We start from the raw sequence: 72,089 nt of genomic DNA, 5'->3' as shown, positions 1-72,089 counted from the left end.
GCTGAGCCAAACTGTAAAAACAGTAGTACATAAAACAAAGCGGGGCTCGCAACTCACTTTTGATGCTCCAAGGTGTTTTAATTGTGACAAATAATAGCAGCAGATACAACATTTCGACCCTTCCGGTCTTTTTCAAGTCTCGTCATAAATCGATCAATACAGACCGTATTAATTAATGTTGTGTTTCTTTTTCAAATGTATAGCCAAGAGTAAAGACCATAACCCTATCAAAACAGCAGTCAAAGTGTATATTTTCAGCACTACGTTTGTTTACATTTTCCGAAAATAAGAGTGATGTGAATTATCTGTGCATTGCATCGGGGGGGAAAAACGCGAGGAAATTACTAAATCCATTTAACACTGCCATTGGAAAGAGTAGATTTGGCCCTATCCATAGATGTATGACTTGGCCAAAATAAGGTAATTTATAGGCCTGCTATTCTATATTCTATATTATAATTCAAATAGCATGTGTCCGGATGGCAGAATTCAGTACTGTATCTACAAATCCTTCTGTTTAATCATCTTCCCTTTATTCATTTGCTTAGATTTGCTTAGAACATGCAAATTGACCTTGTAGAAGTGGAGCAATCTTCCATTTACTTGGGCATGTACTTTCAGGCGGATTTTCAGAAAATATGGCTAGAGCTTAACAGGTTAGAGGACTAATCAGTCTGTAGAGCTTGTAGAATCTGTAGAATTCAAATACATCTACTCATTGGATGAGCTAGATTGCAACTGATCTAACCTCAACCCTGTCTCAGAAGAACATTTTCCCACAAACGACATGTACATACAGCATAAAGGTTAATCAATTCCCCATTTTGCCACTCCCAAATATGTTACCCCTCCACACACACACACACATGTGCGCACACACACACACATGTGCGCACACACACACACACACACACACACACACACACACACACACACACACACACACACACACACACACACACACACACACACACACACACACACACACACACACACACACACACACACACACACACACACACACACACACACACACACACACACACACACACACACACACACACACACACACACCAGATACTTCATTATACACAGGCCTGAAGCAGAAACCAAGGGGGTTATTAAATTATTCTTGTATTTGCCAATATATTCTGTTTTTTTTTTTTTTACAGAGGACTCCAGTAGAACCTGAATTGCCCTTTTTCAGTATTCTGTTACTATCTGTCAAGTCAAGTTAAGTCACGTCAAGTCAGGTGTTCCTTTACTAATCCCTCTGGGGAAAAGCAGGTGTCATAGCAGCATGGGGGAGGGGGAGGGGGGCTACAGGCAGGAAAAAACTTGAGTAATACAGTAATAATAATAGAGTAGAACGACTGCCACAGGCTATAACACACATGTTATAAGACCCAGGTCTCCTCAAGAAGAACGTCTAGCTTTGTCCCTTCCTGTAGAGGGCCTCAATGTTGTCTGATCAGTCCAGCTTACTGTATACCCTCCAGAAGAACCAGCACATACGACTGACTGCACTGCAGTGTGACATACTGCGGTCTGTGGTAGTCGGTGATCCATGGCACCAGGCCGTGGTCCAGTCGCATCGCTGTGAGCTTATCCACTAGTCACATGGGCTGGATTGTGTTAAAGCCGGCGCTGGAGAGGTTCAAGGGCATGATTCTCACCGAGCCGCGCAGCCTCTCCTTGTGCGTGTAGACTCTGTGGAGGTGGAGCATGTCGATAATGGAGTCCTCCACCCCGATGTTTGCCTGGTATGCAAAATGTAGGGGATCTAGGGCTTGAGGTGTTACAGGACTAGCCTATTATTAAAGGTCTTCATGACATGTGACGTCAGAGTGACTGGCCTGTAGTCATTCAGGGTGCTTGGGCGTCCCTTTTTTTTTGTCACTGGGACAATGAAGGAGGTCTTCCAGAGCTGGGGCACCCTCTCCAGTCTCCAGGTTGAAGAGAGGCTGAAACGGTGGTGCCAGCTGATTGGCACATGCCTTGAGCACTCCGGGTTGGTTTTGTCTGGTCCTCTGGCCTTGTTCACGCTGATCCTAGCTGTTAGTGATGCTGCCACCTCCTGGGGTAGTAGGCTGGGGTGGGGTTGGTGCTGGTGGGTAGAGGGGGACACGCTGCGGCTGTCTGGGGTGGGGTGCTTGTAGGGTCGGAGAGAGGACACCGGTGGTGGGGAGCGGAGCTCACCTGGTTAAACCTGTTGAAAAAAAGAGTTCATCATTTTTTTGCACGCTCCCTCCACTCCATGCCCTGCTGCTTGAAGCCTGTTATTTGTACCCTCCCTCTGCTGTCAGTCTCCTGACTTTTTCTAGGAGCCATTTCCTAACATTCACCTTGAAACTATACAGGTTCAAGCCCGGTTTTATGGTCAAAGGCAACTCATTCCACTCCTGTGTTCCTGTATGAGCCAATGAGCACTGTGTTCTACACCTTGGAGGATGCAGGTTTACTAAGCTAGATCGGAAACCTGCCCAATTTTCCACCATCGACTGAAAACATCTTCAGTCATTATCTGAAAAAAAAAAAAATTATGAAAAAACGACTAACCTTTTACTATCATGCACTTTGCTACTAAGTAATCTACCTTTCCTATATTACTACATACTATGCAAATCTGTCTATACTACTATGCACTCAAGACCGTAGCACCCAAGTTCAACACTTTTGGTGTTTTTGGTGGTTTTTATTGTAAGGTAAGGTAAGGTAAGGTATATTTTATTTGTATAGCGCTTTTCCAGATTCAAATCACAAAGTGCTTTACAGGCAGTAAAAAGTTCATCAAAATAACATAACCACACACGTTACATAACATATAATATCAATTAAAAGCTTGTAAAAATACTTTACAAAATGTAAATTAAAATAACACACCCACATAAAATGTTACACCGCATACATGATCAATTAAAGGCCTGACTATATAGAAAGGTTTTAAGACCATGTTTAAAGGACTCCACACTATCAGCAGACCTGATTCCACAGTTTAGGTGCTACGACTGAAAAAGCCCGGTCACCTTTGGGCTTAAGTTTGGTCCGGGGGACGACGAGCACTCCTTGGTCGGAGGAGCAGAGAGCCCTACTGGGGCAGTAGGGGGTCATGAGCTCACTAATGTAACTTGGAGCTTCACCCTTTAAAGCCTTGTAGGTGGTGAGCGCAATTTTTAAATCAATCCTGTATTTTACAGGTAGCCAATGTAACATGGCTAACACAGGGGTAATGTGCTCATTATGTTTGGTTCTGGCCGCATTCTAAATAGTTTGTAGTTTAACCAAAGCTGATTTGTCAAAACAAGTGAACAAAGAATTACAGTAATCAATTCGTGAAGAAATAAAAACATGAATAACCTGTTCAGACAGTGATATGGGATATTGGGGACGCAATTTTGCAATATTTCGAAGTTATTATTTCTAAAACAAGACCGGGTAAGTGATTTTAAGTACTAGTTCAAATTTTTAAACTGATCAAAGATGACCCCCAGATTTCTTGAGCTTGGCTTCAGGTAAGCGGCTCGTGGACCAAGTGCAGTTACAACATCAGCTTTTTTAGTGTCAGGCCCGAAGTACAGTAACTCTGTTTTTCCACTATCCAGCTGTAAGAAATGATTATCCATCCAGGTTTTGATCTTGAAAAAACAATAAACAAGAGCTGATAGCTTATGAACATTTCGAGGGCTTGGCGCAAAAGTGACACCTCGGGCCAAAATCTTTTTTATATATAATTTTAAAGCTCTTGATGAGCTCTATCAAATGGTAAAAGGATAAGTTCACTATAATTAATTTCTCTTTTGTTTGTTAGGTAAGCACTGCTTACCTTGCTTATATGGACGGCACGTCCGTGTAGTATAAGCATAGTAGCATAGTACATAGTAGATAGTAATATCTATATTAGCATAGTATGTAGTAGTATAAGCATAGTAGCATAGTACATAGTAGATAGTAATATCTATATTAGCATAGTATGTAGTAGTATAGATATAGTAGCATAGTACATAGTAGATAGTAATATCTATATTAGCATAGTATGTAGTAGTATAGATATAGTAGCATAGTACATATAGTAGATAGTAATATCTATATTAGCATAGTATGTAGTAGTATAGATATAGTAGCATAGTACATATAGTAGATAGTAATATCTATATTAGCATAGTATGTAGTAGTATAGATATAGTAGCATAGTACATAGTAGATAGTAATATCTATATTAGCATAGTATGTAGTAGTATAGATATAGTAGCATAGTACATATAGTAGATAGTAATATCTATATTAGCATAGTATGTAGTAGTATAGATATAGTAGCATAGTACATATAGTAGATAGTAATATCTATATTAGCATAGTATGTAGTAGTATAGATATAGTAGCATAGTACATAGTAGATAGTAGTATATATAAGTAGCATAGTACATACTGTAATAGTAGAAGACAGTAAGAAGGACAATTCTTTAGGAGTTCTTTTTATAATTTCTTGGGAAGTGGGAAGTTTGTTCCACCACCGTGAAGCGATGACAGAGAATAGCCTCCTCCGTTTCGATGACCCCCAGGAGCCTGAAGAGGAGTGGGTCTCAGGCAGCTGGAAGTTGCAGAGCGCAGGGGTCTTAGTGTAGTTAGAGACTAGTGATGTCACTAGGGATGTCACCAGGGAGGCGGGTCTTTTTGCACTCCCTCTCTGCAGCCAGAATCCGTCAGCCACGGTCTGGGTGTGGAACAGCTTGCAGGCTTCTTGGCGAGGGGACAGAGGTTGTCAAAGCAGGTTGAGAGGGGCTGAGAGGAGGGTGGAGGTTGCCATATATTCACTCAACGGTAGAGCTGACAGGATGTCAGAGGAGAGGGGGACAGGGAGCGTAGGTTGTGTCTGAATGAGACCGTGTGAGTTGGAGTGGGTGGTTTGGGGTTTAGCACAAGAGTTAGTGAAAAGGATAAATTGACCTCTGAAGGTTGTGTTAAAGTTGTATGTAGTCTAGTTATGCTGCTCCGATTAATTGGCAGGCTTCAAATTTGAAAGTACATTATCTTCATCAATTTAGTGGACTAAAAATTACAATATAAAATGTGATGGGAGTACAAGTACAAAGTCCCCTAAAACGAAAACGCTCAAGTAAAGGACAAGTACTTTGAAATTGTACTCAAGTACAGTATGAATGAATGAATGAATGAATGAATGAATGAATGAATGAATGAATGAATGAATGAATGAATGAATGAAAACTTTATTTAACAGATTGCAGAATGGGTTCAATACAGTATGGCTCAATACACACAATTGTTAAGGGGATGCAGACCAGAGAAAGACATTTGTCTTGTTTACATCAGGGTCCCCCATTTACTTAAAGTTACAGTACTTAAAGATACTTACAAATGAATGTCTTATAGTGAAGCACATCCAGATAACCTCATTTCACTCACTCACTTACTCACTCACTGATTGATTGATTGATTGATTGAAAAGTTTATTAACAGATTGCAGAATGGGTACAGTACAGTACATCTCAATACATACAATTGTTAAGGGGATGCAGACCAGAGAAAGACTTTCGTCTTGTTTCCACCAGGGTCCCCCATTTTCAATTCATCATAACATATATGACATACATGACATACAGATAGACAGTACTGCTACATCTATACATTTATGACATATCAGATTTGCAAATACAGTACTGTTTGTGATACAAAAGTGTCCAGAAAAGGAGTGTATATACATTTGGCGTAGAAACTGTACATTGGAGGAGGTTGGTGGGGTGGGGTTGGGTGGGTTGGGTGAGGGCTGTACATTGGAGGTGGGGGGGGGGGGGGGTTGGGTAGGGGACACACACACATTTTACACTGTACATTGGAATATTGACAAAGCCTTACTTGGTCATTTACTGTACAACTAGGTGAGGACATTTGTAGGGGCCAGTTTCGAATTGCAGTCTCACGTAGGTGTTTTTTGAGAGTGTTTTTGAAGGTGGGTAGTGATTCACATTCCTTTACAGCTTTAGGCAGGGCGTTCCACATTGATGTGGCATAATTGCGAAACGTGTTTAGTCCCTTGTTTGAGCCGAATCTGGGTTTTACATGATTTGTGGAGCTCCCTCTGGTGTTGTGATCGTGGTATTCACTGACCTTTGGGAAGTATTTTGACATGTACATGGGTACCTTGGTCGCGTAGTGTATCTTGTAGACCAGGCCCATTGCAAGTTGCTGTACTCTGTCGTCTACTCTAAGCCATCCTAGGTTGTCAAAGTGGGCAGGGGTGAGGTGGGTTCTAGGAGTCAGGTCAAGTAGTAGTCTGACTAGCTTGTTTTGAGATGTTTGTAATTTGTTTTTTAGTGCCTTTGAGGTGCTTTGGTACCATGAGGTGCAAGCATAGTCGTAGTACCCTTGAATGAGTGCTCCTGCTAGAGTCTTCAGGGTATTCTTGTTTACCAGAGAGGAGATCCGGTACAAGAATCGCGTTCGTTGGTTGACTTTTTTTATTACATTGGATGCCATTTTGTCACAGGAAAGATTAGCCTCTAGGATGGAACCCAGGTAGGTAATTTCATCTTTCCTTGTGATAATATTGTCACCCACTGTAACCGAGAAGCCGTCGGTCTTGCTGAGTTTGTTATTTGAGCCGAAGAGAATGGACTCTGTTTTGCCCATGTGTAATGATAGTTTGTTGTCGGCGAGCCATATGCAGATTTTGCCTAGTTCTCACTCAACTCACTCACTCACTCACTCACTCACTCACTCACTCACTCACTCACTCACACCCCTTCCTGACAGGCAGCGACGCGAGCGAGCGTGATTGCGAAAATGATTAAAATGTATTCGTTTCAATCAGACTATCCTGACCTGCCGCGAGCGACAGCAAACTGAGCGGCGATGTCGTTCCCCCCTCAAATATTCGCTCGCTGTGTCTCTAGTTGAGCGATTACGCGGCCGAGTCACGCCCCTAAACACTTTTTATTGGTCAAGAATCGCAGGCTGCTTTGCCCCTGTGTGCTTCCAGGTAACACACACACAGACACACCCGGACACGCGCCGCCTCATATCAGGACGCGTGTACCGGTTCCGCAACAGTAAGTGACTTCCGGGTAGGCCTGATTGGCCCCGACAGGCACGTGACGCGGCAAACTCAGGACGCGCAACGAGGCTGCTGAGAGCTGTCGCGCGGAAATAGGCTGTCTATTGCCATTCTCTAACACAAACTCTAACCTTAACCAGCTCCTTAACAGCGCCTAAACTTAACCGTTCTAACCTTAACCAACTCCGAAACAATGCCTAACCTTAACCTTAACCTTAACCATGCCTAACCTTAACCATAGAAAGAATATTGCCATTCTCTAACACAAACTCTAACCTTAACCAGCTCCTTAACAGCGCCTAAACTTAACCGTTCTAACCTTAACCAACTCCGAAACTATGCCTAACCTTAACCTTAACCATGCCTAACCTTAACCGGCGAAAGAATACACGTTAAAAAAAAAATCACGTTAAAAAAATTCGATGGGATTCGAACTCGTCAACAACGGACCGCAGGATCGCAGGACCGCTGCTCTGCGAGGTGAGCTAAAGCGCTGAATTAAAGTCATAGCGGATTTGGACGGTTACATCATTCCGCAAGCTCTGCCGCGCGGCAGAGAAAGTTGCGCGTCACGTGCCTGTCGGGGCCAATCAGGCCTACCCCGGAAGTCACTTACTGTTGCGGAACAGTTACACGCTATCAGGACAGTGTCGCGCACAATTTCGTCTCCAGTTCGCACGCTCGCTGCCTGTCAGGAACCGGTGTCACTCACTCACTCACTCACTCAACTCACTCACTCACTCATAACCTTACAACTAGATATGCATTGGTCCTGTCGCAGGAAGTTAAATAATTCAAGTTGAAGTTTTGTTTTATTTGTAACATATAAAGTACATTACAGTGAAATGCTTGGTTCTGTATGAGCCTCATGAGAATGTGCTTCATACAGTAAAAATAAGTAAAAATAACAAGTTAAAACTATAAAGTCCACCCACTATACAAAATATACAATATACAATATACAAACTAAAGTACAACCTAAAGTAGGGGAGAACGGGGATAGGTGTCACACTTTTTACTCTAGTGTGAATTGCTCATAATCAAAACATCTATCAATAGTCATTCCTACATTAAATTGAAGCTTAAGATGTTGGCTTGAAATTTGTATTTGCCAACGTATTGTAACAAAGAGGTAATCACCTATCAAAGACACTCTGACACATTGTGACAACCAACCCCATCATGAGGATGGTTGTCACACACTATGGGGTTGGTTGTCACCATGTGTTTTAATGGGAAAATCTTAAAAAGAAAACAAGAAGGCAGAACATTTGAAAGTTTAATTGCATTGACAAGTTGACAAATACATAACTTAATGCATCTTAACATGAACATACACAGGAAACACATCTTTAGGCCATCCTATATAACAAAATAAGAACACTATAAATCGACCTAACAATAATAGCCTACACAACATGTGACAACCAACCCCAAATAAAATGTGACGACCAACCCCAACTGGAATGTCTTGATAGCATCAAGGCTAACAGCCATCTAACAACTAGTTAGCTAGCTAACAACAATCTAAACTATAGCTATCCCTTCACACTTTTTAAGGGTAATAATTGCTTCATTATAAAACAATTGTGTAAAAGCCTAGAAGAAAAATACTGAGGAGCGGAATATTTACAAATGGACATAAAAAACACAAAAAGTCCTCTCACCTCAAATTCAGCTGTTTCACTCCAAATATGACAATGTAGGTGAACTCTGACCCCAATTCTGGACATTTAAATAGCAAAGTATGGGAGACAGGATCCTCTGGTGGTGAAATATAATGAATGTGACAACCTACCCGCGTGACAACGTCCCCCGTTCTCCCCTACAATATGAGGTACAAAATGCAAACTTAAAATAATAAAAGCTAAATGCAAAAATTAGGTATGGATGTAGTGCAAATCCTTTGTAATAAATATATAATTGTGAATTTTGTGATTTTTTTTATTGCGAATAGATAATTGCGAAAACAAGACTCCACTCCCTTTTGCAGAACAGATAACACTTCGGATTTCTGTGGCTCATTCATTTGGAGACACTCAAGTAAGCTCTCCGTTTGCTCTCAAATCTCACAGCTCAAGTCTTGGATCCTGAACTCCCATTGACTTTTTTCATGGCAGTGAGAGGGAAGGCATGCGTCTATACTTTCCGTAGCCGCATTTCTGCAGGACGCTCTCTGATTGGCCGACGTCAGTTTCTACACTGGTTAGGCTTAGGCACTCTTTCGAAATAAGGTTAAGGTTAGAGTTTGTCTTAGAGCGTGACGGCAAGTTCTTTCAACGGTTAAGCTTAGGCACTCTTTCAAAGTTGGTTAAGGTTAGAGTTTGTCTTAGAGCATGGCGATAGAACGCCAGGTAGTTTGCAGGCTGTTCGACGCGGAAATGGGCAAAGACACAGCTCGTCACGCGATTGGGCAAACATGTCAGTGGCCAATCAGAGAGCGTCAGTCAGTGGCCAATCAGAGAGCGTCCTGCAGAAATGCGGCTACGGAAAGTATAGACGCGGAAGGCATGGCCAAAGTAAAACATCTTACTTTCACCTCTGCAACATTGCCAAAATCCGTCACTGCCTCTCCCCCCCTGCTGCTGAATCCCTCATACACGCCTTCATCTCCTCCCGCCTGGACTATTGTAACTCCCTCCTCACTGGCATCACCTCCCGCTCCCTCCATAAACTGCAGATGGTCCAGAACTCAGCCGCCCGCCTCCTCACTAACACCCGGTCCCGTGAACACATCACTCCTGTCCTCCTCTCCTTCCACTGGCTCCCGATCAAGGAACGCATCAACTTCAAAACACTACTCCTCACCTTCAATGCCCTCCATAGCCTGCCCCCCCCCTACCTGACTGACCTCCTTCTTCCCTACCGCCTCACCCGTTCCCTCCGGTCCTCTTCCACTCTTTCCCTCACTGTCCCATCATCCAAACTTTAAAGTTTTGGTGACCAGGCTTTCTCACGAGCTGCACCCAGACTGTGGAACACCCTCCCTCAGACTGTCCGTGACTCTTCCTCACTCTCCACCTTTAAATCCCGACTCAAAACCTACCTGTTCTCCAAAGCATACAACCTTCCGTACCCATAACCACCCTCCTCCAACCTACCACCTCCCTTTCCCCTTCCCTACTTTCTCTCCCTCTTGGTCTCCTTGCTTCCCTGACTTTTCCCCTACTGGACTCTGTATCTGTTACTTGTTACCCGTGGTTGTATGTCCTTTGTCTTCCTACTGTTGCTTATTCCCTGTGGTTCTTTGTTTCTTTGTTAATTTGTTCTTGCTCATTGTCAGCGTCTTTGGGTTCCTGAAAAGCGCTTTATAAATAAAATGTATTATTATTATTATTAAGTAGCATCCCAGGTACCTTGGTATAATTACAGTAAACACATGAGACCATTGCTGAAACAATCTGTAGCCTAATTCTATATTTATTTATATTTAGTGTAATTTAGCTGACGCTTTTATCCAAAGCGACTTACAAATTGTGAACAAGTCAGCAAGAGGGGGTACATCTCTGGCAGCTAAGGGTCAGTGATATATTGTTCGTCAAATAGTGTTGAACTTGAGTGCTACACACTTAAGTGCATAGTAGTAGACATATTAGCATAATATGTAGTAGTATACGGATAGTAACATAGTGGTAAGGTACATAATAGTAGAAGACAGTAAGAAGGTTAGTTTTTTCCCCCTTTATTTATTTATTTTTCTTTCAGATCAAGAGGTGTGTTTTTAGTCAATGGTGGAAAATTGGCCGGGTTGCAGCTGTGGGTGGGAAAGCCTGCTTGGTGGGCTATGGTGGGAAATTCGTTCTACCATTGTGGAGTGAGGAGAGAGAATAGCCTGCTTCACTCTGATAATTCTCATGTCTCAAACTCAGGTGCTTCATGTTAGACGCCAAACCTCTTTTTGTTTTACTGTACTTGTGTTGTATGATGACAATACATTTGAATCTAATCGAGTCTAATCAAATCTAATCTAATCTAATCTAATAATATAATATAATATTAAACTCCCAGATCTGACCATATAAAGGTCTTCACATTTGGAAGTGTCATCAATGTAACACAGCTTGAGGTATCTTTTAGGATTTGTGAGGTTAGGTTAGGTACAATAGGATAAGGCTTAGGGTTAGGCATGTAGTTGTTACTGTATGGCTATGGTTAGGTTTTGTGGTTAGGTTAAAGGTTATGGTTAGGCACATACTTGTTATGAGTAAGCTTAGTAAGGGGTTACAGAATAAATGTAAATCTATAGAATGTCCCCACACATTAACCCTTTCATTGCCACACTACCAAAGGGTTAACCCTTTCACTTCGACAATACAGAAGGTTAACCCTTTCACTGACACACAAAAAAAGGGTTAACCCTTTCACAACCACACTACAGAAGGTTAACCCTTTCACTACCACACTACAGACGGTTAACCCTTTCACTGTGACAATACAGAAGGTTAACCCTTTCACTGCCACACGACAAAGGGTTAACCCTTTCACAACCACACTACAGAATGTTAACCCTTTCACTATCACACTACAGACGGTTAGTGAAAGGTTAATCTTCTGTGGTGTGGTAGTGAAAGGGTTAAAAAATTGATGTGTGTGTGTGAGAGAGAGAGAGAGATAATGCTTGTAGTGCTTGTAGATACATGTCTGGGACCATGAACTCTTGTTGGCAAATGTGATAAAATCCATACTGACAGATCTGTTTGAACAGTAGGCCTGTTTCTCTAACAGAATCCTTCAGAAAACTCATCTCTCCTAAACAACCTCTCAATCCTTCACAGGAATCAACAGCTAACATCCTTTCCTAACATCCTGTGGAAACCTTACTGTCATGCACTTGTCCTAATAAACTAACCTACACTGTAGCACTCGACACTTTGATGAACATTGTTACTCAGCTGATAGAGTTGTGCCCTTCCTGATGACTTGTCATACAGAACTTGTAAGTCGCTTTGGATAAAATTTTGCTAAATGACTAAATGTAAATGTGTAGAAAATGCCATGCCTTTCTAGCTGGCACCAACTTACCAAGCCGTGATAATGTTGAAGGAAAAATCCACCCTGAAGCAGAAAATATACATTTACATTTACATTTAGTCATTTGGCTGATGCCTTTATCCAAAGCGATAACAAGAATGAGGTACACCTAAGGGTGGCATTCTCAAATGGTGTCAAACTTCAGTGTTACACTCCAGTAACATAGTACATAGTAGATAGTAGTATAGACATATTAGCATGATACAGTAGGTAGTAGTATAGTAACATAGTACATAGTAGATAGTAGTATAGACATATTAGCATGATATGTAGTAGTGTAAGGATAGTAACATAGTACATAGAAGATAGTAGTATAGACATATTAGCATGATAGGTAGTAGTGTAAGGATAGTAACATAGTACAGAGAAGATAGTAGTATAGACATATTAGCATGATAGGTAGTAGTATAATAATGATATGTAGGGGCGCCAGGGTGGTGCACCACGTAACTGCGCTGCAGTGCAACGCGGCTGTCCCGGGTTCGACTCCCGGACCCGGCCACCTTTGCCAATGTCTTCCCCCATCTATCTCCCATTCTTCCTCTCTCTCTCTCTACCGGACTGCCCGGTAGCAAAATCTACGAAAAACATATTTAAAAAAATAATTATATGTAACTCCTCAAAAAAAAATGTCCTCCTCTTTAATAATACCAATTGGTATTGTATTTTATATCTTTGGAAAGGCTGATTAGTCACCTTTACAACGAGGTACAATTTGTAAGGATTGTGCATTCGTGGAATGAGCAACACAGCTAACCGTGTGGGTAGCGGCCCAAAATAATTTGCCAAAATCCCCTGCAATATTCTTCTGTTTGTATTGTTTTGAGTTGCTTGGTGGATTGGATGATTGCACTATCCCACAGTAATAAGGAAAACACAACACATATTGGCCATTTTTACACTTTATTCATTTCACACTGTCAGGGACCTCAGTAGCGTGTGGAAGATCCATACACAGCCACAACAGCTTGGCACCTCATGCTGGTCAAGTTTCAAGTTTCTTTAATAGTTGTCATACACAAGTACAGAATACTTTTATACAAAATGCTTCTTACTGTTACGCTCCAGAGACTGTGCTAGACAAGATAAGTATGAAATAAAATAGTATAGCATGTAAAATAGAAGTAAAAATAGAGGTCACAGTGTTCAGTATAGACATATGTACAATGTTCGATGCAGAATAGAAGTAACTGAGTTACCATACAATATACAATATACTATGCAATGTACTAAAATACAATACTATATAGTGCAAAGCAGAAATGTGATGAGGTACAATTTAGGTACAATTTACAGTAAGGTGTACGAGTTGTAGTGCAAATCCTTTACCAATAAATATAAAGTGTGTTTAGGTGATCTAAAGTGTGGAGAGTGGGTGCTGCAGTGTGTTGTTAGTTTAAAGTGAGTGTGTGCGTGTGGATGTGTGTGCTGTGTGCATTTGATGGTTGTTGCATAGTGTTTATTGTTTGTTGAGCAGCCTGATGGCCTGGGGATAGAAGCTTCTTCTGAGTCTTTCTGTGCTCGCCTTGAGACTCCGGTATCGCTTGCCTGACCGCAGCAGTTCAAAGAGGCAGTTGTTTGGGTGGCTGGAGTCCTTGATGATTCTCTTAGCCTTACCCCTGCACCGCTTGTTGTAAATGTTCTGGAGGGTGGGAAGCCCCCCTCCAATTGTGCGTTCGGCTGAACGTGTCACTCTCTGTAGTCTGCTACGGTCTTGTGCAGTGCTATTCCCAAACCAGGAGGTGATGTTTCCAGTCAGGATGCTCTCTATTGTACATGAGTAGAAGTTCTTAAGGATCTTCTGACTGACTTGGAACTTCCTTAGGCGCCTGAGGAAGTAGAGGCGTTGTCGTGCCTTCTTCACAACACTGTCAATGTGTGTGGTCCATGTCAGGTCCTCGGATATGTAGGCTCCGAGGTACTTGAAACTGTTCACTCTCTCAACCGGTGCCCCGTCGATGCTGAGGGGGCTGTAGTCCCTGGCCCCCGACCTCCTAAAGTCCACAATCATCTCCTTTGTTTTGCTGACGTTCAGGGAGAGGCTGTTCTCCTGGCACCATCCCGCCAGGACCTTGACCTCTGATATGTAGGGGCCAGCTGTGGGATGGCATCCCATTCCTCAACCAGGATTTTTCGCAAGTCAGCCAACATGGTTGCGTTGGTCACTCTGGCACGTACAGCACACCCAAGCTGATCCTACAAGTGTTCAATTGGGTTTAGGTCATTCCATCCTCTCCACTCCCAAATTCTGGAGGTACTCTGTGATGATCCTGGCTCTCTGGGGGCGAGCGTTGTCATCCTGGAGGATGGAGTTAGGTCCCAGAATCCGGAGATATGGGATCGTCACTGGCTCCAGAATTGCATTCCGATATCTCACTGCATTGAGATTGCCTTCAATGATGACAAGTTCTGTTTTGCCTGTGAGAGAGATACCGCCCCACACCATGACACTGCCCCCATTGAAAGGTGTCACGCGATCTGTGCAGCAATCTGCATAGCGTTCTCCACACCGTCTCCATACTTTGATCCTGTCATCCAGCTTCCGCAGACATCACCAGTTTGACTTCACCAGTCTCACGGAACTTGGTCCTAAGTTTGGAAATGGTACCAGGGCTGACACCAAATAATGCTGCCACTTTACGTACCGGAACACCAGCTTCCAGTTGCCCTATTGCATGGACAAATTTGGCATGTTTATGCTTGGAGCACACACAAACTGAACAAAGTTGCAGGACCCATGAGCTGTCAATTAGGTGCCAATCAGGTGCCAGTCACACACCTGTGATTGGCATACACCTGTCAGCACTTGAAGCTCAAAACGAGAGTGAATACCAACAGAAGAATATTGCAGGGGATTTTGGCAAATTTATTTGGGCCGCTACACACATGGTTAGCTGTGTTGCTCATTCCACGAATGCATAATCCTTACAAGTTGTACCTCGTTGTAAAGGTGACTAATCAGCCTTTCCAAAGATATAAAATACAATACCAATTGGTATTATTAAAGGGGAGGAATAATCGACCGAAATAACGTTTCTGAACTTCTTTTGAGGAGTTTATATGATACAGTTTTGATTTGTGAATAATGAACACCAGAACACCGGAGAGACTCATCAATAATAATAATAATAATGACTTGGATTTATATAGCGCTCTTCACTGACCCAGAGCGCTTCACAGAGTCCATTATTCGTTCATACACAGTCATACCGGTGGTGGTAAGCTACAATTGCAGCCAGAGGTGCCCTGAGGCAGACTCACGGAAGCTTGGCAAATAATCAACGCCTACGGCCCCTCCGACCACCACCAACATTCATTCACATGCATACACATTCATACGAGGCAAGTAGGTTAAGTGTCTTGCCCAAGGACACAACGGCAGTGGGATGGACATGGGCTTGAGCGGGATTCGAACCACCAACCCTTGGATCATTGGACAACCCGCTCTACCCCTGAGCCACGCCGCCCCACAATGATGGCAACAATGGACAAGCTGCTCCATTGACAGTGAATAGTGGGACAACTCCCCGGAAACAGTAGCCTGTTCTGATTCAAGCGCAAGTTTGCAATAGCTGTGACCTTTTGGCGATAGGCCACTTCCATTGTCACGCCCCATTTGAGATAATTGACATGCATGAACACACACACACTTAAAAAAAAAAAAAAATTATTATCCTTTTTCCGATTTTCTCCCATCCCACTGTTAGTCGTTATGCCAATTCCCAACCCCCTTCCTGGTTGTTGCGCACTCCCCCCTACTGTTGGTCCGGGAGGCCGGAGACTGTCACATGCTTTCCTCCGACGCATGTGCAGCCAGCCGGCAGCCAGCCTGGCAGCGCAGATTCTCACCGGGAGAGTGTATCGTGTGGAAGGTCACACTACCTCCCTCCAGATCCTACCCTCGCTGTGCAGGCGCCCCGACCGAACTGTAGGGGTCGCTGTCCATAACGCCTAGGACCCACCCATCAGCTTTCCCACCCCTAACACTGCCAATTGTGTTAGTATGAACGACCAGCCAAGCTGATAGCAATGCCGAGAGCAACCAACCTATAGAGCTGCTGATCACAGTTACAGTAATACAAATTTATTTGGATGAAATGAGGCTCAAACAAAACGTCTATGAGCCCACACAGTCGATCTACTAATTCACTGTGAATGTAGTTATTTTTACCTTGTAAAAAACAGATACCCTGTATTGTATAGTTTGTAATTATAGATCGCTGTGTATTGTTGTCTGTATGTACATTTTAAAAAGCTGTGACAATAAAATAATCTGAATCTGAATCATGCAGCCGTCTTTCCAGAGCAGAAAAACCAAGGTCCCTCCATAGCCGTTCTTCGCGTTGGGGAAAGAGTTACTTACATTTACTTACATGAATGCTTTTATCCAAAGTGACTTACACGTTCTGTACAAGTCAGCAGGAAGGGTACAACTCTGGCAGCTAAGGGTAAGTGATACTACTCTTGAGTGCTTAATAGTATAGACATATTAGCAGAGTAGGTAGTAATATAGACATATTAACATAGTAGGTAGTAATATAGACATATTAACATAGTAGGTAGTAATATAGACATATTAACATATTAGGTAGTAATATAGGCACATTAGATTACTTAGTAACAAAGTGCATAATAGTAAAATACAGTATGAAGGTTAGTAGTTATTTATTTTGATTTCAGACATTAGATAAATCAAAATTAAATCAGCACTTAAGTTAAAAAAGTTAAACATTTTAAAAAGGTTCAAATGGCATGAGCAGTAAAATAGATAAATAAATTACTCCTATAGTTACTCCCATAGCCCTTTCACTGCCACATGACAGAAGGACGGTTAACCCTTTACTATCACACAACCGACGGCATCATTAGCGGATGCGGAGCTAATGATGCTAATGATGGAGCATCGCCGTCGGTTGTGTGATAGTAAAGGGCTAACCTTCTGTATTGTCACAGTGAAAGGGTTAACCGGCTGTCGTGTGGCAGTGAAAGGGATAGTGAGGCATGTAATTGCCTCGAGCCTCCGCTCCTCTGCACATGGCATGAAGATCTCACCAGAGCCTTTGCCAACTCTCTCAGCCAATCCCAGCGGCTCAGCAAGCGGTTGGTTCCCACCCTACAGTGATCTGACATAAGCCTGGCGTGGTCCTCTGCAGAACCTGGACTGGATCCAATGTAGAATTGAACACTACAGGGTAGGGGTGGGAATCACCAGAGGCCTCACGATACGATACTTGAGTCACGATACTTGAGTCACGATACTTGAGTCATGATACGATAGTATTGCGATACTAAATATATTGCGATATGCTGAGTATTGCGATATTAATATTGCGATATATTGAAATGTATTACCTTTTTTCAACTGCAAAGTAAAACTTTGTCAACATGTTTTATCTAATCAAATAAAGTTCAGTCTGTTCATCTCACTTCAATCATTTTTATTGCAGAACATGGTATTTTCTCAAGCAGACAGATGTAAACACTGTAATCTGTGTTTCATGTACCTGACAAACTGAACTGTTTGTATTACAGTCATATTCCAACTTAACTGAATACCTGAATTACAGGTATTGAAATTAACAATGCAACTTCCTTATACAAAGAAAATAAATAAAATACAATTATCATTATTATTATTATTATAATTTTTTATAAATAATTAAATATCGATACTTGGCATCCCTGTATCGATACAGTATCGCCACGCAAAGTATTGCGATACTACTACGTATCGATATTTCCCCCCACCCCTACTTCAGGGGTGGTACATGACCTCACTTGTTATGTGAGTGAATGCTTGCAAATGAATGAATGAATGAATTAATGAATTTATTCACACACACACACGATATATTACATATGATATGCATATCTTCATGTGAAAACAACATCGACGAAATTGTGTGCATGTGCCAGATCTCCCAAGAAGCTATTTAAAGCTTTTGGAGGGAGCCTGATCACAAATATAACCAAAATATAAACAAACAAAACCAAAAACAAAAACATACAACGTGGGTAGCAGGGGCGGATTTAGGATTGTAGGAGATCCGGGGCTTAGCCCAGATGGGCCCCCCTTTTTTTTTTTTTTTTTTTTTTTTTTAATTTTTTTTTAATTTTTTTTTGGCAGGGAAGTGGTGGTTTGGAGGGGCTCAGGCACGACCCCCTCCACGACAGATTTTTTTTGAATTTAATGAACCTATACGTGCAATTTCCTGCAATATAGAGCCTTCAATCTTGACCAATAAAGCTGCTCTTTTCACTATAAAACTCAGTTACGTTATGGTTAGATTTATATATTGGGGGGGGATATATCATATTTTTCATATAATCAAAAAGTGGTGGAGCAAGATTATACCTTTGCTCCCCCAAGTTCAATAGTGGGAGAGCAGAGATGCTCCGAATGCTCTTATGGCCAGGCGTCTATGATTCACTGATACAAAGTAAAATATTTTTTTTTATTTTTTTTTAAATAGATTCGGGGCTTTTCAGAATACATCCGGGGCTTGAGCCCAGGTAGCCACCCCCTAGCTCCGCCCCTGGTGGGTAGGCTTACACACCTATACCTACTAACAAACATACAACATAGATACGTAAATACAGACAATTAATATACCTAAGTATGGATTCTATTTAAAGATATGATTTAAGCAGTTCCTCTTTCAGTGATTTTTTGAAGGTTGTGAAGGATTTTGACAGTTTCAGACTCTCGTCGAGCTTGTTCCAGATCTGCGGGCCCCTGCATGCTATGCTTAGGCTGGCACATTTGAGTTTTCTCCTCTTGCCAAAGATAAGATGCCTATTTCTTGTGTTGTGGATGTGGATGTGCAGTGGACGGCAGACTGGGACAAGTGAACTGTAAGGCTTCTGCGTAGCTGTGCTTGACGGTGCATTTTATATCCATCTACTCATGATATAAGCCGCATTCAGGGGTGTACTTAGTTACAATACTTAATAAGTACTGTTTTGGGGGATTTGTACTTTACTCGAGTATTATTATACTTGTACTTTTACTCAATTACATTTCAGAGGAAAAAAACATACTTTTTACTCCTTACATTTAAAATACAGACCTATACAAAGTACAAATCTTGCAGGTCTAACCATTTCAATTAGTATATTTGTTTCTCTGGCCGAACTAACGTTATTAATCCTGCGGCCGCACTTTATTTAAAAACAGCCAATCAAATCCCCATCAATGGAAAATTAACCCGCCCATACCCATGCTGATTGGTCCTTGTGCAAGACTACAAAGCGGGGATCTTTGATTAAACACCTGCTATCAGAAGAATAGACAGTCAGGAAAAAAGTTTTTACTTTTACTTTTTAGTACTTAAGTACATTTAAAAGTAGAAGAAACCCTTTAACTTTTACTCAAGTGTGTTTTAGCCAGATTTTGAGACGGTACCCATACTTTCACTTAAGTCAGGGGTGTCCAAACTTTTTTCAATGGGGGCCAAATTAGAAAATATGAAAACACCCAAGGGCCAACTACATCTCCTATCATAATGTACTTTCGGACCATAATAAAGTCACATACAAATGTATCGCATTTCAACAATTTTATTTAACTATCATCAATATCAAATCAATAGACTTTTGTCAGGTGTGCTGTGAACAAAACACAAATAACTCTTATTTCACATTACCAAATGTAATCAGATGTACAAGGTAAAAATAAAAAAGCGTTTCTTTGACTCCTTCAGAATGAGACAACACAACGAACAAGGAATACTCTGGGAAATAGCCTGTCTACCCAGGTTAATAGAATACAAAAATAAAAACTTAAATGTAAAAATGTCAAATACTGTTTGAACACAACAAAGCCAAAGATTACAAGATTTACAGTGCAATGACAATATCCTTTTTTCTTTTTCAAATGACAGTGTAGCCAAGACACCAGGTGTAGGTCTCTTACTGAACAATCAGTGTTTTTCTTATCTCACCCACGTCTAGACACACATCACCAAGAGATAATTGTACACATAGCAACAGGGATCATTAAAGTTATGTGAAGCTGACAAACATCCCAACGACAACGCTCTGTTTGCAAATTAGGCACACACACTTGCTTCTGTATTCAGTGAAAAGATATTCTAATTTCCACTGCTCCTGGAAGCGGCGGCCCTCTTCATCAACCTTTCTTTTTTTAGGTGCAGCTAAATTGCAGGACACCTGGCCTCGCTGAATGAATGGAGTTGTATTCCAGTATTACACGCACAGTATACGGTTGGCGCGCAGAATTCCTTGCTAGCATTCCGGACATGTGGAGACAGCTATTAGAGAAGGTGCTGCCACCCTGAGGCGAAGAAAGAAATTGCAACTTGAACTTTTATGAATAATTCATTCTTGTTTGACGGTGCTGGCGGGCCGTTCATAATACAATTTAGGAATGAAGCCACAGGCCATATAAAATTCGTCCTCGGGCCGGACTTTGGACACCCCTGACTTAAGTATAATTTCTGTATACGTTTTACATCCCTGGCCGCATTGCATGTTTCATATTATTTTTAGATAATTGTATTTGTATTCGTAAATGTGGGCTACGATACTCTGAACTTCCTTAACTGTCTCAGGTGGTAGAGGCGCTGCTTCGCCTTCTTTACGACTGAGTCTATGTGTGTTGTCCATGTCAGGTCCTCTGAGATGTGGACCCCCAGGTACTTGAAGCTGCTCACCCTGTCCACGGAAGCCCCGTTTATCCTCAGTGGTGTGTGTGTCCCCTGCTGTGTTCTCCTAAAATCCACGATCAACTCCTTGGTTTTACCAATGTTCAGGAGCAGGCTGTTGTCCTGACACCAGCGTTCCAGTACCTCAACCTCCTCCCGGTAGGCCTTCTCTGTCATGCTCCCAGACCAGCTCATGTCTGCGAGAGAGAATGCCCCAGGCAAAGAGTTGACAGTTGTGCCATGACCCCATCTAGCGGTCACCTGCAGACGATGCAGTCAACATTGATCTTGCTTGGTCATATCAATAACATTCTACTGTGGCAATTAGTGTCTATGTTACAAGTGTTGTCTGTTTAGGTGTTTTCTGTGTTGGCATTCTGATTCTGTGTTTTTGTATTTAGCCTAGTCCTTGTTCCAGTATTGTTGTATTGTATTAGTTCTAGTGCCTTCTTCCCCCAGCTGTTTTCCATTAGTAATTAAATAAGAACGATATTCCATTTGTTCCATCCAGTTTAATAAAGGAAGAAAACAATATACAAACAAGTCTCGGATGATTCCAGGTGTATTTACAAATAGCGTGTCAGCTTCCTGTTCCGGTCGCTGCGCTACTGTGCAGGGCCATCTATTATAAAGGCGCTGTCTAGATATTCTCTAGTAATCATTGTAATTAGTCTGGGTATATTAGTGTGTCCTGTTCCCACTTCCTGTGTGGCGTCATACCTCTGTGTTCCCGTTCCTGTTTGTACATTGCTGTCGTCTGCCTTGCCCTGCTGTTTGTTAAGTCCTAGTAAGTTAATTAGTATTCTGTTTTGTTCATCTTTGTTTTCGTGTCTCAGTCCGAGTTTGTACTTAGCGCCAGCACTGCTGTGCCGTTTGTTTTGTATTTGTATATATTCCTGCCTTGCTCCTGAGTTCTGATATTAAAAGAACACCACGTTGAGAAGAGCAACCACCATCTCTTTCCTCCTGTCAATCCGCATATTGGGTTCTTCTCTCCCCCCTATCGTAACAGAATGACGCCACCATCACAGAACCCAGCAGAAAAATTAAGGGGGACGATGAAGGTTATCTTCATATTAATGGAGGGGGATATGTCAAAGTATTCCCCAGCTAAATCAGTGTTTTTGTTTCAGACAATCCAGTCTGCAGTGGACCAGTATCCGGACCAGGAGGCAGAGATGAGGGTGATGGCCGATGAGGCCGCAGTCCTCATGAAGAGGTATCGCGTTCCACCCTCTGATCTGCCTCTTATTCGTGTCCCTGCAGCTAGCCAGGCCTCCCCAGCTAGCACAGTTCCTGCTGTTAACCTGGTCTCCCCCGCTAGCCTAGCCCCTGCAGTTAGCCAGGCCCACTCAACTAGCATTGTCCTCACTGTTAGCCTGGCTTCTGAGGCTGGCCGGGTTTCCCCAGCTAGCATTGCCCCGACAGCTAGCCTAGCCCCTACAGCTAGCTCAGGCCCCACGGTTGGCCTAGCCCCTGCAGCTCACAGGCCTCCGAGTCCTGGCAAGGCTCGGAGGGCGAGCGGGGCTAGTGCCACTGACAAGGCCTCAACAGCTGATCCGGTCTCCCTAGCTAGCATTGTCCCTGCAGCTAGCCAGGCCTCCCCAGCTAGCACAGTTCCTTCTGTTAACCTGATCTCCCCCGCTAGCCTCTGCAGTTAGCCAGGCCCACCCAACTAGCATTGTCCTCACTGTTAGCCTGGCTGCTGAGGCTGGCCAGGTTTCCCCAGTTAGCATTGCCCCGACAGCTAGCCTAGCCCCTACAGCTAGCTCAGGCCCCACGGTTGGCCTAGCCCCCGCAGCTCACAGGCCTCCGAGTCCTGGCAAGGCTCGGAGGGCGAGCGGGGCTAGTGCCGCTGACAAGGCCTCCACAGCTGATCCGGTCGTCGCTGCCAGCCTGGTTCCGGTCGGCGTGGTCCCGGCTGTCACCGCTCCTCCTCCGGCTTCCACGCCCTGCCCAGCCTCTACGCCTGGTCCGGCTGCTACACTGGGTCCAGGCTCCTCATCCCCGGATCCTACGCCACGCCTCGCCGCCGAGACCGGTCGGGTCTCCACACCCTGCCCAGCCTCTACACCTGGTCCGGCTGCTACGCTGGCTCCCGGCTCCTTGACTGGTCCTGGCTTCTCGTCTGATCCTGGCTCCTCCTCGACTGGTCTTTGCTCCCCGTCTGGTCCTGGCTCCTCGATTGGCCCTGGCTCCCCGTCTGGTCCAGCCCTACACCGTGAATGGCGCCCTGGTCCTTGCTGTGGTCTTCGCCGTGGTCTGCATTGGATCCTGCTCCGGGGGTCGTCGCTGCCGCACCTCCGTTCCGGCTCTCCTGATCCGGTCCCTAGTCCGGCGGCTGGAGGGTCTCTCATCCGGGATCCTGCTCTGGGGTCCTTACCCTCGGTCCCTGGCTCCAGGCTCCCTGATCCTGTTTCTCTCCCCGCCTCCCCTCTCCGGGCCTCTGTTCCCTTTCCCACCCCCCCTCGTCAGGCCTCTGTTCCCGGGTCTTGCCTCCCTCTCCGGTCCTCTGTCCCCACCCCCCCTCTCCGGGCCTCTGTTCCCGTCCCCACCCCCCCTCTCCGGGCCTCTGTTCCCATCCCCACCCCCCCTCTCCGGGCCACTGCACCCGTTTTCAACCCCCCTGGCTGCTATGCCCCTCCTGGGTTCTTTCCTCGGACTCCCGGCCCCAGTTCTCCGGGTCCTCGCCCTGGGTTTTTTCCGGGGTCCCGGTCTCCTGCTTCACCCGTGTCCGGACGATGTTCTCGGGGGTCTGGAAGCCCCCTGTTCGGGGGGGGGGGGGGGGGGGGGGTACTGTCACGCTCCCAGACCAGCTCATGTCTGGGAGAGAGAATGCCCCAGGCAAAGAGTTGACAGTTGTGTCATCTAGCGGTCACCTGCAGACGATGCAGTCAACATTGATCTTGCTTGGTCATATCAATAACATTCTACTGTGGCAATTAGTGTCTATGTTACAAGTGTTGTCTGTTTAGGTGTTTTCTGTGTTGGCATTCTGATTCTGTGTTTTTGTATTTAGGCTAGTCCTTGTTCCAGTATTGTTGTATTGTATTAGTTCTAGTGCCTTCTTCCCCCAGCTGTTTTCCATTAGTAATCATTGTAATTAGTCTGGGTATATTAGTGTCCTGTTCCCACTTCCTGTGTGGCGTCATACCTCCGTGTTCCCGTTCCTGTTTGTACATTGCTGTCGTCTGCCTTGCCCTGCTGTTTGTTAAGTCCTAGTAAGTTAATTAGTATTCTGTTTTGTTCATCTTTGTTTTCGTGTCTCAGTCCGAGTTTGTACTTAGCGCCAGCGCTGCTGTGCCGTTTGTTTTGTATTTGTATATATTCCTGCCTTGCTCCTGAGTTCAGATCCAGCTCGATCAGCTTGTCCACCAGTCTGGTGGGGACTATGGTGTTGAACGCTGAGCTATAGTCAATGAACAACAGTCTCACATAGCCCCCCTTCTGGCAGTCTAGGTGAGAGAGGGTGCTGTGTAGTACTTGGGAGACCGCATCGTCAATGGACCTGTTTGGCCTGTATGCAAATTGCATAGGGTCCATATCACTGGGGAGGGAGGCACAAATGTAATCCTTAACCAGCCTCTCAAAACATTTCATGACCACAGAGGTGAGTGCCACCGGTCTGTAGTCATTAAGACCTGTTGGGGAGGATTTCTTTGGTACCGGTATTATAGTGGACACCTTGAAACAGGCAGGGACCATGGACTCAGCCAGGGATAGATTAAATATGGTTGTGAACACTGGGGCTATACGTCCCGTTATCCCATCTGGGCCAGCTGCCTTTCTGGTGTTCACCCGCATAAATGCTCTTCTCACACTGTCAATGAGAGAGTGCCCCCCCCCCCCCCCCCCGCGGATGCCCCCCCCCCTCCACGCCGGCCGGCGTGTCAGTGACGTCGTTAGCCGGTGAGCTAGCGTTGCTACTGTTTGCACCAAACCGTGTGTAAAAGGAGTTGAGCTGGTCCGCGAGAGAGGCGTCTGCACTCCCTATTGAGGGGGCGCTGACTTTGTAGTCAGTTATTGTCCGTAGTCCTCGCCATAAATTGTATTGAGAGAGAGAGATTGTTATATTCAGAGTTTTGTGAGGTGAGAGGTAGTGAGAGGAGAGGTGAAGGCGAGAAGGTGTTCATTGTGTACTGGACCCTAGACTGGCTGAGAAACCCCCTTGTGTACTGACCCTGGACCGGACGACTACTCTGAGTATTGAACAATCCCTTCTTTTTGTACGAGAGCCTGTTTTGTGTTTTGACCATCGGACTGTATTACGACCATTCTCTTTGCTGAATTCTGCACATAATCAATAAATATTCTTATTGATTGATATTGCTCTTGTGTGGACATTCAAATTTGTTTGTTTTTTAACACCACCAGGCTCGTCACAACATGTGTACACTCGTACACTAGTGTAACTTATCTTGTCTAAACAAACCTGTGGGAGGAGGGAGGGGGGAAGGGGGTCTGGTGTTGGCTGTAGGGTTATATACAAGACCCTACATGGTCTGTGCCCCCTCTGAGGGAATTCATAGAAAGGAAGCTCGATAGAGGAATCAGCACTAGGGCAACCACTAGAGGGGATTGCGAAGTGCCCGGCCGGAAAAACCGCCTTTGGTAAAAACACCCTCTCAGTCCAGGGCTGTTTAATCTAGAATGATCTACCATTGACCATAAGAGATTGTACATAATTTCCATCTTTTAAATTCAATCTAAAGAAAATTGTTACTCAACAACCAAACCTGTGACCATGTATAGTCTAATAGTATAGTAGTGCACCCTGAGGCACAAAGACATCGTGGGGCAAGTCCAGCAGGGAAGAGGAGGTTCTGGCAAGGCCACAACATCAGAGCAGAGGAAATTGGTGGTTGAGGAGGTGCGCAGACAGGAGGAGGTTGTATTTGTATTTAGTTGTATTTTTTATTTTTTTTTCAAGGCTGTCTCTCTTGCTAAACAGAGTTAATGGATGCAGTGGGGAGGTGTGGAGAGGAGAAGGATCAACTAATAATAATAATAATAATCTTTATTTATATAGCACCTTTCATACATAGAATGCAGCTCAAAGTGCTTAACAGACCAAAAAATAAATCACAATAAATTGACAATAAAGCAAAAAAAGTTAAGAAAAGCAAGAGGAAAAAAATAAAACATGATTAAGAAATTAGCTAAAAAGCATAAATGACAACAGGGATTTTAAAATCAGCTAAAAGCAATAGGTTTGAGCTGTGCTTTAAAGCTATTGTCGTGTATTCCTAATGAATATCTACGGTTAATTACAGCACAATGAGGTTGCTATCTGGAAGGAGGGAAAGATCACAGAGTGATAGAATGGTCTCCTCACCTGACTTAGTCAGATGAGAAATAAGCTTGTACAGCCAGACAACCAGGAGCTATGGTCCAATACTCATTTATTTGCAGAGCGGCCAAGAGATAATGCATTGGTTACATACAGGAAATGTATTCAGCATAATACATGATTTGTACAAAAGGATTGATGAGGTAAATCCCAATAGCCCAGACACGGTGGCTCTCTACATCAAGACAGTTTTGCACATAAAGAGTAGTCATGTTATGTCAATGAAATAGACCAATAGTACTTTGTTGCCGCCATATGGTAAACCTGGTCTAAATAGACATCTTCCTCTTAAATTATCACCAACAGTGATTATATCCAGTTTACTTACATAGCGGCAACGTAGAAACCATGGTCGTGGGTGATGGAGGCGCAGACTCAGACCCCCTGGGGAACGGTCGTGGTGGGTCATGAGCTGGCCTGCCTCTCCTCACCAAAACCCACTGTTTTATACCCTGACTTCCCACATATTCCTTGCCTCCACACATGGCGCCCCTCCCCAGATGGTCAGCCCCCCCTGACCTCCCCGCCGGTGTCTTCTTCCAGTTCCCAGCAGCGAGGAGGTCCGACGACCTCAGACCTTTTAACATTCCTTTCTGGGGCTTATTGGTCCCAACATGTCCTTCCTCGTGGGTTGTGGCCCCCTCCTTTTTGGGGCTGTTTGCTTCCCATGTTTGGACGGAGGGGGTTTTGCCTGACGGCTCCTCCGGAATGTCACACGATACTGACGCTGCATCTTTCTTGCTCTCTCACTCTGAGAGTCCATGTAATGAACTATTACCACAGATATTTTCAGTTTTCAGGGTTGATCTAACATTTTGATTATGAAATCTCAGTCAAGGGTACCACAATTCCTCCCTTTGACATTTTAATAATGTCATAAACAAGTACCTTGACTTGATTTCTATACATACTAGCCATACAATTTAACATAATAACAAAAATCATAATTTTTTGAATTTTTCTCAATTTTCCCTCACAGTTGCCCCTGACTATGATCCCCTCCCGGGAGTGCTCATAACCCGTTTATCAGTTCTCCCACTTAACTTATCCTGCCTTTGAAATAGTGTTTTCCACTTACTTGCATCAGGCTTTGTTCCTCTGGGCTCACAGCCAGAGATCATTTGTTGAAAACAATTAAACCAATTTAATCTAAACATTACACCTTAAAGTATAATCAATCACAATTTAAAAAAAACCCAATTTTCTTAAGTTACAGAAAGTTTTGTTTCCACATTCTTTTATATGATCTGGGAGAGAAAACATAATTAGTATCACAATATTTTCACTTTACATTCATTCTCTGAAATAATCTCTTCTTTCTGCTAATTCTTTTTCTTAAAATAGTACAATCACATTTGCATAATCAATCAACTACTTCCCATCTCTCCTCCCCCCTTTATGACACATATAATGGTCATAACCTACCACCTTGGTTTCCACAGCCCAGTCTGGTAGAGGAAAGCAGATTTTCACTCTGGCCATAACCTACCTATGTGAATGCTTCTACCTATCCCTGCGTTGTGTAATCTATCCACCCTTTGTTTGCGCATCTTACCAAAACAATGTGCACAAAACAAAGCCCATCAGTAGCTACTTGTACAGTCACCTCCCTGTCCCCCACAGTCCACTCCATCCATAATCTCTCAGAGACTCTAGCCCACATTCTTCAGCTCAGCCCTCAGGCCGGCTCCGCCCCCAGGCCAGGCATGTCCCCAGGTCCAGTCATCCATCTTGGCATGACAACCTGGTCGTCAGATGAGTTTTCTAGCCTGGAAATTCGTCCCAAAACCCCATCTGTTCAGTTATTACAACCTGGCCCCACCCGCATGGGGTACTGTACGGGGGCGAATGCATACAAGAATTCCCCTACCACAACTCGGTAATTGACCACCGCTGGACTGCAGAGGAACAGGGAAAATGAAATCCTACGTTACCGCTCTAATGTAATGTATTCATGTGTCCTCCCGCTGCTGATCTGCAATCCCCCTTGTTGTGAAGGGCCAGATTAAAACTGAGAATCTACCTTTATTGTTTTATATACATTGTATATTATTTATATATACACGGAATATCCCTTTACCTGCGTTCGAACCCGAGTAATATTCGCTCTCCTTATTGGATGGCGCCCTAGGCGCCAGCTCGCAAGCCCCCAACGTCAGGTTCAAAGACAAGCTCAGGCATGTCAGAACATGCCCGGAGACAGCGTATTGATCCCAGACAAGAACTAAGGTTTGGGACTAGATAATCACTTAAGTATATATACAGCGCAAGGTGCGCACAGCAGCAGTTCGTTCATCAAGTTCATCCCGAGTCAGCGGGTAGTGAAGTGAGCAACCGTGCGTTGAGAACATGTGCGAATAGAATAGTAAAGTGTCAGAGTTTAATGCAGTAACGTCAAGTTCGACCTAATCTAATGCGAAGTAAATAGTCGTTCATTTATTGTATATCGTGCAACCCAGTTCGTTCGTGTGTAGCATTACCCAGCGGTTCGTCGTGTTTTAGCTAGTGTACCTTAGCCAGGGTGTGTGGCCTAAATACGTCGCCAGCACCCGAGGAGGCCTAGTCGGAGAACCGTTGGACATGTGCACAGGAGAACCAGCGTCGGCGATTGCAGAACCATTACTGGTTGGATTATATTGATTTGGAACGTGTTACCCGGAGAAGAGCCTCGTTGATTTCCACTATCGTTTGGGATTCAACCTCGTGAGGATTACACTCGGGCTGGCCTCATGGACAGAGGCTGGCTAGCTGTCATCATTGCTATTGAGCATTTGGATTACAGTTATTGCTTTTGCTGCTGATTGTTGGATTTACAAGGACTGACTTCTGTACGTGGAGTCCCTTTATTCTTCATTGAATCAGACTGAGTATCCGAACATTCCTCTACCCTCTAGGCCTTACAACCCCGGTGGGAACCCAGTGTCTCCAGGCGGTACCAGCGTTGCCTTCTATAGTTGCTATTATACGACAGGTGGCGTCAACTTAGACCCATCGTAGGAATCCTGCTATTCCCAGTGACTCATGCTACTGACTGACTTTATGCATATTCTTCGCCATACAAGCACGACCCTAATTCTCATTCTGTAACCTAATGTTGCATAATAATAAAATACCCTCAAATACTATTTCTTTGTCAATGCCGTGTTCTTATGAGTGTTCACCATCTATATTCGATGTACTGTCTGGCCAGTAATTAAAGTACATACCTAGCAGTGGTTTAATCTATCACAATCTTTAATACAGTCAGGGTTTTGTAACCCCTCAGTTACACCCCTCCTTGACTGAGCTGTTGAAGAAACACAAGCACAAATCAAATCCCATCACACAATATGTCAACATACTTTATAAGGGAAGCCATTAATTCCATATGCAAAATGTGGTGGCACTACTTATCTGTCATCGACCTGTTCCAATGCATCCCAGCCTCCAACAGTCCTCTCCCACCAGATCATAAAAAAACATTTGGGAAAAAAGAGAAAAAATCAAACAACGCCACACACTTCAATAAACAAACACCACTCTGTTGTGGCCTCCAATCTGTGTAATAACTACGAACCCTTAAAAACAATTAAAAAAAAATCCATGAATTTTTAAAACATGAAAGAAAACCACGTTTCCAAAACCATCCATTCAGCTCTATCATCCCTGCTGCAATTTTCACACACTCTCAACCGGAACCTGTGACTTGACACCTCTAACGCTTTGACCTATTCAACCTCCTTTCAGTCCACACAATCAAAAATTAAAATAGACATATGTACTGACAAACCATTCTAAAGAAATAAAATCAAATGAACGCAATAAAACAAACGCTTTGACCCTTTTAACCTCCTTCCAGTTAAGAGTACCCTCCTCCCGTTCGGATGCACTCCTTGCCCTACTCAGATGCACCTCTCCCCAAACAAGTTCAGGAGGTGCAAAGTGTGGGGAAACCGGCTTTTCAGGGCCGCATTGCCTCCTACACCGGACCCCCTCTCACCCAACAGGGATATGAACAGAAGAAGTCCCCTTATTTTACCTTCAGGTGCAGTTTAAGGCTGGATCCCTTTCCAGTCTTAGGAGTGACAGTCCAGATTCCTCTGAAGTGACACCCCTTACCCTTCTGCTTCCCAGTGGTTCTTTTCAAACCTGCTGATCACAGAAGCACAACTCGCCTACTAACGCATTCGGTTTCGGCTTACTGTGGCCTGACTGTACATTGAGCCTGACGCATTTATGCCCATACTGTCCAGTCACCTCACAGTCCCACTTCCTGCGTTTCTGTGACTATAAGCAGGGTCATAATGCTCATCGGACCGACCGGTGACACAGTCGATAGAGATCTCATAGTCCATCATCAAGTCAGGACCCCAAGCGGCTGAGGTCCGTAGTACCTCTCAGCCACTCAGTTTTGAAACCTACGGTCTGCTCCCCATCCCACTTGCTATGGGTATGGAAACTTTGACCGTTTTCACCAGCCTGGCCTGTTCACAGCAGGTGCTGTGCCCCCTCCGGTGCACTGCCCCACTTCTAGGTTTGGACCGTCGTCCACCTACCACCCAGTGCCCACATATACATTACATGCGATGTTACCTGGGCCGACTAGACGGTAACACAGTAAGATGTTGGTCATCTTGCCAGACACGAGGGCCTTCAGTATCTCCCTTGCTTACTATAGAATGGATTTAACGTGCCCAGGGAATCTTCCGATTCCACCGCCGCCTGTTAAGGAGTAGAGGTTCGGGGAGCCTACCCCCTCCCTACTCCTTTCATCCAATATCTCACAGTTCACAACACATTCAATCCTGAACATTAGAGTCCTCAGAAAAGAAAGAAAAACAAAAACCAATCAAACATCACAATTCAACATCATCCATACACTCTGAGCATACCACAGTGGCTGTTAACTTAAACAAAACAAATTCTTTCATTCAAATGATATGAACTGAAATCAAAATGACACAGCCAAACCCAACAGCATCTCAATCATCCACCGTTCTACTTCATCGAAATCCTCACAAAGAAAAAAACATTCACGCTCTGCTTCACTCCTGCATCAAAACCCTTTCATACAACATAATCTCTCAAACACACAAAATAACCAACACTCTCTCAATCATTCACAGCCACTCTGATAATTTCAACCTTGTCCTCTCCAACATACATCACTCATATTATAAACAAATACTTTCAACCTGCTCCCACACTTGTTAATCACCCACAAACAAACTTATGGACAAGACACAGTTAGTACCCCTTCCTGCCTCACTCAGATTGCCCTGCTCTCAATCTCAGGCTAATCCAATATTACTCTTAGACTCCTACTCTTATTTCTAAGATGGACTGGAATCCATCTTTAATTCAAACCCATCCATGCATTCCAGTGCACAGGCAGTCTCAAATTATTCCCTCACCAAAATAGTCACCATTCATTCAAATATTTTACCTAAACTAAACTATATGCTTTGGATCACCTAAGCTCTTACTTTCACCAGACAGACATACAGATCCGTATACTTTCCCTCACTTAGGTCTGCTCAATCCACGCAGCCTCCTAACTAGAAATTCCTCTTCACTCTTTTCCAAAATGTGCCCCTAACCATCAGCCCTAGCCTGTCCCTAAAATATGACTAATAACTACACGTCGGGCCGCCACTTTTATATAATCAACAAAAAATAGAAAAGTTCCATCCTCCTGTTTACCCTGGCACGGCACAAACACGCTGCTCGTATTTCCTGCAATAAAACCCCAAGCAAGCAGGTCGACAGCGGCCTCCTGCTTCTAATAACCACACAATCATCAAAGAGCTCATGATTGCCTCTTTACTGAACAACAAGCGCACTGCCTTTATCTTTGGACAGTCTAAATCTAACATCACTCCACCAGTCCTGTACGCAAAGAATACATTCACCCTGGGCCCTACTGTGGCTTATACATGACCAATTCTCCTATTCACCCCACGCACCTTCATCCAGACAGCCACCATTCTGCACTGCAAATTCCCAACTCCCGGCTCTTTTACTGTTCGTTCATTATGTGAACAAATCAGAACGGGTCTTAAAACGGCACCAATTTGTCGTGTATTCCTAATGAATATCTACGGTTAATTACAGCACAATGAGGTTGCTATCTGGAAGGAGGGAAAGATCACAGAGTGATAGAATGGTCTCCTCACCTGACTTAGTCAGATGAGAAATAAGCTTGTACAGCCAGACAACCAGGAGCTATGGTCCAATACTCATTTATTTGCAGAGCAGCCAAGAGATAATGCATTGGTTACATACAGGAAATGTATTCAGCATAATACATGATTTGTACAAAAGGATTGATGAGGTAAATCCCAATAGCCCAGACACGGTGACTCTCTACATCAAGACAGTTTTGCACATAAAGAGTAGTCATGTTATGTCAATGAAATAGACCAATAGTACTTTGTTGCCGCCATATGGTAAACCTGGTCTAAATAGACATCTTCCTCTTAAATTATCACCAACAGTGATTATATCCAGTTTACTTACATAGCGGCAACGTAGAAACCATGGTCGTGGGTGATGGAGGCGCAGACTCAGACCCCCTGGGGAACGGTCGTGGTGGGTCATGAGCTGGCCTGCCTCTCCTCACCAAAACCCACTGTTTTATACCCTGACTTCCCACATATTCCTTGCCTCCACACATGGCGCCCCTCCCCAGATGGTCAGCCCCCCCTGACCTCCCCGCCGGTGTCTTCTTCCAGTTCCCAGCAGCGAGGAGGTCCGACGACCTCAGACCTTTTAACATTCCTTTCTGGGGCTTATTGGTCCCAACATGTCCTTCCTCGTGGGTTGTGGCCCCCTCCTTTTTGGGGCTGTTTGCTTCCCATGTTTGGACGGAGGGGGTTTTGCCTGACGGCTCATCCGTAATGTCACACGATACTGACGCTGCATCTTTCTTGCTCTCTCACTCTGAGAGTCCATGTAATGAACTATTACCACAGATATTTTCCGTTTTCAGGGTTGATCTAACATTTTGATTATGAAATCTCAGTCAAGGGTACCACACTATCCACAGAGGCTGCCTGTTTTATATGTAATGGGAGATTATTCCAAGCCGTCGTCGGCCCATAGAAGGAAAAAAAAGCTGCTTCGGCATATTTTTTATATTTCATTGTAGGCACCTCGAGCAGGTCCGCACTAGAGGACCTGAGGGGTGGGTTTGGAACATATCTATGTAGGCAGTCGCAGAGGTAGGACGGCGCCAGACCATTAAGAGCTTTAAAAACAAGCAAGATAATTTTCAAATCAATCCTAAAAACAACCGGGAGCCAATGCAGTGAAGCTAAAACTGGAGTAATATGTTCCCTCATCTTAGTTCTAGTTAAAATTATGGCTGCCGCATTTTGGACAAGTTGTAATCTGTCAATTGTTTTCTTTGGCAGGCCACAAAAAAGTGCATTACAATAATAAAGCCGAGAGAAAACAAAAGCGTGGATCAGCATTTTTGCATCATAGGGACAGATAGGCTCTAATTCGTGCAATATTTCTAAGATGAAAGAAGGCACTGGAGGGAGCTATGGGAAATGGAAACAAGCAAGATAAGCTTTATCATCAGAGCAACATTAGGATATGCTTCCATTATGACCAAAGAATCTGCATCAGTGGTTCGGCGAGGATTCTACCTGTGCTCTCTGCCCAAGTGTCAAACACATCAGGCTCATGCACGGCAGATACACCTGGCAGCACAATCACCTGGCAGCGACCAACTATTTGCCCCCAAGAACAACCAATCCCCTGAAGGCAACAGCATTCGTCCAAGAAGGACAGCCAGACATCCTTCCACCAAACTAGAAACAGGACATCTATGCATGGCCCACGACTAGAAGCTGATGGTGGACTTCGGCCAGCAAACAGATCTTTTCCACCTGAGATTGCTTCCACCAACCTCAGACCAGACATGATACTCACTGAAGATGGCTTACACATCATAGATCTCACAGTCCCATGGGATAACTTGGTTGAGGAGGCCTATCAACGTAAGGCGCTGTGGTACGGAGAGCTAGCAGCAGAGGCGAAACAGCATGGCTGAAATACCAATGTCTATGGTTGAAGTGGGATGCAAAGGATGTATGGCTTCTTCCACCATCAGACTGCTGAGAGAACTAGGAAGCCACGGACAGGCTCTGCGACAAACCACCAGATCAGTCTCAGAGATGACTGAAAGAAGCAGCCAGTGGATTTGGCTCAGGCATAAGGCTCCAAGTATATCAGCATAACCCATTTGAGAACCCCCACCTGTCAACCTTTTCAGCCGTTTGCCATTCCCAACAACATGGTGGATTTTGAGGACAGCTGGTCGCCTTTGTGGAGGGTATAGTGTTGAAAGGCTGAAACACCCAATGATACAAGGGTAGACAACTGATAATTTGACCTCTGGCCAATTGTCCTGAAATCTTTCCCAACCCAAGCCAAGATACACAAGAGCACAAGAGCACCCAGAGGAATATTCTGTATATGGGTACAGTTTCTGTTTCAGAACTGAGAATACTGTGTAGTTTCTGTTTCAGAACTGAGAACACTGTGTAGAATAAAGTACATTTGGATATAAAAGCTCAAACATTTCACAGGTCTGCAAAATCTGTCTCTCATTTCATTGTCAATGTAGCAGCACCTCTTTATACCTGACAACATCACATCGAATCGTACATTACCTCTGGTTTGTTTTTTACTAGGCAAGCCTGGTCTCGTTCATGTCAAGGACATATTTCATATTTGACCCTCCGTGTGAGAGGATGTTTACTGTTAGATATGATTTAGTGAAACCTAGAAACAGAATAATGACTCTTACACACTATCAAATTGGGCTGTGAATGAAATAATAGTCAAACAATAATGTATACAATAACCCTGGAGCTCCCCTGGGTCCCATGGTGGTAACTACTGCCTTTGAAGAATTTCACACAAAACTCTATTATGTGCTATATCTTTCCCCCCTCTAACTAGAACTGTCACGCATGGAGCAATCAATCATGTATGAGAATGTCAACTTTATACATAATAAAAGCATCTTCCTCCCAAGCCTCGGGCTGCTACTAAAAACTAAACAACATCAAGACATTCCTTTGTTGCATAGGCAAATGGCATACAATTTTAGGGTGTTCGACTCAATATTTTCACATTTGAGTATTACGGTTAAGGTTACAATTGAGTCTTTTTCACAGGAAGAGAGGGGCTGGTTAACAGATACGGAAAATAGAATTTTCATGAATTCATTCAGTCTTTATTTAATTTTGAAAGATCATTGAGCGCAAGCTCTCATTTACAATGACGTTGAGAGGTACAATACATAATACAAAAACAATGCAGAAACAGAAAAACTATTTCAATTAACTAAAACAACTACAGACTGAGGTGAAATGGCTATTATATTTTAACTGACCAATGGATACTAAAGTATTGAGTTTTAAAGTGCAAAACATTCCACATGTCGGGGGTACAGAAGCTAAAAGCAGATTGGGGACCTTAAGTGTAAAAGACAATCACAAGAGCGAGTATGATAAGGTCCGGAACTCCAGTCCAGTAGTGAAGTGATGTAAGGTGGAAGATCATCAATAATGGCTTCATACAGAAACAGATGCCAATGCAAGTCACCTTGCCATTAATGTAGGTCATGTGACACACATTTTACCAGTAGAATCTTACCAGGAGAGGGGCGGCTAAGTGGCGCAGTGGGCAAGGCGCTCGCCACTAACGCAGGAGATGCTGGGTTCGAGCCCAGCTCTCGGTGTTGCTTCCGGCTTGGCTGGTCGTTCATACTAATACAATAGGCAGTATTAGGGGGTGGGAAAGCCGGTGGGTGGGGATCGGACGTTGTTGACAGCGACTCCTACAGGTCGGTTGGTGCGCCTGTACAGCAGAATCAGGAAGCAACAGGGGCAGCGTGAGCTTCCCACGCATTACTCTTCGCTGCTGAGAGATCGTGCTGTACAGGTGAAAAGATGCGACAGCTGCCTCCTCGTGTACCAGAGGGGACACGTGATGCAAGGCTTGGTCCACATTGCAGCCGACCAGTGGGAGGCATGGTCTAACAACGTTCAAGACAGGGGAGGGTAGAATTGGATAACACGAAATTGGGATGGGAGGAAAATAGAAAAATGGGGAGAAAAAGTAGATAAAAAAAAAGAATCTTGCCAGGAGAGCACTTGTGCACTGAGATAGGTGTGACTTACTGCGACATCACGCAGAGAGGAAAGTGGCGATTAACGACGAGACCAGTCGTATTCAATTTGTTACGCTTAAAAACGCAGTGCTGAGCGAAGCAAACGTTTTAAACTGCTCTGGTATTTCACCTGCTGCAGGATCTAGAGAGGAGAATACATCTGACATTTGAACTATTATTGTTTGATGTTGATGCAAAAGGTTCTCCAACATTAAACCGTCAATCAGAGTTTAATCAGGCAGAGTCTGTACCCCACCCTAAACCACCCTTCACCCTGGGGCTTCCAAGGAGCTCTCTCTCAACCACCCTACTTAGATAACATCATCTCACCGGATTACTAATAGTAATGGTTCTAAACGTTTTAAATCTAAAGTATCAAAGCGAGCAAAACATATAAACAGTGGTGGAAAGTAACTAAGTATTTTTTACTTAAGTACAATTTCGAGCTACTTGTAGTATTTCGATTTAAGGGAACTTTGTACTTTTTTACTCCACTACATTTATCTGAACCCATCAGTTACTAGTTACTTTGAAGAAAATGATTTTGCATAGAAAACATGGCAAAAATATATGAAGATTATGTACTTTCAAATCTGAAGCCTGTCAACTTCAAGAGGACGTAATCAGGGCAGCATAATTGGACCATGTACCACTTTAACATGAACCTTTAGACATCAGTGGATGGAGGTTTGAATGCTCCCAAGCATTGGAATACACAAGCATCATGTAGAATGCATACTTTTACTTTAGTACATTCAATTGAAAATACCTCTTTACTTTTACTTAAGTAGAATTTGAATGGAGGACTTTTTCTTTTACCAGAGTACTAATTTATCTGAGTATTTCTACCTTTACTTAAATAAAGGAACTGTGTACTTCTTCCACCACTGCATATAAAACAAACTTATTTTAGGTTTAGGATATAGACTTTGTTTTGTTTGGCCTTTTTTATGATTATTGATTATGATGTTGTTTTGGGTTCCATGTCACTATGGTGAAATGATGATGGTATGTGCCTAACCCTAACCCTGGGGCATTTTTTTCTCCCTTAGCTGCTCAGTTCTGTGGCAGAGCCTCAATATCGCCTGGCAGAACCCACACAACTGTAGGTATCAGAGAGAGAGAGAGAGAGAGAGAGAGAGAGAGAGAGAGAGAGAGAGTCATGGGGCCTCAGGGAGTCGTGCATGCATGCACACAAACAAACATACACACACACACACACAAACACACACAATCCATTTGATACCATTCCATGACACACCCCTGTGCTCTTAGTTCCCTATAAAAGGTGGATTTTTATCCATTTCTCTTCACTCTGTTTCTCTTCCCCGACCAGAGCAGACAGACAGACAACTCCTCCCTCAACATGACCACTTTCATGTCCGCTCAATCCACGAGGAGCTCCTTTGGTGGTGGTGGTGGTGGTGGTGGTGGTGGTGGTGGCGGCGGCATGTCCCTCAGGATGGGCGGTGGTGGAAGCAGCGTGTATGGGGGTGCAGGAGGTAGAGGAGTCCAAATCTCCCAGGCTTCCAGATCCTTCTCCGCCGGTGGTGGAGGTGGTTTTGGTGCTGGTGCTGGTGCTGGAGGTGGCTTCGGTGCCGGTGGCGGTGGAGGTGGGGGTGGTTTTGGTGCTGGTGGTTTTGGTTCCGGTGGTTTTGGAGCTGGTGGAGGTGGAGGTGGAGGAGACCAAGCTCCTCAAGTGGACAGCAAGTTCACCATGCAGAACCTGAACGACCGCCTGGGCAACTACCTGCTGAAGGTGGCAGATCTAGAGAAGGCCAACGGAGCCCTGGAGCTGAAGATCAAAGCCTACCTGGAGAGCAAGGCGGGCCCTGATGCCAGGGACTACAGTGCCTTCTTCTTCACCATCACAGAAATCCAGGACAAGGTATTGTAGAGATGTTGGTGAAGGAGGTTGGCAGGATTAAAGGGATACTCATATTATTTTAAGAAGTATATCTGATTTATCATTTCAGTTCATCCATGTAGATAATTGAGGAAGAAAGTGCTTGGTTAGAAATAATGGTGGAAGTCAATGGGGGCCCAAAACAAGAAAAACAAACATATATTTAAAACAAAATTAAAGATAGCTCCCTCCAAACAGCCTCCTTACTGCACAACATAGTGAACTATATAGAATGACTTCAATATGATTGATCAGAGATATGGTTTGGGACTTCTATGGATTTCCACTAGCAAGTGCAGATGAATGAGTAGCAAACCATAAATAGGCTTCTTAACCATAATTAGGCTTTTTAAAATGGGTGTCACCTTAACCCTTTAACACTTTCAGTGCCAGCAGGGGGCGCACGATTTAGTGCTTGAATGCCCACCATACACTTCAATGTTAGCGTTAATAACACCTAATCTATGTTTTAAATTATGGCTATGTGTCTAATCTGCCCGTCGCTTATCAATGACTCGTTTTCCAGTCAACATTGTCGAAGCGGATTGTTTTTTTATCGGTTCATTTTCGTTTTATAGCATTTTGAAAAGCCCTCGTTTTCAAGGAAAATAAAAAGATTCCATGATAAACGCCCTGTACTGGAATATTCTGGCATACACAAAAACGTTGTAATTTTTCGGCCTATTTATGAATCGTTTTCAAATAAACGCTAGATTATCGATAGTATATTATATATTATACTATCGATAATCTAGCGTTTATTTGAAAACGATTCATAAATAGGCCGAAAAATTACAACGTTTTTGTAATACATACACATATTATGTGTATGTATGCACGCTATATAGACGATCTGAAAAATCGATTCTCTGATTTCCTCAAAGCAATCGCGCACAAACAGCCACATCGCACATAGGGTGAACGCTGAGATCTCAGCGAATACAACTCTGATTATCCCAAGACTTGTAAAATAGATTCCTTACCTCAGATCAGATGTTCTCCAAAAAGATCATTCCAATTCCTGATCGCCATTCCAAAAATCTATCGCTTTTATTGATCCAATGCTGAATACTGGACATATGTATTCCACGCTGTTCTAAGGGTCCACAATGAATCGGATCGGCTCGGATTACATGCCTGAGAAGTGAAATGTGGATTCCGGATTTTTCTTTTCTCATCCATTTTCATTGAATCCATTCCAAAAGGGTGCATTACCATCTGGGAGACGATAGGGGGTGCTTTTTTCACATATGAGCTCCTGATTGGGCTGGTTTACCAACGGGAGACTCGGTTGATGAAATATGAATTCAGATCGCTAATAAAAAAATAACACGCTAATTGTCGTGGTGGGCATTCAGGCGTGGGGCTGATAACATGTGTAATCACGTGGTGGGCATTGAAAGTGTTAAGCTCCCCTGGACCTATGAGTAGGTTGGATAACGTAATTACTGTAGCCTGGCTTTTGTGTTTGTAGTTTGTTATATGTTATATATCAAATATGCCATGCTAACTAACTAACTAACTAACTAACTAACTAACTAACTAACTAACTAACTAACTAACTAACTAACTAACTAACTAACTAACTAACTAACTAACTAGGGAAATATGTATTAAAAGTGGCTTATGATATCCTAGCTTTTGATATAATGTAATGTATTGACATTTGCACAACAAGATCTAAGGTATGAATATGTGGCTCATAACAGGCCTGTTATAGATCATATGAGGCGTTACAATCAGCAGATAAACTAGATGTGCATGGCATTGATGTAAAATGCAGACGGAAACAGTTTTCTACACCTATTAATCTGCTTAACCTCTTCCACCCGACGGGACCGGTTCCGAAATGACATCGTGTCATAAATCAATATCTCCATAGTGTTCTACAAAAGTATAGTATTGTCAAACGTATTCAAGTATAAACATCATAACCATGTCACAACAGCATTTATAATGTATATTATCATCAATATGTTAGTTTAGGAATAAGTTAAAGTGTTATTAGATCGATTTTTCATTTTGAAATGTCTGTTTATTTCACGAGAGGTAACCATTTTGGAAAATCTTGAATAATGGGAATTGTAGTTTTTTGTGGCCATTTTGTAGAGGACATTCATAGCTCTGGATCTGGGTTGGAATTTTTCAAAACTACACTTCCTGAAAGGATCTATGGGGGTCAAGGTTCATAGTTCTGTATGCATTTTTTTAATAACTCTTATTATTCGGGATAATATACTACAAAACGTAACGTTATTGACAAATATTGAAACACAGTTAGTTTATCTTCCCTATTGTTAGTATGCAGCAACAATTAGATCTGAAATTAGTTTCAAAACGGTTGCACCCTGGTGAAAATAAAAAAGTACAGTAGATTACAGTAGATTTCATTATCTGTTCTTATGCACGCCTGGTGATACTAAATCCAAATTGAACTCGGCCATTTGAAAGATAATATGTATATATATATATATATAAATGTGCGAATTGGCTATAATAAGGTAATTTATAAGCCTGCTATTCTATATTCTATAATAATATTTCAAATTGCATTGGTCCGGATGGGAGAATTCAGTACTGTATCTACAGAACCTTCTGTTTAATCATCTTCCCTTTATTCATTTCCTTAGATTTTTTGTACACATGATCTCAAGAAGGTACTGAACGAGATCAGTTTTTAATGTTTGATCATTATTAGCATGGTGTTATTCACTGTCAAAGATGCAAAGAAAAATCATAATTCATATTCTCCTTTGTTTCATCACAATTTAAGCAAGCTTAGTAATAGACACAATATTTCTGACACTGGGGTCCATAGATGTCCCTAGATACCAAGAATATGCAAATAGCCCTTGTAGAAGTGGAGCAATATTCCATTTACTTAGGTATGTATTTTAGGCGGATTTTCAGAAAATAGGCTCCGGGCTTAAGAGGTTAAAGGCAAGTTTAAGGGGAAATTAAGTTAAGCAGGAAATGAACACGTTAAGGATACCAGTAGTTGACTGTTTTATTGTCATGCTGCTCTTGGGGTTGGATGGAGTGGGGGTGGGAGGCATTGGGACTCTTGTCATGGTAGTCAACCATGAAAATTCCCTTGTTGATGTCATTATGTGTTCTGTTTAGGTCTTGTGTTGATGATGTCATATGTGTTCTGCTAGGTTTCATGTTGATGATGTAATCGCGTGTTTCGTTTATGGTGCATCCCATTGAAGTCATAAATAGTCAATAATAATCAAGGGCTGTTCCTTTGGAATTTTCAAGGGCGGTTGGAATTTAGCCTAGTTCCCACTTCAATGGAATGCACCAATAGGTTTCATGTTATTGATGATGTCATTATGTTTATTTTCAGATCACGAACATGCTTTTCGACAGATCCGCCGTGCTACTGGGCATCGACAATGCTAGGCTGGCAGGGGACGACTTCAGAGTCAAGTCAGTCCCTCACAATTAGCTTGTTCGTTCCTTCGTTCCTTCGTTCTTTCTTTCTTTCTTTCTTTCTTTCTTTCTTTCTTTCTTTCTTTCTTTCTTTCTTTCTTTCTTTCTTTCTTTCTTTCTTTCTTTCTTTCTTTCTTTCTTTCTTTCTTTCTTTCTTTCTTTCTTTCTTTCTTTCTTTCTAATCTATAGGGGTTGTGGTCATAAAGAAATGCATGTACTTTTCAGTACTTATCAGTCACAGGAGTCTTCAATAAAAAATTACGGCATTAATATTGACATACCTAGTATGTATAGATCACTTTACATTTAAAAATATTCTCATTAACCTGCATAGTCAGATACATGGGGAAATAAATTATGAAAAAGGAAACAAATGTCTTTCCTTTCTCCAGGTATGAGAATGAGTTTGCAATGCGTCAGTCAGTGGAGGCAGACATCGCTGGCCTGAGGGGGGTTATGAGCGAACTGGCCTTGTCAAAGACAGACCTTGCCATGCAGATTGAATCACTGAGTGACGAGATTGCCTTCCTGAAGGCGAACCACGAGGAGGTACCACATACTACTACAGTAAACCATTCAATACACCAAGCTGGTTCTAAACCATACTACTACACCATACAATACACCAAGCTGGTTCTAAACCATACTACTACACCATACAATACACCAAGCTATTTCTAAACCATAGTACAGCATCTAAACAATAGTAGTACACCATACAACACACCAAGCTGGTGCTAAACCATACTCTATCCTCTATCCTTACTATGATATGTATTACTGTATCCTGTAAACAAAGTCAGTGGAACAGTAATGCCAATGTTTTACCTATTCTACCACTGCATGGAAATTTAGAATTTTCTTTAGAAAGTGAAAGAAATCCTTTTCGGTATAGGTTTTGTCTCCCCAGGACCTGCTTTCCATTGGTACCATCGTTGAAGGACTCTATTTTACCATTGGTTGTTGAGTCTGTACGTCATCTCTGATGCTCACCATTGGTTGTTGATTCGTCTCTGGATACTCTTGCTTCCAGGACATGCTGTCTATGAGAGCTGCTGTTGGAGGTCAGGTGAACGTGGAGGTGGATGCTGCCCCTCAGGTAGACCTGATGGCTATAATGCAGGAGATGAGAGAACACTATGAGGCCCAAGCACAGAAGACCAACAAAGAACTGGAAGGATGGTTCCAAGCCAAGGTACACTTAACTACACTAGATGCCTTGTTCCAGACCAAGGTATACTTAACTACACTAGATTCCTGGTTCCAAAGCAAGGTACACTTAACTAGACTAGAGGCCTGGTTCCAAACCAAGGTATACTTAATTACAATAGAGGCCTGGTGCCAAACCAAAGTAGACTTCATTACACTAGAGGCCTGGTTCCAAACCAAGGTACACTTTACCTTATGGCATTTATGGCCACTTCCAGTCCATAGAACCAACTTTTGGCCTGTGAAATGAAGGATGTCCCCATGAACGTTTGTAACTTGGAACATTTTATTTATTGGAACAGATTTCACACCTTGACCTGCTCATAGGTTACTTTCACTTGTGCCATTGTGTGCCTCATTTGAAATAGACCAAATGCTTACTAAGAAGGATTCAAAATGCATGTGGACATGTGAAGTGAAAGCAAAGGGTATATGTCCAACTTTAGAAATGTCTCTGGTTCAAGGTCAAGTTCCTGCTGCAAAGCACTGTTTTGCTGCTGTGGACATTTCTATAAGCTGCAGTTCTACAAAACCTCTAATCTCTCTTTAACCATTCTCTCCTCTTTTCCTCTCTTCCTCCTCCTTTCCCCTCCCAGGCAGAGGCTGTTAAGACAGAGGTGGTAGCTAGTCAAATAGAGGTACAGACGTCCAGTACAGAGACTAGAGATGTGAAGAATATGCATCAGACATTGGAAATGGAGCTCCAGACCCAGCTCAGCATGGTGAGAAACTTACCAGGATACAATTGTTGAACTTGTTTATCTTTTTGAGGGAAAATGTGATTTATTTATATGTATCAATGAATACAATTTCTATTCAAGTGTTCTTTATTTGGTTCTCCACCACTGCTGAAATATAATAGTCTCTACCCATGACTCCCATGTAGAAAGCGTCCTTGGAGGCCACTCTGGCTGAAACACAGAACCGCTACTCTGTGATGCTGGGAGGCTACCAGACCAAGGTGAGATCAGCCTATGTTTGGATACAGTATGTAATGTAATGCATGGGACTTTCATGAGGACTGATTTACCACAGTTACCACAGTAACGTATGGCATTTAGCTAGGGGCGACAGTGGCAGGAGGTAGAGCAGTTGTCTGGCAATCCGGAGGTTCCCGGTTCTATTCCCCCGCTCTTCCCGGGCAGTGTGTCCTTGAGCAAGACACTTAACCCCCAATTGCTCCCGATGAGCAGGTTGGCACCTTGCATGGTTGCCTCCGCCGTCGGTGTGTGAATGTGTGAGTGAATGGGTAAAATGTGAGGAACAAATTGTAAAGCGCTTTGGATAAAAGCAGTAAAAAAGCAGCCATTTACCATTTAATATAGCTTTCAATACCCATCTTCAGAACAGGTTGGTACACATGTCAATGGGGGTTGGGTGTGGCATTCTGGGAGTATTGGGCACTGTCGGTACCTCTTTGACTGCTAGACAGGAGGCAGCCTCCTGAACCAGCCTGGCAATCTGCTGTTGGGTTTAATTATATTTGTCTTGACTTAATTGAAACCAACTCCAAAGTCTTTACCTAACCCTTTAAAACTGTTCTTATCAATACCTGACCATAACCCTTTAAATTTGTTCTTATCAATACCTGACCATAACCCTTTACATCTGTTCTTATCAATACCTGACCATAACCCTTTACATCTGTTCTCATAAATACCTGGCAATAACCCTTTCAATCTGTTATTATCAATACCTGACAATAACCCTTTCAATCTGTTCTTATCAATACCTGACCATAACCCTTTAAATCTGTTCTCATAAATACCTGACAATAACCCTTTCAATCTGTTCTTATCAATACCTGACCATAACCCTTTAAATCTGTTCTCATAAATACCTGACAATAACCCTTTCAATCTGTTCTTATCAATACCAGGTTACCAACATGGAGGGGCAGCTTATGCAGCTCAGAGCCGACCTTGAGAACCAGGCGCAGCAATTCGAGATGCTACTAAACATCAAGATCAGACTGGAGATGGAGATCGCTGAGTATAGGAGGCTGATGGACGGAGGGGTTAGCAGGTATTGATCCACATGATGTAGAGCTGCAGATACTTTGAGATGGACTAAGTACCCACTTCCTTGTTTCTGTCATTCAGTCATTCTAATCTACCCCACACTGCAAAGCACACATTAACACATCCTCTATTAGAGTATTGTTGTAGCTAGTATTAATGCTAACATTAGCTAGCTAACATTAGAGCTAATATGAGCTACCAAATGTTACTGCTAACGCTAGTTACTGTTAATCAAAGGCCATGTTTGATGAACACTAGCTAGGATTAGCTGTAACATAGCTAACATGGTTGCAAATGTTAGTGCTAACACTTGCTAAAAGCAAAAGAGGATGTTTAAGACACTTTACATTTCAGGGTAGATTAGCAGCACTGAAGGACATCAAACATGGCGGTAGGCACACTGATCTGATGTCCCTCAACATCTTCCAGAGAGGAGTTTCCAACAAGGGCAAGGCTGATGAGTCTGTCTCCGCCAGACTAGTATCTGTTTTGACGTACAGAAAAGTTTGGAGAGGATGAACTTTTGGAACTGATGGACATGTCAGCGTCTATAGCAACAATGTTATGTTAGCTAGGTTCTAATTAAACAGAAAACAAGAGACAGCAATCCTCTGTTTCATCTCCTGTTTTGTGATGGATCAGAGTGGCTGCTCCCTCACTGCCTCTCATCTTTATCATGTGTTAATTTCCTTTGTCTCTTAGCAGTGGTGGATCGACCGTGGTCCACACAACCAAGCAGATCACGTCACAGGGCACTTCAGGGTAAGTTCACTTTATTTTACACATTTTGCTGATGAGATTACTCTACTTTACTATGACATAATATTAGTGCTGTCAATCGATTAAAATATTTAACTCGATTAATCGCATGATTGTCCTAAGTTAACTTGCGATTAATCGCAAATTAATCGCATTTAAAAAAGAATTTTTTACCTTAAACAGATCATTTTTCAAGTTCCAAGTTTTAATACTCTTATCAACATGCGAGTCAACAAATGCTTGCTTTATGCAGCCATTTAACACAAAAGGATGACCCTCATGCATTGCAAATTTGCATCAAATTCAAAACAGAGTGATGCACAAAATAACTTAAAAGAAAATAATAATTTATAACAATGAATAAAGTGTGCATGAAATAATAGGGGAAAGAAAACGTTAGGAACTTGTTACATTCACCCACACAAGGGCTGAGTAATCACACACCCCCTCTCTCTCTCACACACACACTCTCCCAGCTCTCTTTCTCTCTTGCCCCTTCCTCATCTCTCTCACCCCCCCCTCTCTCTCTCTCTCTATCTCTCTCTCTCTCACACACACACACACACACACACACACACACACACACACACACACACACACACACACACACACACACACACACACACACACACACACACACACACACACACTTCAGAAACAAACATAGTATCAATGAGAGCATCAATAATATACCTGAGTGAAGTCTAGTAAAAAATAAATAAAAAAACGTTAATACCGCGTTAACTTTGACAGCCTTACATAATATATAACGTTACTTTTCTTGACCAATAATGTTCAGTGTTTATGTTCAAGTGTTGTTATTATAATTCATATTATCATTTAATAGATGATTTGAATGTCGCCATAGGTCAATCAAACAAGTCCAGATGTAACAGCAGCCAACGTGACATCAAACACTTCACCGGGTGAAATAATAGTAACAGTAACAATAACAATCATAAGAATAATAACCATCATAATAATAACCATCATAATAATAATGATAATACAGGTAATTATTGCAAAAGCCCAACATGTAATAATTAATTATAATGTGATAACTTCCCATCATGTAATAAAATCAAAAGTAAAAGACAGCTGACATGCCGATGTGTCATAGCAGGGAAGACTTGGTATACAACCGTAATTAGGGTCCCATTCCAGTGTGACAGCATCCACAACACCACTGGCACAACTGAATAGAATGGAACCCTAATTCCTGTTAAACTGTGTTTACCCTGCAATGACATGCTTCATTACATTTAATTTGATTACATTCTGGGCATTTATTATGTTATGGTAATTTATTACATTGTGGGCCGTTACGATGATGATGACGATGACGCATACCTTTTCTTAGGCATGGGAACTGCTTTCTTTTGTATTAATTCCTTCCTTTTTCCAGGTTCTCTTATGACCGTAGAAACCCTGTTTGTTCAATAGCAATATGGATTTTCCAAAGTTCTGTTCCTGCTTCTCCGTGCCTCTCGCCGTGTCTCTCTCTCCTTCACGGCCTGTCTTTATTTTTAGCTGCAACCAGCAGCTCTATAGCTCACTCTGTCGGTTGATTGGTCCACAGATTTTTTTCAGCCTCTCTTGCTAAAAGGGGGGTGGAATGGGGGTGGCCTATTGCAAAAAGGTTGCGGCTATTGCAAATTTGCGCTTGCGCTTTCTCCCTCCCTTCCTCATTCTCTCCATCCCCGCTTGTACATTTGCTCGGGTAGGTGTAGAAGTTCTAAATTGTGCAACTCCAAAGGCCCCTTTCACAGCAGAAGGACAGGTGCCGCTGCCCGTCTTTTAACTGGCACTCGTAAATACGACCACATCTCACCGATTTTATTTTCACTCCACTGGCTCCCAGTGCACTTTAGGATTCATTTTAAAATTCTTTTATTTGCTTTTAAAGCCCTTCATGACCTTGCTCCACCCTACCTCTCTGAGCTGTTGCAGGTCTATACACCTTCTCGCTCTCTCAGGTCAGCTGACCAGCTGCTCCTAGTAGTGCCTACAACTAGGCGTAAGCTCAGGGGGGACCGTGCTTTCTCCGTTGCCGCCCCCAAAATGTGGAATGAGCTGCCACTGCAGATTAGGCAGGCCTCATCACTGCCCCGTTTTAAAGGCCTCCTTAAGACCCACCTCTTCTCTCTGGCTTTCGACACCATGTAGCTTGTTGATTTTATGATCTTATTGTCTTACTGTGTTGTTGTTGTATCGTTTTGTTACTGTTTCCCTTGCTTTTAAATATATATATATATATATATATATATATATATATATATATTTTTTTTTTTAAGTACTCTGATCTATTTAAACTTGTATTGCTGCCTATATTTACCTAATGTTTTTTATCTCTGTTTTGGTACTCTTGTTTTTTTTCTATTTTTAGTGCTGCTAATAGTTTTTAATATGCTCCCCCTGTACAGCACTTTGTGCCCCTGTGGCTGTTAAAGCGCTTTATAAATAAAGTTGGATTGGATTGGATTGGTGTATCCATAGCCATAGGATAATGAACTATCTTTGTATCATTCTATCTATGGTTACACCCGTGTTTACCCATCTATGACAAGTAAAAACCTCTGCAACAGTGGCCTGTATTCCAGCCCCTTGAATCGTCCACTTCTGCCCTTTTTAATTTTTATAATAATTCCCATAGTAATTCTATGGATTCAGTTTAGGCGATTCAGAATCATTTGAATTGAATTTAAAACGCAATTTAGGGGACTGGATCTGTGCTATTACATAAAACTATGCAGTCTTAACTATAATTGTCACTCTGAAGATGAATTTAATAAATTAATTAAATTAATTATAATTAATAATTATAATTAATAATTATAATTGTATTATATATATACTATATATATATGGTATATAGCCTTTTGGAAATCGATTCCCATCTTTCTAGTATAAAAATATAGTTTGCCAGTTATTAATTTGAAATTTAAACTGAAACTGAAATTGAGCTAAAGCTTCTATTTGGCTTATTTTATTATATCTCTGAATAGTTTGGATGAAATTCTTCTTTTTATGTATTTCCAAGAGACTAGACTATTTGGAGCATTGTGCATTGTGTGAATGAAATTATTAGAAGTACATTTGAATAGAGGACTTTTTGAAAAATGTATTTATTCAAGTGGCCCTATTCTTATTCTCTCTCTCCCTTTCTCTCCTTACCTCCTTACAGCGGCAGTTCCGTATCCTTCTCCAAATCCTCCAACTCCAGCTCCAGCTCCAGCAGGACCGTGACAACCGTCACGGAGGTGGTGACGGCCCCTGAAGTGGTCACCGTTGCGTACACCGAGGCACACATTCAGTCGGTCACCGAGGAAGTCGCTGATGATGATGTGTGCGCTGAGCTGGTTGAAGAGGATGACGAATAAAAAAGTTGTTCTGACCAATCACACGCTTGCCTGTGGAGGGGCTGGAGTCATGTCTCAACCAATCAACTTCATCTGAGTGAAACCAACCAGTAATCACTGTCCTGATGAAGAAGCCTCTTCCGTCTTCATCAAGTTCTCAACAATTGAAGCCCATTCTTGCATCAATTAATTAATTAATGCAGCAATTAAAAAAGTGGTATATTTGTAAGGGTAAAGCTGTAACTTCCTTGATTGATTCAAGTCATCTAGGATGGATATGCTTTGACCTCTGACCTTTGTACCAACAAACCTGTTTCTTATCTGCTCGTGAATAAATCTCACAAAATGGAAAACTGTCTGCTTCCTTAATGTTCTATTCTGGTTAAAGGGAATTTTGGAACCTTAGCCCTATTTGCTACCTACCTATGACGAGTCCTTTCTCAGCACAATCCATGTTGTTCCTCATACTAGCTCCAGCTAGTTATCCACAAAACAATACAAAGTCAAGCTCCTGTCTGTACAAGCTGACCGAAGACAACAGAAATCTACTTTGTGTACAAATAAGGCTAGGGTCCCTAAAGGCATAACTAGTAGAGCAGGTAAAACATTTATTTTTCAAAAAGTATCATCGGTCCTCATTGGTTGTCGATGAGGAGCTGGGTATAAGTTTCATGGCTGTATGACTATTGGATCAGAAGATACACTCATTTGAACATTTTAAAGTTGGCCTGATGGTGGCACTAGAAGAAAGGTCATAGGGTCATCAAAATCTACATGGGTTCTTCCTTTTTCAGTAGTCTTCTATGAGCATGTCTTGCATTTTACTAAACTTTAAAGCCATAATAAGTAGAATTATTGTTGACAATAATGAGTGTGCTCTCCCGTCATCCATTCAGAGTGATTGACTGATTGACACCAGCTGAGTGATTGACTCATTACGACCAGCTGAGTGTGTGTATATAAGAGCGACCTTCACAAATAAAAATGTTGCTTCCTTGATACACGAATCCTGTCTCACAGCGTTTTATTCCTTCTCTCTATATACTGTATAGTCCAGGTTATGATGTCTAGCCAATACGCAATATCCGACATTCAACAGGTTATGGGCCCAGAGCGCTAGAATCATGACGACCAGACAATCGGAAGGGAATTCGCGTTGGTCTCGTCTAGCGTTTGACGGAGATGAACAAAAGTATGAACTGTGGGAGACTAAGTTCATGGGCCATCTCCGGCTACAGAGACTAAAGGACACTCTCGAAACGGATCTCCCTGACGAGGCGTCTACTGTCGAGTTGAGAGAAGATTTGAGAAAAACGCATTGATATACGCAGAGCTCATCCAGTTTCTGGACGATAAGAGTTTATCGCTGGTAATGCGAGAAGCGTCTGATGATGGACGGAAAGCCATCGGAATATTGTGCAATTATTATGCGGGTTCAGGGAAGCCAAGGATTATCAGTCTCTATATAGAGCTGACTACACTGCACAAGTCTAGCAGTGAAACGGTGACTGACTATGTAATTCGGGCAGAAAGGGCAATAACTGCACTGAGAAACGCAAATGAGACTTTGAGTGATAGTCTACTCGTGGCTATGGTATTAAAAGGACTGCCCGAGGCATTTAAACCCTTTGCGATACATGTCACACAGAGTGATGAGACTATAGTGTTTTCTGAGTTTAAGACTAAGCTCAGGAGTTTTGAGGACACTGAGAAAATGCGCGTTACCACATCGGATGACAATGTTATGCGAGCCCAAGCCCTGTCTGACCAGGGTGCACAGAATGCCAGAGCGCGCGCATTCAGAGCGCACAGCGTACAGACATTATATGCTACAGATGTGGCCAAAGTGGGCATATGAGAAGGACCTGTCGACGCAAGCTGTGGTGTCACCACTGTAAAAGCTCCACACATCAAGGGGCGACCTGCAGACGGAGACCGGAGCAGAACGATGCGCGAGGCGTGTCTGTACAAGTGAGTTGTCATGACAACAACACATATGCGTTTCTGACGAGGGAAGGCGATCCAGGACGCGGTGTTAAAAAGAAGGGCCTGATGGTGGACACCGGTGCGACTGCGCATATAATCACCGACCTGGCCAAGTTCAAGGTGTTCGATGACGGATTCCAGGCCGAGTCTCACTGCGTGGAGTTGGCTGACGGCACGAGGAGCAACGGGGTCGCAGAGCGCAGAGGGGACGCGGAGGTGTGCTTGATTGACAGCAGAGGCAGGCGACTGACTACAACACTGAGAGGGGCGCTGTACATCCCCTCATTCCCGCAGGACATCTTCTCTGTGAGAGCAGCCACCACTGGTACTGGAGCCACTGTGATCTTCAGACAAGGAGAAGACGTCCTACAGCACAGAGACGGTACTGAATTTCACATCCATGAGCATAATAGGCTGTATTATTTGCCCATGGTGGATGACCAATGTGATCAGAGCAAGGGCTGTTTTGATATACAGACATGGCATGAAATTCTAGGACACTGCAATTATGCTGATGTTGAGAAACTCCAGCCTATTGTTGATGGTATGACTATTAAAGGGAAAATTGACAAGTCTAAACTGAAATGTGAAGTGTGCACTCAGGTAAAGTTTGTACAAAGCTTCAACAGGAAGCCTGATGTGAGAGCCAAAAAGGTTCTAGAGTTGGTGCATACAGACCTAGCAGGTCCTATTGACCCAGTGTCCATAGATGGGCATAGATTTACACTTTCGTTTACTGACGACTACTCAAGTACTGTGTTTATCTATCATCTGAAGCATAAGAGTGATACTGTGCAAGCAACAGAGCAGTTCATAGCTGACACCGCCTCATATGGGAGGATCAGACGCATCCGGTCTGATAATGGTACAGAATACACTGGTAAAGAGTACCAAGGGCTACTGAGGAAAAATGGTATAAAGCATGAGACGTCATCACCATATTCGCCACATCAGAATGGTACTGCAGAACGCCAGTTTAGGACTCTTTTCGACATGGCTAGATGCATGCTATTAGAGAGCAAGCTCCCAAAAGCATTATGGCCTTATGCAGTACAGACTGCAGCTCAAGTAAGGAATAGATGTTTTAACAATCGCACTAAACAGACACCTCACATGCTGCTGACAGGGAAACGTCCTAATATGTCTAGGATGCAGACGTTTGGAACTCTGTGTTATGCCTACAGACAGCACAAGAAAAGGTTAGACCCTTGGAGTGAGAAGGGCTTCTTTGTCGGGCATGACAAGAAGAGACCAGCTTACCTGGTTTTCTACCCCGACAGTGGAAAGGTGAGGAAGCACAGGCTGGTCAAATTTATGCCAAAAACAGTAGGTGAGCAGCAGACACAGACTGAGAGATCCATAGATGATGAGGATTTTGGTGGGCCACTTAGGGCTAGCCCAAGCAAACAAATGGATGCTAGTCCAGAGACTGCTAAACAGCAGATTCCTGTGACCAGGCCAGAGAACAGCCAGGATCAGGCTAGAGAGGAACAGGAGGTCAAACAGGAGTCTCCTCGCTATCCTTCTAGGGACCGGAAGAAGCCAGATTATTTTGGTGATAGTGTATATGAAGTAAGTCAAGCCCAGACACAGGTTAATGTTGATTATTGTTACAAAATGTTGTGTAACATACCTTTAACTTACAGTGATGCAGTGAAGTCACCCGAATCAAAGGAATGGGTCAGTGCCATGGAGGATGAAATGCAATCACTGAGAGAGAACGGTACATTTACTTTGACCAACTTGCCACAGGGCAAAGTTGCAGTGGGGGGTCGATGGGTGTATGCTATCAAGAAAAATGCAGATGGTACAGATAAATACAAGGCACGATATGTTGCTAAAGGCTACAGTCAGAAAAGGGGTGTTGACTATGGAGAGACTTTTTCTCCCACAGCCGACCTGACAAGTGTCAGAGTATTGATGCAGAAAGAAAATTTGATTTTAAATCAGATGGACATTAAAACTGCCTACCTACATGCACCGATAGATTATGAGATATACATGGAACAGCCAGAGGGTTATGAACAGACATCTGGCACAGAGACATTGGTGTGTAAACTAGAGAAGTCACTGTATGGTCTAAAACAGTCTGGCCGGAATTGGAACAACATGTTACATGACTATCTAATTGTGAATGAATTTGTGCAAAACCCTGCTGATCACTGTGTATATACAAGAGAAACTGAGCATGAGAAGGTAATCATGATTATATGGGTTGATGATTTGGTTCTTGCAGCCAGTAATGAGAATGCAATGAAGGCTGTAAAAGAGATGCTCACAAAGAAATTTCAGATGAAGGATATGGGCAGATTGACACACTTCCTAGGAATCGACTTTGAACAGTGCGATGGATGTGTGACAATGTCACAGAAGCAGTGTGTAAAGAACATGCTAGAGAGGTTTGACATGCAGGACTGTAAACCCAGATCAACACCATGTGAGCGGGCACTCGATTACACTGAAGGGGCAGGAATAATGAACAATGTCACCCGGTACAGAGAGGTGGTTGGTAGCCTAATCTATCTTACTATGTGTACTAGGCCAGATCTGTGTTTCATAGTGAGTAAACTGTCTCAGTATTTTAACAAACCAACTGAGGAACATTGGGCTACTGTCAAACATGTATTGAGGTTCTTAAAGGGCACCAGTGATAAAATGTTGTGTTACAAGAAGTGTAATTCTGATTTGAGGTTACAGGCTTACAGTGATGCGGACTGGGCAGCAGATGTCACAGACCGACGCAGCACAACAGGGTACTGTGTTAGTCTACATGAGACTGGTCCATTGGTCTCATGGAAGACCAAAAAGCAACAGACGGTGGCATTGTCCACATGTGAAGCAGAGTACATGGCACTAGCTGCAACCACCCAAGAGTGTTTACACCTGGTACAACTGCTGACACATATGGATGCATGTAAGTATGCACCACCCATTGTCCATGAGGACAATCAGGGAACCATAGCATTAGCTAAGAACCCAGTCCGCAGACAAAGATGCAAACACATAGACATAAAGTACCATTTTATCAGATCTACAGTACTAAATGGACAGATCTGTTTGCGATACTGTCCCACAGATCAAATGGTGGCTGATGTATTTACCAAACCAGCAACTAAGGACAAACTAAATAGGTTCTCAAAGGTTATGTTTGGGAGAGAAACCACATCAGTGTGAGTAGTGACCAAGTGGTCACATTTTTAGTTTTTCTTGTTTATTTCAAAAGTTATAAAAGAGTGCCAGTGAAAAAACGGACTGTGTAAATAATGAAATCTAATGATTTATGTTTTTGTTTCACTCAGGAGAGGAACCATATCAATGACGGCCTTCGTTTGTTTAATGGAATGTAAAAGTGTTACAATAACTGATTGTTATTAAATTGTTTTTGTTATTATTTTTCCTTCTCCAGTTTAGATAGGTCAGTAGGATAGCAAGTGGGGGTGTTGACAATAATGAGTGTGCTCTCCCGTCATCCATTCAGAGTGATTGACTGATTGACACCAGCTGAGTGTGTGTATATAAGAGCGACCTTCACAAATAAAAATGTTGCTTCCTTGATACACGAATCCTGTCTCACAGCGTTTTATTCCTTCTCTCTATATACTGTATAGTCCAGGTTATGATGTCTAGCCAATACGCAATATCCGACATTCAACAATTATCCTAAAAAACAACATACAAACATAATCCCTCTTGATCATCACTTATGACCCACTAGAAGTGTATGGTGGTGTCTTTATCCGCAGAGGCCGAGCCTCCCTCTGACTGGATTCTCTTAGTCATTCTTAGACAAAAAGGTGCAGATGAGGCTCTGTATACCCTATCGGTCATATTATACACTGCACTAGAGTCCACGGAGGGTTTAGTGATTAAGTGTAAGAAACTTCTAATAGTTCTCAAGTTCTGCCACCGTTATTTCTTATTTATCAATGGTCAGACAGATGCACCGGCAATTTCTACTTCTATTTCCCATTAACATGGTGGGAGTATGTGAGAGTGTGTGTGGTTCTAAATGGGGAGGAAACAAAGACATCAGCATTACTAGTACTTATTAATCAGTCTGCTACAAGTAACATAAACCTCACGAGTGGAACTACCAATGGGGATAAGCAGTGCTTTACCTATACTAGTTACAGGTATAAACTGTGCTAAACAGATACTAGATACTATAATCAACAACATAGATTATACCCAATAGGCTAGATTATCACTATAAACATACTGGTAAATTGCTTCCTAAACAGCTGGTAGAATGATAACATTAGTATAAGCCTTAACCATATAAATCACCAACAATAACTAAGCGTCCTCATTATGCACATATTTACACTTACTTGTGATCAGGGACGTACACATGAACTGAAGGAATCACTAAAGCCCACTAGTATATATAGATGCTGGCTATCGACTGACATGTCTAGACATGTTTGAGAGGCATCCAGCTGCAGAACTGCAGAACAGCACCCCACAGCCTTTATGTCTGAGAGGCGTCCAGCTGCAGAACAGCAGAACAGCACCCCACAGTCTTTATGTCTGCCCAGTCCTTGGGCCTTTTGTACACACCCGTTTCCCGGAGGCGATACCTATGAGGAAAATTACTGCTCCGGCCATTAACAACGCCTTGACCAAGTTTTTCACAACATTCGGTTTCCCAAAAATAGTACAGACTGCCCAAATGACATATTTCATGTCTAAAACCTTTGATCAATCATTGCAGGCCTTGGGTGTCACTCATACAGTGTCTAGTGCTTATCACCCTGAGTCACAGGGGGCACTATAGCACTGGCACCAGACACTGAAGGCAATGCTGAAAAAATGCTGTGTTGATACAGGTTGTGGTTGGGATGAGGGTGTGCCATTTGTACTATTTGCTATTAGGGATGCTAAGCAGGAGTCACTTGGGTTTAGCCCTGCAGAGCTAGTGTTTGGTCACGGTGTGCGCGGTCCATTAAAGATGCTCAAAGAGATAATGTTGTCTGGTTCTCCTAAGTCAAGTGTGTTTGATTTAGTCTCCCAGTGTAAGGAGCGTCTCCACTGTGCATCCTCGTTGGCTAGGGAAGCCCTCGCCTCTGCCCAGGGGGAAAAGAAGGAGAGGTTTGACAAAAAGGCGGTGGGGCGGCAATTCGAGGCTGGCAATGAGGTGCTGGTCTTGCTGCCCATGCCTGGGTCAGCGCTCTCTGCCTGGTTTGCAGGGCCCTATAAAGTGGAGAGAAAAGTGTCAGACACTACTTATGTAATATGTACGCCCGAGAGGCGCAGGAAGACAAGTTTGTGTCATATCACCATGTTAAAGAAGTATCTCACCCGAGCTGGTGGGAGGACACAGGAGGGGCAGTCTGGCAGCCCCGGAGCTGTTACAGCTGTTTTGTTAACATGTGTAAACCCCCTGCCGGATGATGATTTTGAAGGTGCTGTCCGAGGGTCAGCAGACGGGGCTGACTAACTCTGAGTTCATCAGTGACGTCACTGCTTGTCTATTGCAGGGGTTCCCAAAGTCGGGGTCGCGACCCACAGGAGGGTCGCGAGCCGCCGCATGGGGGGGGGGGGGGGGGTCGCCAGAGTACAAGTAACATAAACCTCACGAGTGGAACTACCAATGGGGATAAGCAGTGCTTTACCTATACTAGTTACAGGGATAAACTGTGCTAAACAGATACTAGATACTATAATCAAGGTGGTCTTGCTGCCCATGCCTGGGTCAGCGCTCTCTGCCTGGTGTTGTATATTCCCAAGCTAAACGGTTCTGCTCTGTATTAGAACCGGCGCTGATCTGCTCTGCGTTGTGATTCAAAAACTTTAAAGCCTTGGGAAATACTTATGACGCTCAGCGGTGCAGGCAGGAGAAATAAGGAGGGAAGAGGGTAGTTATTTCAAACAGAGTGGTTTATTAAATCCACAAAGTTATACAAAAAATGATCTGTTTCAATTAAAAGTAAAGAATGCTATAGTTGTGATCAAAGACACTATGCCGTCTTGATCACAACCAGACTAATATTACAGTAGAGTTGATAAGTCGTTGATGGCTTTGTTCTCTTGGCTAGTGAACAAAGTATAGTTCTGTTTTTCCCTCCAAAAGCGATGTCCTTTGTTGTGCTGCTGACCTGCCCGCATCGTGTGTAGATGGGTGTGGTTCCTCCTGGTGAGTTGGGTTTCATTGTCCCCCTCACCATCACAACCTCCCATTATATCCCAAGGCCCAGCGTCTCTGTGTGATGACATCATCAAATTCTTTCCTCCAATGCCAGGCCTGCTAAGTTTGGATTTGAAAATAGGGGTTTGGCTTAATAGGCCAACCCCCCCTTACTTTGTTTAAGCCCAGAGAACAACCATCAATTACAACCTAATATTGGCATTTATTCATTTCATAATATCTATATTTGAATTACCATTCATTACATGAACCCAGAGATATCATACTTAAAACACATTTCTTATCATTAAGCCTATTTTCACCTTAAGTGAAAACTAATCTTATTCTGTAGTGGATTTAAGTTTATACTCTAGCGTTCATTAATAATATGCTTTTATACAGTTTCATTAATCATATGATTTTACACAGTTTAGTATGACTTCAGAATTATTACCACAATGTAAACAGGCCTAATTATATTTCATATCAAACTAATCTAAATGGGTTACCAGACCTTTGAAGATGTACTTAGTTATTAGCAAACCAGGTGGCCACATATGTTCATAGGAACATATGTGTTTAGCTTCCTGTCCCCCACTCAGGTGGCGAGCCTTTGTTCTACAACCCCCTAAGGGGAAGTAGGTTATCTTCCTGATTAGCCACCGAACCCGTTTAACAACCTCTCTCTATTGTTACTTCAGCTGCCACTATATGCAAATGACCTCCTGGAGTGAGCACAAGGTCTTTGTAAACACACACACTCTATGAGCTAAGTCACCCTAGTCAAATCAGGTTTAAACTATATTTGATTGCCAATTGTTCCACTTTGACTGTTTCTATAAGACTATTACACATTAGTTTGATTTGAGCTATGCCGTTATGATCTATGTTCAAAATATACCACACTGGTTTGCAGGGCCCTATAAAGTGGAGAGAAAAGTGTCAGACACTACTTATGTAATATGTACGCCCGAGAGGCGCAGGAAGACACGTTTGTGTCATATCACCATGTTAAAGAAGTATCTCACCCGAGCTGGTGGGAGGACACAGGAGGGGCAGTCTGGCAGCCCCGGAGCTGTTCCAGCTGTTTTGTTAACATGTGTAAACCCCCTGCCGGATGATGATTTGAAGGTGCTGTCCGAGGGTCAGCAGACGGGGCTGACTAACTCTGAGTTCATCAGTGACGTCACTGCTTGTCTATTGCAGGGGTTCCCAAAGTCGGGGGTCGCGACCCACAGGAGGGTCAGATGATTTAAAAAAAATTAAAATTTAAAAAATGTGTCAGGCCACTGAACTTAGAAGCAGGCCAGGACAGTGTTTCTAGTTGCAGCAGCGCAATAGTTAGATAACCTAGGTGGGGAACAACCAGGAGATCACTGCAACTCACACAAGTTGGAGAACTATCTCTCTCTTCTCTCTCTCTCTCTTGCTCTCACACACACACACAAAAGGAGCCGCATGTGATTGGTGGAGGCGGGACCCTTACAAAAAACTGTTGTTGCTTGTTACGGACTCTGTCCTTATTTCATTCCTTATTTCATTATGTATGCATGTAATATTATATTGTATGGGTTATTATGTATATATATAATATGTGTTATGTATGTAGGCAGGTTGTAGTGTTTTCTTGTCTCCCTCCTATATAATCTATCTACCTCTCAGGGTCAATCACCATTCCACTCCAACCAACAGAAGAAGCAGCAGCAACCACAGCTGAGGCTCATCAGCCTAATTGGCCTCCACATCCCTTCATATAATCCCTGTGTATGCATTGTTAGCTAGAGCCCGGTCGGTGTATGGTAACTATCTGGTTGTGTTGTAAAAGGGGCTCTCATTTGTTTTGTGTATAGACTCATATTTTGTTCATAGGCCAGGTAAAGCTCTGTTGGGCTTGTGGTATTGAGAGAGCTAGTTAAAGCTCTGTGGGGCTCATGTCTGTTACATGAGCCACTTACAGCTCTGTTGAGCTACAGATGGTGTGAGAGCTGGTGAACGCTCTGGTTGCCTATAATTCGTATTGTATAGTTGTTTCTTGTATGTTCCTACCTATTATACATTTTGTCTGTAACCCATAACCTGTATTGTGTAGTTGTGTATCCAATTATCACCCTATATGTGATAATTGTTTCTTTTCCTATTTCTAACCTTTTGTTTCGCACACAGGGACATTGAGGGCAGGAAGAAACACTGGGGTCTACATCTGCATCACGTAGGAGAACTACTGTTAAAGACACCAGCTTAGAGTGAGCACCACCTCCTGTACTTTGGGGCGTCCGCGCCTGTAACGGGGGGGGGCTTTTGTTTCATTTTGATATTATTTGGTGCTCACTGGTAGGTCCTCTTTGCTCTCTGTGTTGCTGATCTCATTTGTGTAAAATAAATATTGTTATTTTACAATCCGTCTATGGTGTTTTGTGTCACTGCATCCTCACCTATCCTGTCTGTGGCCTAGTGTTGCGTCTCCCCACGGGGGCACGTAACATAAATGGGGGCTCGGTAGTTGGGCGACAGACATTTGGTGTTGGTGTGCGGTGGGCACGTTGCTTGATTAGGGTTTTGGGTGGTAGTTTGTTAGGTGTGTTTTTGGTGTGTGTGTGCACTGGTCTGGGTAGGGATGTCGTCTTTTGGGGTGGAGGAGTTCCTGGGTGATCCCTCTGTTGATCGTTTGGATCAGTGTAGGAGGGAAGACTTGTTTGCCATCGCCTCGCATTTTCAGGTCGCCCTTTCTAAAAGTTTGGCAAAGGCTGACCTGAGAGAAGAGGTGGTGCGCATATTGGTGTGGAACAAGGTGCTCGGTGTCGGTGAGGGAGCGTCTTTTGTTTCTTCCCCTCTAGTCACAGACGAGGAGGGCGAGGAACCTCCGGTGGTAGACCCGGTTCAAGACGGGGTAGAGGATAAGCCTCCCCTTTCGGGTGTCACGTCTCCAGAGCACGGACGTGCAGCATCTTTCCCTAGTGGGAGTGCTGAGGAGGCCAGTCTAAAATTGGGTTTAGCACGGTTGCAGTTCGAGGCGCAGAAGGAGGAAAATAGTCACAGGTTGGCTATTAGGAAAATGGAGTCTGGAGGCTGAGGTCTCAACCCGCCAGCTGGACGCTGACCGCCACCGGGTGGACGCCGAGATTAAAATGAAGCAGTTGGAGCTTGAAGCTGCTAAGATTGGGAGTCCTACTCAACCCTCTTCCACGGCGGTGGGGGCTTACGATGTGAGTAGACTGATTTCTTTAGTACCTCAATTTCGTGAGGTGGAGGTAGACTCCTATTTTAATGCTTTTGAGCGGGTGGCTACGTCTTTAAAGTGGCCTAAAGAGGTCTGGGCTCTCTTACTGCAATGTAAGCTAACGGGAAAAGCCCAGGAAATTCTGTCTGCCCTCCCTCTGACTGACAGTTTGTCGTATGACTTAATCAAGACGGCTGTGCTTAGAGCCTATGAGTTAGTGCCAGAGGCGTACAGGCAAAAGTTTAGAACTCACAGAAAGTTACCTGGCCGGACTTTTGTGGAGTTTGCTCGGGAGAAAGAATCCCTATTTCATCGGTGGTGCAGGGCTTGTGATGTAGCTGATTTTGATTCTCTGTCTGAATTAATGTTACTGGAGGAGTTTAAAAATAGCCTAAATGACCGTTTAGTGACTTATCTCAATGAGCATAAAGTTGAGACGTTGGCACAAGCGGCGGTGCTCGCTGATGAGTTTGTGCTTACTCATAAACAGTCATTTGGTACACTAAGACAGGAGGATAGAGGTTTTTGTCCCTCTGCTCGGGCTCCAGCTAGAGTGCACACTAGCCCACCACGTTTGTTATCTCCCCGCTACAGGGAGGAGCGGGAATGCTATCATTGTCACCGGGTGGGTCATATTAGAGAGAACTGTCAAGCGTATAAACGCACACAGTCTACGCCAAGTGGTCGACCAAAGGAGGTTGGTTTGGTGCAGACAGTGATAGTTCCACAGTCAGTAGTCCCCACAAAAATGTGTGGTGACCTGGAGCCCAGTTACGAACCGTTTATGTTGGACGGCATGGTTTCTCTCAGTGGTAGTGAGTTGGACCAGCGTCCGGTGCGCATACTGAGAGATACTGGGGCAGCGCAGTCTTTTATCTTGTCGGACGTGCTACCGTTTAATCATGAGTCATCCAATGGCTCAAGTGTGTTGGTGCAGGGGATCGAGATGGGTTTTGTGTCGGTGCCCCTCCATCTGATACACTTAAACTGTGGTTTAGCACAGGGGGTGTTCAAAGTGGGCATTCGCCCGTCGTTACCGGTACGGGGTGTCACTTTCCTGTTGGGTAACGACATCGCGGGTGGCCGAGTTATGCCCGTTTTGGAGGTTTTAGAGCGCCCTGAGGTTTTGCGTCCAGATGTGTTGGCGCAACAGTTCCCCCAGGTGTTTACAGTTTGTGCAGTCACCCGTGCTCAGGCACGTAAGTTGGGTGAGGTAGTTGATCTGTCGGAGTCTGTGCTAGCTACACAGTTGTCTGGCGCGCCTGTTTCCCCGCTTATGTTTGTTCCACCTGCTATAGAGACGAGTGACAGTAATGCGCTTCAGCAGGATACGCTCACCTCTGAGACAACGCATTTACCCATGACTAGAGGTAATCTGATCGTTGCTCAGAAGGAGGATGCTAGTTTAGCTAAATGTTTTGCTGCTGCTCTTGCCCCAGAGACAGCTGAGAACAAGGAGGTAGCCTATTTTGTTGAGAATGATGTGCTAATGCGGAGGTGGAGATCACGGATGGATTTTGGTAATGAGTGGAGTTATGTTACCCAGATTGTTGTGCCAACACCGTATCGACAGTCTGTTTTGTCTTTAGCTCACGATCATCCTTGGTCGGGACATCTAGGCATCACCAAGTCCAATGACAGGGTTTTGAAGCACTTTTTTTGGCCCGGGTTAAAGGGGGATGTGACCAGGTTCTGTAATTCTTGTCATGTGTGTCAAGTTACAGGGAAGCCTAATCAGGTTATTAAACCTGCCCCGCTTCGCCCAATCCCAGCTATGGGGGAGCCGTTTGAGCATGTGCTAGTGGATTGTGTTGGTCCCCTGCCGAGAACGAAGTCTGGTAACGAGTTCCTTTTTACAATTATGTGTGTAGCGACTCGGTACCCTGAGGCTATTCCTCTTAGAAAGATAACATCTCAGTCTGTAGTGAAAGCTCTGATCAAGTTTTTTTCTACGTTCGGGCTGCCAAAAGTCTTACAAACGGACCAAGGTACTAACTTCCTTTCAGGAATATTTGAGCAGGTGTTATCATCATTGTCTATTTCTCACAGGATCTCAAGTGCGTATCACCCTGAGTCACAAGGTGCCCTGGAGAGGTGGCATCAGACCTTCAAGTCGGTGTTGCGCAAGTATTGTATGGAGAGCGGCAGAGACTGGGATGAAGGTGTTCCCCTAGCTCTGTTTGCTGTGCGAGAAACAGTTCAGGAGTCACTGGGTTTTAGCCCAGCAGAGCTGGTGTTTGGGCATTCAGTAAGGGGTCCTTTGAGAGTATTAAAGGATCAGTTAATGGGGGAGGCTCTGCACACCGTACCTCCAAAGAGAGGGGTTTTGAACTATGTGTGTAGATTTAAAGAGCGGCTGCATGAGGCGTGTAGTATCGCTAAAGAGAGTCTCTCTGCTGCTCAGGGTTCAATGAAACGGCAGTTTGACAAAAAAGCGGTTCCACGTTCTTTCCAGTCTGAGGACTTGGTTTTGGTTCTGTTCCCCATCCCTGGCTCTTCTTTGAGTGCTCGTTTTTTTGGCCCTTATGCTATCGAGCAGAAATTGAGCAATACTGACTATGTAGTCAGGACGCCTGACAGGCGAAAGAAAACCCGTGTTTGTCACATTAATATGTTGAAGCGTTATCTTCCCAGGGACAACCTGCAGCTGGAGAAACAAAGTACGCCCCCAGGGGCCGCTGTGGGAGCTGTGCCAGCGGTTTGTCACATTAATATGTTGAAGCGTTATCTTCCCAGGGACAACCTGCAGCTGGAGAAACAAAGTACGCCCCCAGGGGCCGCTGTGGGAGCTGTTCCAGCGGTGACTGTAGTTTCAAGTTTCAAGTTTCAAGTTTCTTTAATAGTTGTCATACAGAAGTACAGAATACTTTTGTACAAAATGCTTCTTACTGTTGCGCTCCAGAGACTGTGCATGACAAGATAAGTATGAAATAAAAACATAGTAAAAATTAGAAGAAAAAAAAGAGGTCACAGTGTTCAGTTTAGACATATGTAGTTGCTGTTCCTTCCACACACAAGCACACATGAACACACACACGACACGCACACTGTGCACGCTCACACACGAGCAGCCACTTAACACTTTAACATGAGCGGGCACACACTCATGTTGCACACACGCACACTTATGGCCAAAGGAAAGGTCACTTTAAATTAGAATAACAGGAACAGTGTATTGCACTACCAAAGCTAACTAGCATGTCACACATGCGCTGTAAATAACTATGTACAGATACCGAGATGTCACTCCATGTTACCTGCTATCTGTTACTGCACAATGTTGTTTCTTCTTTTGATTCTATTATATGTACCACTGTATTGCACATCGTTGCGGGCAAGACCACCCGCATTTCATTGTATACCTGTATGCCGTGACAATTAAAACTCTTGACTTGACTTGACTTGACTTCTACTCTGCCAATAAGTGATGAAGATGGTTTGAATGGTTGTGGGGTCCAGCAGCAGACTCCTCGTTTATGCAACTCAGAGATGTTGTTGATCCTTCCCTCCCTGATGCCACACTTGGGTAAGGAGCAGGAAGCTGATATGGTGGCGCTCATTAGCGGTTATCCCATTTTGTTTGGGGATGTCCCAACCCGCACTACCGTTCTGGAACACGACATTGATGTCGGTAATGCAAGGCCAGTCAAACAGCATCCTTATAGGGTAAATGCGGTAAAAAGGGAAATAATGAAACAGGAGGTGGCATATTTACTGGAGCATGATTTGGCTCATCACAGTTTGAGCCCGTGGAGCTCACCATGCCTGCTGGTTCCGAAACCAGACACCACTCATCGGTTTTGCACTGATTATCGAAAGGTAAATGCAGTAACCATTCCTGATTCTTTTCCTATGCCGCGCATCGACGATTGTGTAGATACCATTGGGTCAGCCCGGTATGTGACGAAATTGGATCTTTTAAAAGGGTACTGGCAGGTGCCACTCTCGCCAAGGGCCTCTGAAATATCTGCGTTTGCTACGCCCGATGCTTTCCTGCAGTATTCTGTGATGGCGTTCTGGATGCGTAACGCACCGGCTACGTTTCAGAGACTGGTCAACATAGTGTTGGGGGATGTGCCCAACTGCACAGCATATCTGGACGATGTGGTGGTGCATTCAGTGAGTTGGTCTGCTCATGTGAGCTCATTGAGAACCGTATTCCAGCGGTTGGCAGACGCTTCTCTGACACTGAACTTGGCAAAATGCGAGTTCGGTAAAGCGACAGTGACCTACCTGGGGAAACAGGTGGGCGGTGGTAAGGTGCGTCCTCTGGGAGCCAAAATAGAGGCCATAACCATGTTCCCAGTACCGACCACACGACGAGAGCTACGTCGTTTTCTTGGGATGACGGGTTACTACAGGGGGTTCTGTAAGAATTTTTCCTTGGTTGCAGCCCCTCTGACTGACCTAATCAGTCCCTTGGTGCCATACCAGTGGACGGCCAAGTGTCAAGCGGCTTTTGAGAGCTGTAAGGCCCTTTTATGTAGTGCTCCGGTTCTAAATGCTCCTGATTTCAGTAAGCCTTTTTCTATTGAGGTTGATGCGAGTTGTGTGGGTGCTGGTGCGGTTCTGATGCAGGTGGATTCCGAGGGTTTGGTCCATCCTGTGGGCTACTTCTCAAAGAAGTTTAGTGGCAGCCAGACACGCTACTCAACAATAGAGCAGGAGACGTTGGCATTGCTGCTGGCGCTCCAATTTTTGGAGGTCTATGTGGGGTTGAGTGTGGAGCCTGTGGTGGTCCACACAGACCACAACCCACTTGTTTTTTTGCACCGCATGTATAACCACAACCAGCGGTTGATGCAGTGGTCTCTGCTTATGCAGGGGTATAACGTGGTGGTCCGGCACAAGAAAGGCACAGAGAATGTGTTTGCCGATGCCCTTTCTCGGGGGTAGCCTGTTGAAACAGGTGTTTTGCTATTCGGGATGGTTGGGTGTTTGTTTTATTTGTTCTATGGTGACTGATGGTGTGTGTTTTCGTCGGCCATGGGCTGACTCCTTGGGGGGGGGGAGTGTTACGGACTCTGTCCTTATTTCATTCCTTATTTCATTATGTATGCATGTAATATTATATTGTATGGGTTATTATGTATATATATAATATGTGTTATGTATGTAGGCAGGTTGTAGTGTTTTCTTGTCTCCCTCCTATATAATCTATCTACCTCTCAGGGTCAATCACCATTCCACTCCAACCAACAGAAGAAGCAGCAGCAACCACAGCTGAGGCTCATCAGCCTAATTGGCCTCCACATCCCTTCATATAATCCCTGTGTATGCATTGTTAGCTAGAGCCCGGTCGGTGTATGGTAACTATCTGGTTGTGTTGTAAAAGGGGCTCTCATTTGTTTTGTGTATAGACTCATATTTTGTTCATAGGCCAGGTAAAGCTCTGTTGGGCTTGTGGTATTGAGAGAGCTAGTTAAAGCTCTGTGGGGCTCATGTCTGTTACATGAGCCACTTACAGCTCTGTTGAGCTACAGATGGTGTGAGAGCTGGTGAACGCTCTGGTTGCCTATAATTTGTATTGTATAGTTGTTTCTTGTATGTTCCTACCTATTATACATTTTGTCTGTAACCCATAACCTGTGTTGTGTAGTTGTGTATCCAATTATCACCCTATATGTGATAATTGTTTCTTTTCCTATTTCTAACCTTTTGTTTCGCACACAGGGACATTGAGGGCAGGAAGAAACCCTGGGGTCTACATCTGCATCACGTAGGAGAACTACTGTTAAAGACACCAGCTTAGAGTGAGCACCACCTCCTGTACTTTGGGGCGTCCGCGCCTGTAACGGGGGGGGGGCTTTTGTTTCATTTTGATATTATTTGGTGCTCACTGGTAGGTCCTCTTTGCTCTCTGTGTTGCTGATCTCATTTGTGTAAAATAAATATTGTTATTTTACAATCCGTCTATGGTGTTTTGTGTCACTGCATCCTCACCTATCCTGTCTGTGGCCTAGTGTTGCGTCTCCCCACGGGGGCACGTAACATTGCTAATCATTGACACATGCTAGCCTGTAATAATCCCCCCCAGAAAAATCTACTTTGCATTTGATATATTGCAAATATATGCCATCACACACACTGGCATTTAAAGGGTTAGAATTATAAAATTAATATGTGGTGTTATGATCAGGGCTGAAGTTGAATAAAAGATTGTATTATTTTGAATCTGACATTACAAAAAAAATGAAAATCCATCAAAATCAGTGTTGTTGCTAATCATACATATGCTAGCCTGTTTTTTAACAATAATTTGTGATGCCATCACAAACACTGGCATTTAAAGCGTACAAATAAAAAAATGCCTGCACCAGAATGCAGGAAATGAAGTCTTTGTAACAAGAAATGTCCTGGTGGGGTACCCCCAGACCCCCTGCTTAAAAAGTGGCCTGACTGGGGCTATATTTTGCACTATATTTCCTGGCCTGAATGATTTCCCCAGTCCGGCCCTGGTTAAAAGTCTCCAATGCTTATTAGTGTGTGTGCGTTTGAACGTGTGCATGTTTCAACCATACATTTCCATTTATAAAAAAAGAAAAAAGAAAAAGAAAATTAATTTATTAGTTTATTTTTTTGCCTCCTATAATAGCTCTCTGACCCCGTTATTTTTGGGTCACGGCCTGAAAAGTTTGGGAACCCCTGGTCTATTGTACCTGCCCGAATCGCAGGGTAATGATGTAAGACAACTGTTATTGTTATATCCAATGATGTTGTCTGATGTGCTTTCCAGAACGACTGTCCTGGAGCATGAGGTTGATGTTGGGAGTGCGACCCCATTAAGCAACACGCATATCGGTGTCCGGTGGCAATGAGGGAGGTTGTGAGGAGAGAGGCTCTGTGCGCCCTGGGAAAGGGGCTAGCGAAACCTAGCTATGGTCCATGGAGTTCTCCTTGCCTTCTAGCTTCCAAGTGCTAATGTGTCTCCCCGATTTCTGTACTGATTACAGGAAGGTGAACGATATAACGGTGCCTGACTTGTTCCCGTTGCCTGGGATGGGTACTGCAGTACCCACCGTCATGGCCTTCGGGATGAGGAATGCACCGGCCACAGGCGGCTTCGAGATCCGCCAGTGGGCCAGCAACCAGCCAGAGGTGATCGGCAACCTGCCCAAAGAGGCCAAGGCAGATAGCAGTGAGAGATGGGTTTCCCAGACCCATGGGGAAGCTCAAGAAATGACGACTAGGAGAAATATCTACAAGATACTAGCAAGCCAGTATGACCCCCTAGGTCGCATCCTGCCCTTCACCATAAGGGCCAAAGTTCTGGTCCAGAAACTGTGGGACACAGACCGCGACTGGGATGACCCACACCTACCTGCCGATCTCCTGCAACCCTGGACCACATGGGAAGAAGAGCTCCCACAGCCCCCAACAGTCAGCCTCTCACGGTGCTACTTCCTCATGGGGCGGCCCGACTCCTCACTCCCTCCAGTGGTGTACCCTGAATCCGAAATCCTCAGTCGGAGAAGATGGCGACACAGTCAGGTGTTAGCCGACCAGTTCTGGACCGACTTGGGTGAAGGATACAGAGAACCTCACTGTCGGCACGGTGGTGATGGTGATTAACCAGAGGCTACCTAGAGCGCTGTGGCCTGTAGGACGGGTCACGAAGACCATCAGGAGCGCCGACGGGAATGTGTGGTCTGCAGAGGTGCAGGTGGACGATAGGACCTACACCAGACCAGTGGCCAAGCTTATTGAGTTACCAGCCATCCCAGAGGACGCCCCGACAACGACTCCGGAAGACAGTTGAGCCTTTCCATGAACTAATCCACACCGTGGATTAGGGGGCGGCTGTACAAAAGGCCCAAGGACTGGGCAGACATAAAGACTGTGGGGTGCTGTTCTGCTGTTCTGCAGCTGGACGCCTCTCAGACATAAAGGCTGTGGGGTGCTGTTCTGCTGTTCTGCAGCTGGATGCCTCTCAAACATGTCTAGACATGTCAGTCGATAGCCAGCATCTATATATACTAGTGGGCTTTAGTGATTCCTTCAGTTCATGTGTGCGTCCCTGATCACAAGTAAGTGTAAATATGTGCATAATGAGGACGCTTAGTTATTGTTGGTGATTAATATGGTTAAGGCTTATACTAATGTTATAATTCTACCAGCTGTTTAGGAAGCAATTTATCAGTATGTTTATAGTGATAATCTAGCCTATTGGGTATAATCTATGTTGTTGATTATAGTATCTAGTATCTGTTTAGCACAGTTTATCCCTGTAACTAGTATAGGTAAAGCACTGCTTATCCCCATTGGTAGTTCCACTCGTGAGGTTTATGTTACTTGTAGCAACAGTATATTGTATAGTGTATAACAGACTGATTAATAAGTACTAGTAACGCTGATGTCTTTGTTTCCTCCCCATTTAGAACCACACACACTCTCACATACTCCCACCATGTTAATGGGAAATAGAAGTAGAAATTGCCTGTGCATCTGTCTGACCATTGATAATAAAACTCATCAAAGAACGTTCCTGCCTCCCGTGTCCTGACTAGACACCCCATGTTGTTGACTACATTTCCTAACCACCAAGAGCTTCACTACAGGGTGGAAACACACATAATTGTCAACATGTATTGATTCCCTGCTTTTGTTTCAGGCAGGGAACCCACACAGTCAATGACTAAATGTTCAAAAGGTTCCTCCATTTCCGGAATGCGGTGCAGGGGAGCTGGAGGCACCCCCTGATTTGGCTTCCCCACTATTTGACAGGTACTACAGGTACCACAAAAATTTACCACATCGGTCTTCAGACCGGACCAAAAAAAATTCTGCAGGATTCTGCCATACGTTTTAGCGATACCTAAATGACCAGACCACACATGTTCATGTGCCAACATCAACACGTGATGTCTACATTCCACTGGCAACACAATTTGGTGCTCTGTATTCCAGTCTTCTCCACACTTCAAGTCTGCTACACCTGGTCTAGCTACCCAGGTGCGCATCAACACCCCCTCCTCTATCACAAAGGTCTCTTTCCTACTAGCAGTAGCACTGGCCACTGCCGCAAAACAGCTTGATAGGGAGGAATCACTTTGCTGAGCATCGATCAATGCTTGACGAGTCAGTGGTAGTGGCACATCAGCGAATTTGGGAATTAGCAGCTTCCCCTGAACGCTACTCACAGCAACCTTTTCCATCTCGCCACTAGATGGCCACCTGTCCTCAGCGAGAGCCTCGCCACAGACAGAGTCACTCAACGTGAAAACTTGAGCTTGCTTCCTCTCCTGTGCCCTGGTGACAGCACAAGTAGAAAAAACATTGGGGTGACTATTAATTAATTCATCACACAATAATTCAGTAAATGGAGCACTTTCAACCTCCAACACAGGGATTACTCTTCCCCCAGCGATATCGTTCCCCATGATTAAATCAACTCCCTCCACAGGGAAACATGGGCGAACGGCGACTGGCAAACAACCTGTGATCAGATCTGACTGTACAAGCACCTTATGCAATGGCGCGCGCATACACCCCATTTCAATACCGCTCACCATCGCACTAGATTTACAGTAAGAGTTTTCATTTAACGGTAAGACATTGGCCAGGATGAATGACTGAGAACCTCCTGTATCACAAAGTATTCTCACCTTTTGTTGGTCACAAACTTTACCCGACAGGGACACATAACCATCAAATACAAAGGGTTTAAAACAGCTATCCGGCTTCCCCAGAGAGCTATTCTGGTCAGGACATGACACTGTACCAATCAACCCCACACCTTTTGGTTTCTGGGCTGACCCTTTTTTCACCTGTCGCTTCCTCAGTGTATGACAGCCCCTCACCATATGGCCTGTCTTCTTACAATAATTACACACCACCACAGGTCTCTTAGGCGGCGGTGAGCGTGGCTGGAACGCTGACTCACGAGGAGTGAATGAGCCGCCTCCAACACATACATCAGGACGTACAGAAACATATTTGTGTGTCAATACAAACTCATCTGCCAAAATCGCAGCTTGTCGGAGTGTTGACACCCTCTGCTCATTTAAATAGTTCACAGTTCGGTCTGGCATGCAGGCTTTGAACTGCTCAATGAGCACCAATTCACTCAATGATGCAAAGTCCTCTACCTGACACGCAGAACACCACCGATCAAAATGTATTCTCTCCCCCTGGGAGAAATCAACATGGGTTTGGGAAGGAGACTTACGGAGGTTGCGAAAACGCTGTATGTATACTTCTGGTACCAGTTCGTACACACGCAAGACAGCACTTTTCACATGCTCATAGTTTAAGCCGTCGTCCAATGACAACGCGGCATATGCTTCGTGCGCTTTCCCTGTGAGTCTGCACTGCAACAGAATTTCCCACATGCCCACTGGCCAACGCAGAGCATGCACAATGTGTTCAAACACAGCAAAAAACACCTCCACTTTAGACTCATGGAAGAGGGGAACCAAGGACATATGCTGGCTAATATCAATGGGTGCCTGGGAGTCGGAAAGTACTGGCGAGGAAGTGGCGCTACGTCTGTACACTACGTCTACACACTCCAACTCTAGTTTCCTCATCGCCAATTGAAATTCCCTATCAGCCGCCTTCTCCTCTCTGTCTCTCTCTCTGTCCCTCTCCTCCTTGTCTCTCACCTCCTTTCTCTCCTCTCTGTCCTCCTTGTCTCTCATCTCCCTGCGCAAAGCCGCCCTCTCCTCTAGACAGGCTAAACGCAGCTCAGCGCTCAGTGCGCTCAACTCACCAGCAGAAGTAACACTATGTTCCGAACCTAGTGCAGAGTCAACATTCTCAGGATCCGACACACCAACATCCTGATCACAAACCTCCATAGCTCTACTCTCTACCACAGAATACAGCTATGAAAGAAAGTACGCTACACTCCCGTAGCAACACACAATACTAGTAGTACCCAACAAATCAGACTTCAAATAAGCCGTACAAAACAGCCACTCACCTACAGTACTCAACAATGTCTGTGCGCAACACTTAACAGCCACATTCTGTATTATAACAACCTAACCAATTCGATTTAATGTCCACATCTAACATTCATGAAAACAATAAATGTTGGTCCTAACCACCTAACTAGGATCACCTGGGTAACTCTAATTACCCCGACTAAACTACTCCTCTAGCGGGATGAGGGCTACACATAACTTCAGTCGCTTACCGATTTAATTTCGCACTCCACCGGGATACACGACGTGACGCCCCCTTCCCCCTAACCAAGCAGGTGATCCACCCTTTACCTATGTGGCAAAAAAACGGATTGTTTAAAAGCATATATACAAGAACGGTTTACAACAATCAAAATGTGCAGCACGGAAATATGGATATACAACAATATTACTTACCAAATGAAAAAACGCAACCTACCTGACACGCTTCAATTGACAAGTCCACATGTTATATAACAAACAAGGAACTATACAATTGTGCAAATAGACGGTGGGCCGAAGGTTGCTAGAGGCTTCCGTTAATGAAATGATTGATCTGGTTTTAGAGAGTATATGTTATTGTAATATGAACTACATAATATACTATAACACATTTCCGTTTGTTGGCAACGGTTTTTGGGTCATATCTTTATGAAAATTAATGTGTTGATAAGATAAAAACGACCTACGTTTGTGAAAAGGGGCGTTGCTGCGGAACCAATCAAAACGCGTTACAACGTCAGGTGACTTGATTTCTCCCAATGACATTCCTCAAGCTCCGGAAACTAGGAAGTAAAATTGCGACTCGTCTGTTGACAACACTGGATTTAGCTCTGCATCGGTAAGCTCTCAATTCATATACATTACTATTGAAAT

General features: G+C 43.7%; 1 protein-coding gene across 2 annotated transcripts; it reads left to right on the top strand.

Moving 5' to 3' along the window:
* The first annotated feature begins 37,734 nt into the window (after positions 1-37,734).
* Positions 37,735-49,940, top strand: LOC311240999 (keratin, type I cytoskeletal 50 kDa-like). Of its 2 annotated transcripts, none has more exons than XM_084329644.1 (9): positions 37,735-38,175; positions 41,543-41,625; positions 42,021-42,177; positions 42,662-42,823; positions 43,434-43,559; positions 43,724-43,798; positions 44,717-44,862; positions 45,564-45,620; positions 48,802-49,940. In XM_084329644.1, the coding sequence occupies exons 1-9, from the start codon at positions 37,738-37,740 to the stop codon at positions 48,995-48,997; spliced, it is 1,440 nt and encodes a 479-aa protein (XP_084185770.1). In that variant the 5' UTR covers positions 37,735-37,737; the 3' UTR covers positions 48,998-49,940. The 2 variants fall into 2 exon arrangements, with proteins under 2 accessions (XP_084185770.1, XP_084185769.1); XM_084329643.1 differs by having other exon boundaries at positions 45,561-45,620; positions 48,802-49,939.
* The last annotated feature ends 22,149 nt before the right edge of the window (positions 49,941-72,089 follow it).

The sequence above is a fragment of the Notolepis coatsorum genome, assembly GCF_963971535.1.
Source record: "Notolepis coatsorum genome assembly, chromosome: 14".
Lineage (NCBI taxonomy): Eukaryota > Metazoa > Chordata > Actinopteri > Aulopiformes > Paralepididae > Notolepis > Notolepis coatsorum.
Note: the sequence above shows the minus strand (reverse complement) of the source record. Positions and strands in the feature narration are given on the sequence as shown.

Coding starts and splice junctions, on each gene's coding strand:
- LOC311240999 (XM_084329643.1), top strand. CDS start 37,738: ATGTCCCTCAGGATGGGCGGTGGTGGAAGCAGCGTGTATGGGGGTGCA. Junction 38,176..41,542: donor TCACAGAAATCCAGGACAAG/GTATTGTAGAGA, acceptor GTTTATTTTCAG/ATCACGAACATGCTTTTCGA. Junction 42,824..43,433: donor AAGGATGGTTCCAAGCCAAG/GTACACTTAACT, acceptor TTCCCCTCCCAG/GCAGAGGCTGTTAAGACAGA.